The following is a 72089-nucleotide window of genomic DNA, read 5'->3' on the forward strand; positions in this document are numbered from 1 at the left end:
TAGGATTACCCCGTACGCGAGGGAAGTATGATTCTATATGGGTGATCGTGGATAGACTTACGAAAGCAACTCATTTTCTCCCTGTTAGAACCACATATTCAATGAAAGATTATGCTAAATTGTATCTCAAGGAGATTGTACGACTTCACGGTATTCCTTTGGCCATTATCACAGACAGAGGGGCACAGTTCATAGCCAAGTTCTGGAAGTCCTTTCAAGAAGGTCTAGGTACTCAAGTTAAGCTCAGCACGACGTTCCATCCGCAGACCGACGGACAAGCCGAGCGTACTATTCAGACCTTGGAAGATATGCTACGAGCGTGTGTGCTGGACTTTGGTGGTAGTTGGGATGAGCATTTGCCTCTTATTGAATTTGTCTATAATAACAGCTATCATTCCAGTATTCAAATGGCTCCATACGAGGCCTTATATGGAAGAAAATGCAGATCTCCAATTGGATGGTTTGAAACCGGAGAAGTACAATTGATAGGCCCCAACTTGATCTAACAAACAGTTGAAAAGGTTAAAGTGATTCGAGACCGACTGTTAACAGCTCAAAGTCGCCAAAATTCTTATGCAGATAATCGCCGACGAGACTTGGAATTTCAAGTGGGCGATTGGGTGTTCCTGAAGGTATCGCTGATGAAGGGAGTGATGAGATTTGGCAAGAAGGAAAAGATAAGTCCCATATATATCGGACCCTACCAAATCATTCACAAGGTGAGTCGAGTAGCCTATAAATTGGACTTGCCTTCAGAGCTCGAATCCGTGCATCCAGTATTCCATGTTTCGATGCTCCGCAAGTGTATTGGAGACCCAACAAGAATAGTTACGGTTGATGATGTGCAAGTAACAAAGAAGCTAACATACGAGGAAATGGCCATTGCCATTTTGGATAGACAAGTACGAAGGCTTCGGAATAAAGAGGTTGCTTCAGTCAAAGTTCTATGGCGGAACAATAATCGGGAAGAAATGACTTGGGAAGCGGAGGAGAAGATGAAATCTATGTACCCCCATTTGTTCCAATCCCTAGAAGAGATTCAAGATGAGACGTTGATGATGTAAGGTATGTATGTTTTAATTTTATGTTTTTGGTCGTGTGTGGCCATAAATGTGTTGATATTGTGATATAGCCCTGTGAGGCGAAGATATTGTGGGTTGCTGTAATGGGAAGGTAGTGTCCAAATTACAAATGAAACTCTGGCTAAATTTTTCTAGAATTCCCAAGTGTCGAACATTCGAGGACGAATGTTCCAAAAGGGGGGAAGAATGTTACACCTCAGAAATTTTTCCGTACTTGTGTGATGAGTAGAACTATGAAGGGCTTGAGTGAATGATGTTTTATTAAGTCGGGAATGGCTAATTAAGAATTTTTGGAAATAAGAAAGTCGTGGAAAATTTTCAGTCCAGTGGTCGTATATGGCACTATACGACCCGTAAAGTGATTTACGGACCGTATAGTGCAATCGTCTTTCAGCTTGCCAAAAATCTCAAGTTCTGCCCAGTGTTGATATGGTTAAATACGACCCAGTTTACGGCCCGTAAACTGGTTTACGGACCGTAAACCAGGTCGTAAAATGCCATATTCCTCGGCCAAAACTTTTTGTTTTTCATATGCTTAAAAACGACCACAGTGGACGGACCGTAAATCAAAATACGGTCCGTAAATGGTGGTTTACGACCACTGTTCATCCCGACAAGAATTCATTAAAGATCAGATTTTGTGATTTTTAAAAGGGACTTAAGCTCATTTCATTTCATTTTTCATCAAGACAACTCAGGAGACCTCTAGAACATTCCAAATATCTCTTCCATAAGAATCAAAGAGAATCAAAGGGAACATCAAGGTCAACACCACCAAATTCATGAAATCAAGTGTAAGAACACAACAAAGGATCATCTAAGTGAAGAAATTTCAAAGAAGGTGGGAACTAGGGTTTTGGCTAATTGAAGTATTTCAACTTAAGGATTGTTCAACCATCATCCAAGGTAAGTTTCATGATTATTCCATGTTGTTTGAAGTACTGGAAATCTTAGACACTTGAAATGTAGAAGAACATACAAATGGGTCATTATTGAGTGAATAGTGACATAAATGAATGATAGTGGAATTGAACTATGAATATTGAAGTGTTGTGAGTACAAATACGTTATAAATGATGTTTATATCATGAAACAGGCATTAAATGCATGAAAACGCAAAGACGAGTCATAAGGTTAAATATGGGGGAAATTGGAGGAAAATGGTGGATTTTGCTAAACTTACGTAAATGACGATTGTTGATTATGATATTGCGAATAATATTATGAATATTGGGAGTTGATATAGAACGTGAGAAAAGTAGTATGAGCAAAGGAGACGCTGCCCAACTTTTCCTAGAATTAGTGATGCGTTCTTGTAGTTAGTTTACTAATATTGATCTGAATTCTCTTATGAAGGTAACGACGTGATTTTGAAGGAGAGCAAGTGAGCGATAGCCTAGCTAGGCGACCAAGGTATGTGAGGCTAGACCCTTTTCTTTCTATGGCATGAATCCCATGACATGATTTCCTCTCTTTCCCTGATTCTCCTCTACCCGGAAAGCCAAGAGTTTAAGATCATAAATAGCTATATGAGTCAAGAAACATGATATGACGTTCCCATGACGTAAATGATATTGTTCCTTGTACACACTCACCTTATACATTGATCCTTTCAATGTCACGACCTGACTCGGGGCCGCGACGAGCACCCGGTGCTAACCCACCCGAGCACCCTCTTAGCTTACTGTTATACTTACATCTACGTGAGCCATATAATTATACATGCATTTCCATTGATTCGTCAACTAGTCCCATATGGACAACCGCACATTTATATCATCATAGGCATTCATGCCACATCAATGTACATGGGCCAACGTGGCCGACAAAATGATATACAAAACATAGGCCGACAAGGCCAAACACATCTACCCACACACACACATGTCTACGAGCCTCTAAGAGTATGACATATCACATTAGCGGGACAGGACCCCGCTATGACCATAATTATATACACAAAAGAATGAGTACCCAAAAGATATGGCTCCGAAGGAAATGGAGCTCTCTATGAAATCTCTGAATAGGCAGCTAAGGATCAAATCTGTCTCCCTGCGCACCTGCGGGCATGACGCAGCATCCACAAACAAAAGGACGTCAGTACGAAGAATGTACTGAGTATGTAAAGCATGATCAACATCAATATAGAAGCATAATAGATATCATATGAAGATAGCATAGGAGGGGAGACAGTAATATCATCATCATGTCGCTTACTTGCATACATCGTCGTTCGTATCCCATAATAATACTCGTACCATACTTGTGCTCATATTCGTATACATGTCCTTATTCGTGTTCCTATACATAGTCTTTTCACATTCATATTCATATTATATACATAGTCATTTCATATACATAACATTTACATAGCATACCCGACCTCATGGGATTGGTGTCTTATACATACTTGGCCAACCAAGGCTCAAGGTCATACATACCTGGCCCTACCAAGGCATCAGGGTTATCCGTACCCTCTGCAGAGGTGTGCGCGCGTTTCGTAATCGTATACATAATTTATACATAGTCATATACATATAGTCTTACTCGGCATCATAAGCTCGGTGTCTTATTATAGCCCTTCATAGGCACACATACACATAGATCGTAGCTCGTAAGCATCTCTAGTCTCATTTTACTCTCATCATCATTACCATCCTCATCATTATCGTTACATTTACATTATAGACTTACTCATCATACGAGGAACGTAGTTTAAACATAGTACATATCAATGGTCGTGAGCTTATGAGCTCAGAATGTCAACCATGTGAAGACAACATACTCATATAGAGGAATTTAGGAATTTGGCCAAGAACCATGCCTTATGAAAGAAGGATTAGCCTTACATACCTTTCCGTTGAACTATTCTATGCTTGCACGTTCCCTTCCAATGCTAGCGTTTATACCTTCATTAATATCATAACAATGGCCATTAGTCATTCACATTATCCACATTATCTAGAATTCCTCAATTTGCCTCTAATTCACCCACATTCATTATTATAACACCCATCTTCGTCCATTCGTCTAAAGTGTTTAGTTCATGATCGTAATACCATTTATAACACATTCATATCACAACACAACAACATTCATAACTCATTTCAAACTATTTCTCAAAATGTCACTATTCATCATTCATGACCTAGTTGACCACATTTTCTACAATCCATGTATTTTAATTCTCCAATACCTCAAACATCTTGTAAAAATCATGAATCTTACCTTAGAAGTTGTAGGAACAAGCTTTGGTTGATAATACTCTTCTTTGAGCAAAACCCTAGTTTTTCTCCATTTGGATTTCTTGACTTGGATGATCCTTGATGATTCCCTTATCCTTGATTTACTTGTCTTAATGTTATGGATGACTTATAATCCTTGAAAACTCATAAAATAAATGTAGAGAGAAGTTCTAGAGAGAAGTGGTGTAATGTTGTAAATGAAATAAGACAAGTCTTGATCCTCATATTTAATGAATTGAAAAATCTGTGCTGGGTGAACAGTGGTCGTCCATGGAGGTTTACGGTCCGTATTTCGGTTTACGAACCGTCCCTCGTGGTCGTTTTTAAGCTTAAGCAGAACCAGAAACTTTGGCCTGCATGCATGGTGATTTACGACCATGGTTTACGGGCCATAAATCACTTTACGGTCCGTCCACCAGGTCGTATTTTAGCCATTTCCTCAGCTTGCAGAAAGTTGAAGTTGGACATGCCAGTTTACAACGTCAAGTTTACGGACCGTATTGCACTTTACGGTCCGTATTTTGCACTATACGACCACTGGGCAGTTTTGCCAACTTTCAATTTTTCTCATTTCGCTATTTTTCATTCTAATCATCCACATCCCTTTACATTCATTTCCCATGAAACATTATACACTCGCACTCCTCGCACACATCATTAGTTCATTTACTTGCGTACCAACGGGAAATTTTCCGAGGTGTAACATTCTACCCCGCTTAGGAACATTCGTCCTCGAATGTTAAAGGCTTGGGGAATTCTATAAAAATATCGCCAGAGTTTCCTCTGTAATGTGGCACTACCACCCTATCACAACAACCCACAATAACAATGCCTCACAGGGCAATAATACAACAGCACTAGAATTTTGGCCACACACGACCTGAATGTATAAAAGGGAAAACATGCATATCTTATGATTTTGACGTCTCATCTTGGACTTCTTCCAAGGGCCGAAATAAATGTGGGTATTTGGATCGCATATTCTCTTCCGCTTCCCATGTCATTTCCTCTCGGTTGTTATTTCTCCACAGAACTTTAATTGAGGTCATTTTCTTTGTTTCTAAGCCTTCGTACTTGCCTATCTAATATGGCAATGGGTATTTCATCATAAGTTAACTTTTCTGTCACTTGAATATCATTCACTGGGACGATCCTCGTAGGATCTCCAACACACTTCCGAAGCATCGAGACATGAAATACTGGATGGATTGACTCCAAATCTGTAGGTAGATCTAGCTCATAGGCCACCTTGCCTATTTTGCGCACAATTTCGTATGGCCCAATATACCGGGGACTAAGCTTCCCCTTTTTGCCAAATCTCATCACGCCCTTCATCGGCGACACTTTCAAGAATACCCAATCTTTCACTTCGAACTCTAAGTCTCTTCGACGATTATCCGCATAGGACTTCTGACGACTTTGAGCCGCTAGCAACCGATCTTGTATGAGCTTAACTTTCTCTATTGCTTGCTGGACCAAGTCTGGCCCTATCAACTTAGCTTCTCCGGTTTCAAACCACCCAATTGGGGATCTACACTTTCGCCCATATAGAGCTTCATACGGTGCCATTTGAATGCTAGAATGGTAACTGTTATTGTAAGAAAACTCAATGAGTGGCAAATGGTCATCCCAATTTCCTCCAAAATCTATCATACATGCCCGTAACATATCTTCAAGAGTCTGAATAGTACGTTCAGCTTGCCCATCAGTTTGGGGGTGAAATGCCGTGCTAAGGCGCACTTGGGTCCCTAAACCTTCTTGGAAAGACCCCCAAAAACTTGGCTGTAAACTGAGTTCCTCTATCGGAGATAATAGATACCGGAACGCCATGGAGTCTCACTATCTCTTTAAGATAAAGCTTGGCATAATCTTCCGCCACATAGGTCGTCCTGACCGGTAAGAAATGAGCTGAATTTGTGAGTCTATCCACAATCACCCATATGGAATCATACTTACGTCGAGAACGGGGTAACCCTGTAATGAAATCCATATTAATCACTTCCCACTTCCAAGTTGGGATTTCTATAGCTTGCAATAAGCCACCCGACTTTTGGTGTTCTATCTTCACTTGTTGGCAATTAGGACACTGAGCTACGAATTCTGCTACGTCTTTCTTCATCCCATTCCACCAATATATAGTCTTAAGATCATGATACATTTTCGTCGCTCTGGGGTGAACGGAGTAACGGGAACAATGAGCGTCTCTCAAAATCTGATGGCGTAGACCTGCCACATCGGGAACACATAACCTGCCTCGACATCGGAGAACTCCGTCTTCCGAAATGTCAAATGATGACTCCTCCTTCTGAGGGAGTGTATCCCTGTACTGCATTAGCATGGAATCCTCATATTGTCGCTTTTTTATTTCCGCTACTAGCGATGAAACTGCTGAATTATGAATAGTAACTCCGCTGCTACCTGAGTCCACCACTCGGACTCCTAGGCTAGCTAACTGCTGAAGATCACGGGCCATCTCTTTCTTTTCTGGTCGTACATCACTTAGACTTCCCATCGACCTACGGCTAAGAGCATCAGCCACGACATTTGCCTTTCCGGGGTGGTACAGGATTTCAACATCATAGTCTTTTAGCAACTCTAGCCATCGTCGTTGCCGAAAAATCAACTCTTTCTGCTTGAAGATGTACTGGAGACTCTTATGATCTGTATAAATATCCACGTGGACGCCATATAAGTAATGTCTCCATATCTTTAAAGCATGGACCACCGCGGCCAATTCTAAGTCATGGGTAGGATAATTCTGCTCATGTTTCCATAATTGTCTAGAAGCATACGCAATCACCTTACCATTTTGCATCAATACACAGCCTAGCCCGACGCCCGAAGCATCACAATAAATAACATATCCTTCCAATCCCCCTGGAAGTGTCAAGACTGGGGCTGAAGTCAGTCGGCCTTTCAACTCTTGGAAACTACGCTCGCAAGCATCTGTCCATTGAAACTTAGCTGACTTCTGAGTCAACTTGGTGAGCGGTGCAGAAATAGAAGAGAAATACTCAACAAATCTTCTGTAATAGCCTGCTAAACCCAAAAAGCTACGAACCTCCGTAGGGGTCGTGGGCCTTGGCCAAGTCTTCACTGCCTCAATCTTTTGGCTATCCACTCGGATACCGTCAGCTGCAACAATGTGGCCCAGAAATGCCACTGAGTTCAACCAAAACTCGCATTTGGAAAACTTCGCGAATAACTCTCGGGTTCGAAGAACTCCAAGGACAATACGCAAGTGATCTGCATGTTCTGCCTCGGATCTAGAATACACTAGGATATCATCGATGAATACAATCACGAATAGATCCAGAAAAGGCCTGAATACATTGTTCATTAAGTCCATAAATATTGTCGGTGCATTAGTTAGCCCAAACGACATCACTCGGAACTCAAAATGATCGTATCTTGTTCTGAAAGCTGTCTTAGGGATATCTTTCTCCCTAACTCTTACTTGGTGATACCCGGACCACAAATCAATCTTTGAAAACCATTTGGCACCTTGCAATTGATCAAATAAATCATCAACCCTCGGGAGGGGATACTTGTCCTTAATCGTCACTTTATTCAATTGCCGATAATCAATGCACATTCTCAAGGAGCCATCCTTCTTCCGGACAAACAATACGGGTGCTCCCCACGGGGATGAACTAGGCCTAATGAAGCCTTTTTCAAGCAAGTCTTTTAATTGCTCCTTCAACTCTTTCAACTCTGCGGGTGCCATCCTATAGGGAGGAATAGATATGGGTTTAGTGTCTGGCAACACATCAATCGCAAAATCTATCTCTCGCTCGGGAGGAAGGCCTGGAAGCTCTTCTGGGAACACATCCGGAAATTCGTTCACTACCGGAACTAACTGAAGAGTCGGCGACTCAGCTTCTACATCTTGAACTCGCACTAGGTGATAAATACACCCTTTCGTGATCATCTTCCTTGCCTTTAGATAGGAAATAAACCTACCCATTGGTGATGCCGCATTCCCTTTCCATTCTAAGACTGGTTCTCCCGGAAACTGGAAACGAACCATCTTCATTCGGCAATCAACATTGGCATAACAAGAAGCCAACCAATCCATGCCCATAATAACGTCAAAATCTACCATTTCTAGCTCATGCAAATCAATCATGGTGCGACGATCACAAATCACAATCACACAATTCCTATATACTCGGCTAGCTATTACTGATTCACCCACGGGTGTAGACACCTCAAAAGGTTTGATAGACTCCGGCTCAATTATAAATCGACCCACAATATATGGAGTAACATATGATAATGTGGAGCCCAGATCAATCAAAGCATATACATCATGAGAGAATACCGATAATATACCTGTGACCACATTAGGAGAAGACTCAAGATCTTGGCGTCCAGCCAAAGCATAAATACAGTGCTGAGGACCGCTAGTACTGGGAGCTCTGCCTCTACCCCTACCATGGCCGACTGGCGCATGTGAACCTGGCCCCGTAGGGCGTACAGATGCCGAAGATCCGGCTACCGACCCTGATGGCTGGGTCCTACCTCTACCCTGTACTGAGGGGCAATCACGCATAATATGGCCTGGCCGACCACATTAATAGCAAGCGTCTTAACCTGATCGGCACTGACCCCAATGCAACTTTCCACACTGAGAACATCGTGGTATGGGTGGCCTTGGCTGGCCTGAATCACCTCTAAACTGAGACCCCGAATAACCCTGACTCGGCTCGGAACGAGTAGATCTGTCAAATCTCTGCCCCGTGAACTGTGGAGGTGTACTGGTCATAGAATAGCCTGAATGGCTGGGAAACTGCTGTCTGTGTCCGTCCCTGGACTCGCCCCTCGAACCCGAAGGTCTGGCCCTCTTGTTATAGCCCCTATCCTGCTCACGTTCATTTCTCCGCTGCTGTAGGTGTTCCTCTAATTCCTGAGCATGTGCCTGAATGCGTGCAATATCCATGCCATCCTAAAGGGACGCAGTCAAACATTTATCCATCAAGTGTGGCCCTAGGCCTTTCACAAACCGGTGCACCCGATCGCCCATATCCGCTACCATGACCGAAGCATACCTAGCCAAGGAATTGAAGCGGAGACTATACTCTTTATCGGCCCTAGCTCGCCGAACTTCTGGAGGCATGTAGTGACGGAGAAAAGCATCGACAAACTCTTGCCATACCGGCGGAGGTGCATTGGCTCCCCGCGAAGCTATCCAAACCGTATACCACTGGATTGAGACATCCCTCAATCTGTATGACGCTAGCTCCACCGATTCGGTGTCTGAAGCATGTATCAACCGGAGCGTCCTTAGCATACCATCAATAAAGTCCTGGGGATCCTCCTCCAGTTTCGACCCAAAGAATTCCGGGGGTTTCAAAGCAATGAAGTCACGGGCCCTTGCACTAACAGTCCTGTCACCTTGCCCTGCGCTTGGCCTCTGAGTCTGGGCCGCAACCAACTGAGTCAACAAATTAATGACCTCTCTTACGTCTTGGCCCGAAGCATTCGGTGGAGGAGCTGGAGCTGGGGCTGCGGCTCCCACGTGCTCCTCAGTAATAGGCACTGTCTGGGAGGAATGAGATTGAGCCGCACTCTGGACTCAACTTCCTCTACTACCAGTGGCGGTGCTCTTTCAGCCCGCTTTTCTGCCACCGTCTTGCCCTTTTTGGCTGCTGTAGCCATTTTCTTTTTAGGCATCTCTGAAATACACAACACACGATTTAGGAACAAGAATTTCTTACGTCATAGCTCTATCGCACGATTCTTATGAAGAAAGAAGGTCATATATTCCTAAGATGTCCGCAGCTTCTCGTTTATAAGTGTGGCGTGCAACACACCCATAACCAAGACTCTACTAGACACGGCTCGTAGACACATCCTAGGACTGAACTGCTCTGATACCACTTTTGTCACGACCCGACTCGGGGCCGCGACGAGCACCCGGTGCTAACCCACCCGAGCACCCTCTTAGCTTACTCTTATACTTACATCTACGTGAGCCACATAATTATACATGCATTTCCATTGATTCGTCAACTAGTCCCATATGGACAACCGCACATTTATATCATCATAGGCATTCATGCCACATCAATGTACATGGGCCAACGTGGCCGACAAAATGATATACAAAACATAGGCCGACAAGGCCAAACACATCTACCCACACACACATATGTCTACGAGCCTCTAAGAGTATAACATATCACATTAGCGGGACAGGACCCCGCTATGCCCATAGTTATATACACAAAAGAATGAGTACCCAAAAGATATGGCTCCGAAGGAAATGGAGCTCTCTATGAAATCTCCGAATAGGCAGCTAAGGATAAAATCTGTCTCCCTGCGCACCTGCGGGCATGACGCAGCGTCCACAAACAAAAGGACGTCAGTACGAAGAATGTACTGAGTATGTAAAGAATGATCAACATAAATATAGAAGCATAATAGATATCATATGAAGATAGCATAGGAGGGGAGACAGTAATATCATCATCATGTCGCTTACTTGCATACATCGTCGTTCGTATCCCATAATAATACTCGTACCATAGTTGTGCTCATATTCGTATACATGTCCTTATTCGTGTTCCTATACATAGTCTTTTCACATTCATATTCATATTATATACATAGTCATTTCATATACATAGCATTTACATAGCATACCCGATCTCATGAGATCGGTGTCTTATACATACTTGGCCAACCAAGGCTCAAGGTCATACATACCTGGCCCTACCAAGGCATCAGGGTTATCCGTACCCTCTGCAGAGGTGTGCGCGCGTTTCGTAATCGTATACATACTTTATACATAGTCATATACATATAGTCTTACCCGGCATCATAAGCTCGGGGTCTTATTATAGCCCTTTATAGGCACACATACACATAGATCGTAGCTCGTAAGCATCTCTAGTCTCATTTTACTCTCATCATCATTACCATCCTAATCATTATCGTTACATTTACATTATAGACTTACTCGTCATACGAGGAACGTAGTATAAGCATATTACATATTAAGGGTCGTGAGCTTATGAGCTCGGAATGTAAACCATGTGAAGACAACATACTCATATAGAGGAATTTAGGAATTTGGCCAAGAACCATGCCTTATGAAAGAAGGGTTAGCCTTACATACCTTTCCGTCGAACTATTCTATGCTTGCACGTTCCCTTCCAATGCTAGCGTTTATACCTTCATTAATATCATAACAATGGCCATTAGTCATTCACATTATCCACATTATCTAGAATTCCTCAATTTGCCTCTAATTCACCCACATTCATGATTATAACACCCATCTTCGTCCATTCGTCTAAAGTGTTTAGTTCATGATCTTAATACCATTTATAACACATTCATATCACAACACAACAACATTCATAACTCATTTCAAACTATTTCTCAAAATGTCACTATTCATCATTCATGACCTATTTGACCACATTTTCTACAATCCATGTATTTTAATTCTGCAATACCTCAAACATCTTGTAAAAATCATGAATCTTACCTTAGAAGTTGTAGGAACAAGCTTTGGTTGATAATACTCTTCTTTGAGCAAAACCCTAGTTTTTCTCCATTTGGATTTCTTGACTTGGATGATCCTTGATGATTCCCTTATCCTTGATTTATTTGTCTTAATGTTATGGATGACTTATAATCCTTGAAAACTCATAAAATAAATGTAGAGAGAAGTTCTAGAGAGAAGTGGTGTAATGTTGTAAATGAAATAAGACAAGTCTTGATCCTCATATTTAATGAATTAAAAAATCTGTACTGGGTGAACAGTGGTCGTCCATGGAGGTTTACGGTCCGTATTTCATTTTACGAACCATCCCTCGTGGTCGTTTTTAAGCTTAAGCAGAACCAGAAACTTTGTCCTGCATTCATGGTGATTTACGACCATGGTTTACGGGCCATAAATCACTTTACGGTCCGTCCACCAGGTCGTATTTTAGCCATTTCCTCAGTTGGCAGAAAGTTGAAGTTGGACATGCTAGTTTACGACGTCAAGTTTACGGTCCGTATTTTGCACTATACAACCACTGGGCAGTTTTGCCAACTTTCAATTTTTCTCATTTCTCGACTTTTCATTCTAATCATCCACATCCCTTTACATTCATTTCCCATGAAACATTATACACTCGCACTCCTCGCACACATCATTAGTTCATTTACTTGCGTACCAACGGGAAATTTTCCAAGGTGTAACATCAAGGTGAGGCAGAGTATTCATGTATGGCCATAATAGAATCGAGGGTACACGACCTTACGTCACCTCGACGGAATACAGCCGATCTAAAGAGCATATTGTATAAGTATTTTTATAAAGAGCATGTCATGATTGCATTCACACCGGGCCTAGTTGGCCGGGCAGACACCGCTTCGGCGGGCGGCGATACGGATACACCACGACCTACGGGCGTAGGCAGACACCACTAGTGGACGGCATGAGATGGTACCGCAGACGCGGGAGGCCTGGACGCGGGCTAATATTATTGATTATCACACCGTTCCGACATGGACGGGCAGCTTGCATATGATGCATATATGTCATGATGATGAGTATGAGTAAGATAGCATGCGTTACTTCTTTATGATTATCAGTCAGATCCAGATGCTTTCTATTGATGTTATCACTACATTATTGATGCCTTCTTTCATTGTTTATGCCTCTCATACTCAGTACAATATTCTTACTGACGTCCTTTCTTCGGACGCTGTGTTCATGCCCACAGGTAGACAGGGAGGAGAGCTTGGCCCAGATCCTCAGTAGCTGTCAGCGGATAGAGAGCACTCCATTGTTCGGAGGTGCTTATGGCTATTCTTTTGATGTACATATACACATGCATATTTTGGGCACGACGGAGTCTTGTTCCGTCTGTTTATACAGTATGTCAGTAGAGGCTCGTAGATACGCAGTGTGGGTTAGATGGTCTCATAAAAATGCTATTATTGTATATTTTATTTTGATGGCCAAGAGGCAATGTATATAAGTATTTATATTTTATTTAGAATATGATTTCTCATGCTATTTGTATACTAAGTTTGTAATAGACTATTGAGTGAGTAAGATAAGTAGTAGAGTGAGCGGTGCTCGAAAACTAGCTCCGGGTACCCGTCGTGGCCCCTAGTCGGGTCGTGACAGCAATGTGCCCCCCAAAAGGGTCGTGACAGAAACCGAGGCAGAAGAATTTTTGAGGAAGATTAAGGCCAGTGAGTACTCAGTTGTGGATCAGTTGAAAAAGACCAATGCCCAAGTTCCTATCCTTTCTTTGCTTTTAAGTTCAGATGTACACGGAAATGCACTCTTGAAGATTTTGAGTGAAGCATATGTTCCAAGTGAAACAACTAGTGAGACGTTAGCTGGGATAGTTAGGCGCGTGCTTGACAGTCATCAAATTAGCATTGATAATGAAGAACTGCCACCAGAGGGATGTAGTCACAACAAAGCACTCCATATAACTGTCAAGTGTCGCAACATGTTTATGTCTAAGGTGTTGATTGATGGAGGCTCTGGACTTAACATTTGTCCACTAACAAGTCTGAAGAAGATCGGATATAATATTAGCGAGCTCAAGACAAGTGATATGAATATTCGAGCATTTGATGGGGCTCAAAGGCGTCCTATTGGAGAAATAGAGTTGAACGTGCTGATTGGACCTGTTGAGTTCATCATGGATTTTCAAGTACTTGATATCTCCACGACATACAACATGTTGTTAGGAAGACCGTGGATCCATATGGCTGGAGCTGTGCCCTCTACTTTGCACGACACTGTCAAATTTGAGTGGGATCAACAACAAATATGCATACATGGAGAAGGTGACACGTCTATCTATCGAGAGCAATCTATCCCATTCATCGAGGCAACAGGAGGGTTTGATGGAACAACTTACCATGCTTGGGAGGTTGTGAATGTTACTAGAGTGGGTGAAGTGTGTCAAACTCAAGAATCAAAAAGGTCATGCGCCGCAATCATGGTTGCAAAGGAAATGCTGAAAAATGGGTATCAACCTGGATTTGGGTTAGGGAAGACATTAAATGGGCGGGTTGAGCCTGTAGTTCTCCTTGCGCAATAGTTTACATTTGGTTTGGGATATGAACCAACTGAGGAAGAAGTGAAGAAAGCATGAAAGAATAAAGGAAAGGAGATTTTCTTGCCAAAACCCATTCCTGCCATTGATCAGACTTTCTCAAAACCTGCCATCTCCAAAACATAAGATTTGACTGTTGAAGTTGCCTATGATGATATTGTGGAAGGGATCAATAACTTGTTCGTGGAAGATAAAGATGATCATGTTGTGGTAATTGAAGACATTGCTGCAACATTGACCTTATGGGCTGCTGAGCCAGAACCTGAGTTAAAGAATTGGACTCTTATCTTAGCCCCGGTTCGCCGGGAGTTTCAGTAATTTAAGTTTAAATTTCCTTTTGTAATAGGCCGGAGGCATAAGCTAGTACCTTTGTTTTTTTTTCATGTCGCCTCTATGTTTTGTTACGGCCTTTCTAAATTAAGACTTTGTCAGTTGTTGTAATGAACTACGCTTGGCCTGACTTCCTTTTGGATACGTAGGCAGCCCACATCGGGTTCGGCCACTCTTTTCAAAATATTTCGGTGTCTTTGTTTTGTGGGTAATGAACTACGCTTGGCCTGACTTCCTTTTGGATACGTAGGCAGCCCACATCGGGTTCGGCCACTCTTTTCAAAATATTTCGGTGTCTTTGTTTTGTGGGTAATGAACTACGTTTGGCCTGAATTCCTTTTGGATACGTAGGCAGCCCATATCGGGTTCGGCCGCTCTTTTCAAAATATTGTTGTGTCTTTGTTTTGTGGGTTGGAACTACGTGTGGCCTGATTTCCTTTTGTATACGTAGGCAACCCACATCGGGTTCGACCCTCCTTTTATTAAAACAAAACCTCAAAAGTTGTTATTTTTATTCACGAACTACGTCTGGCCTGATTCCTTTGGGATACGTAGGCAACCCAAGGCGGGTTCGGCCCTTCTATTTTAAAATTCCAATGTCTTTGGTTTGCCCAACCATTTTGGTCCCTATGAGATACATAAGGATTTTTATGTAAGATTTTGGTCTTTCCATTGTTTAGATTCATGTGTCCCAGTATCTTGAAACTGGGACAATTTTTTTTTTAAATCGGTCAAATCGCTCCCAAAAACTTTCATTATAAGTTCTCACTTTTCAATTGTTTAGAACCAAGTGTCTCCAGGACTGGAAACTGGGACAATTTTTTAGAAGTAGCACAAAAGTGGTCTTAAATGTTCAGCGATTTTAAATAAAAGTCCGCCGATATCTTTCTAAAATGTTGATAAGTTTGAACTCGAATCTTCACAATCATTTTATCTATTACAGCCACCAAGTATTCCCTTTCGAAGTCATCCAAATCTCATTACTCTTAATTTCAAAAGACGTTCTTTATTACTTATTACTGAAACTCCTTGGCAAAGCAAAATATCTGGTAGGGCCTCGAAGAATGTAGACGCGATTGAGACAAGAATCAATTCAAGGACCAAGTTCCCCAACAAGCACAAGTCAACTAATTTTCTTTTAAACTCATAATTTTTCTTTGATGAGACAGGTTTCAATTAACATAGATGTGGCGCATATTTGAATCTTCTTCAAATTTTAGTTATGGACGTGAACAAAGAGTTAGCTTTCTGCAAAAGGCAAATATTCTTCAATGTGGATGTAAATTTAGCTTGCGCTAAACGGTGGATGTTGTTCCATTCTTCATGAAATTTTGATCGCAACAGTGGACATGAATTTATCTTCTCAACTACGGGCTGTAAGCGTAAATTCTTTCAAACCCAGCTATTTACATATTCTTACCACTAACAGTTGTTTTAGCTCGTGGCATTTCTCGATGGATCAAGGGCGCATAATCGTGGATTTAACCTTCTTCAAAGTGGATACGGACATGGTTACCTATCATTGGTTTAAAGTCCTCAATTTTGTCATCACTTTGTGCATATTTATGCATTTCAAGTCGCTAACAAGTTCTTTTTAGAATGTGGTATTTAATGAGATGACAAAATCGAAATCTTGCATCATGTGTCAGATCGTGGAGACAATTGTAGATTTAACTTCCGTCACAACGGGATGTGGGATTATACCTCTTCGCAAATGATTTTGTGGATGTGGACATAAACGTGGATAGACATTTCTACATTACAAATTATGAAAGCAGTCATGGATTTATATTTCAGTGTCATGGATTATGTGAACGTGGATTTATTTTCTGCGATGAGGATATTGTGGATGTGAACGCGCATTTATCTTTCTAGCATTATAAATTTTGTGAAAGTGGATTTACGTTTTCACACCAATGACTTCGTGGATGTGGACGTGGAAGTGGACTTATATTTCTACATTATAAAATTTGTGGTAGTAGACGTGGATTTATGTTTTGCATGATATATCTTGTGGACATGGACATGAAATTCTACATTATAAAATTTGTAGAAGTGGATGTGGATTTATATTTTCACCGTGGATGTGAACGTGGCAGTCGATTTATATTTCTTACATTATAAAATTTTGTGGAAGTGGACGTGGATTTATTTTCAGCATTGTGGATATTGTGGACGTGGAAGTGCATTTATCTTTTGACATTATAAACATTGTGGACGTGGATTTATCTTTCTTGAATTATAAATTTAGTGAAAGTAGACGTGGATTTATCATTTTTCGCACGAATGACTTCGTGGATGTGGACGTGGAAGTGGATTTATATTTTTTACATTATAAAAGTTGTGGAAGTGAACGTGGATTTATTTTCTGCATTGTGGATATTGTGGACGTGGAAGTGGATTTATCTTTTTGCATTATGAGCATTGGGACGTGGACGTGGATTTATCTTTCTTGCATTACTAGTTTTGTGGAAGCGGATGTGGATTTGTATTTTGCACCGTGGAAGCAGATATAGATTTACATTTTGTATCGTGGAAGTGGATGGGGATTTATATTTTTGTACCGTGAAAGTGGATGTGGATTTATATTTTGTACCACGGAAGTGGATGTGGATTTATAGTTTTGCACCGTGGAAGTGGATGTGGATTTACATTTTGTACCGTGGAAGTAGATGTGGATTTATATTTTTGTACCGTGGAAGTGGATGTGGATTTATATTTTTGTACCGTGGAAGTGGATGTGGATTTATATTTTGTACCGTGGAAGTAGATGTGGATTTATATTTTTGTACCGTGGAAGTGGATGTGGATTTATATTTTTGTACCGTGGAAGTGGATGTGGATTTATATTTTGTACCGTGGAAGTGGATGTGGATTTATATTTTTGTACCGTGGAATGCGGACGTGGAAGTGGATTTATTTTTCTACATTATAAAATTCTTGGAAGTGGACGTGGATTTATGTTTTGCATTGTGGATTTTGGGCATAAACATGGATTTAAATTCCAGCACAGTGAATTCCGTGGACATGGATTTATTTTTTTTACATTATAGATCTTGTGGACGTGGAAGTAGATTTATCTCTTTGCACTTAAACTTTGTAAAATTGGAGGTGGATTTATATTTTTGTACCGCGGAATGTGGACGTGGATGTGGATTTATATTTGGGCATAGTGGATCTTTAAACGTGGATATGAATTCATTTTTCTACATCATGAGTTTTATGATGTGGGCATGGATTCCGCGAATGAGGACGTGGATTACTATTTACGCACTATGGATTTTGTACACATGGATTTGAATGTGATCATAAATTAGACTTCCTCAAAAGCGGACATCATCATGGTTTTAGATTTCCTTAAAAACAAACGTGGATGTGGATTTAGCTTTCGTTAAAGTGGATATCAATGCCGACTTAATTCTTCTTCAAGTGGAAGCCATAAATTTAATTCATCTCCAAAGTATGTTATGGATTCAACTTCCGAAACATGGGTTATAAGTATAAACTTCCTCAACCCTGTTTTATTTACATATATATTTCTTTATTGCTAACTATTGTTTTTAGCTTGCGGCTATTTGAAAGTGACAATATTAAAGTTGGCATCACACATCAACTCGTGGAACTATTTCTTCGGCAGCGAACTGGGGCAATTCGTTGGGAAGGATAACCAGACTTCCCGACAAGGGTCAACGATTTACCTCGAACACTCGTCTCCAAAACCGAATATTCCGTCTGCATTCCAGCATATCCAATTTTCAAAATTTTCGAGTTTATACCATAATACCCAGTGTCATCATAATTTGACACTGGGACAATATTTTTCAAAGATTCACGCCAATCGGGATTCGTTATGCATAAGGTGTCGTAGTTATTCCAGAATTACACCCGACCTGATTCTCGTGCAGCCCGAGATATGTAGGCAACTTGGAGACCGGAGTTCGACCGCAATTGTTATAACCCATATTTTCATACATTGGGACGTTTTAAAATAAACGCGACAAGTTAAAGACAGGACTATCTCAAGATACGAAGTAGAGACTTTAACTTCCGGTTTCGTTTCAAGTCACAAATTACCTACAAATTTCGTTGGCATGGAAGCATTAATGGGAAATTGGGATTAAATTAATCATGATTAGATTATTAGTGGGATTGGGAACAAAAATCAGTCCATTATTTTAAGCCATGTTTGGCTGTGCAGTTGAGTGCAATGGTCAAAGATTCTTGACCCAAAAACTTGAGTGGGACACTTGTCCAAACTTTGTAACCCATTTATAAGGTAAAAAACTGATTCACTCCACAACTCACTACATCATTTCAACAATTACAAGTTAAGAACACATAGAGAGAGAAAGGGAAACTCTCGGCCTAGAGCTAGTCGAGAGTGAGGGTTCCAAATTGCTCCAAAAATTCAGTTTTCTTAAGCAATTCAACTCCATTGAAGGTATATTAACGTGTAGCATCCATTGATATAGCAAGAACAAGTGTTAAAATTCAAGAAGAGAGTTTGAGGGGCTAGCCAATTGAAGAAGTTAGTTACAAGGTAAGAATGATCATTTTTCTTGTGTTGTATGATAATTTGAAGGTACAATTCGTGCATGTTGTTGTTGGATTGTTGTTGTGGTTGAAGTAGGGGGTGAGCCGTGAGCTTGGTGAAGTCATGGTTGGTTTCATTTTCCATGTATTGTTGATGGATTGAATGTGTGTCAACATATGTAAATGAACAAAGATTGTAGAAGTTTGTTTATGATGTTGCATGTTGGTATTGGACTGTTTTTCTTGAATTTGAAATGAGCCGTGTGTTGTAGAGTTAAATGGAATCATGCTTAATCTTCTTGTACATGTATTGGGAATGGATTGAATGTGTTGAAGTATGGATAAATGGATGAAAATCATGAAGATGTTGTAGTTGTGTTGAAGCCGTGTAGGGGGACTGTTTTAGGGGAATTTATGGACTGTTTTGTGTCATATTTTGATTGTTGTTGTTATGGACATTGTGGTGTATTGTATGAATATTGAATATGTGAATTGAGGTGTTAAAGAAACGAATCATGTTGAAGTATACAAGCAGTCCAAAACCGTGGACTGTTTTAAGGTTAGAAGTGAATTACTGTATGTTGAATGTTGAATGTTGTTATGAACATATAGTGAAAGTGAAGTGCAATGATTCAAGTTGAAATTGAAATGATTTGTGGGCTGTTGTAAGAATAAAAATGATGCTAAAACAGTTCCAAGAATCGTGAAAGTAATGTTTTTAAACGTGTTGTTGTCGTTGTAAGTTAAATATGGAAAATTGCTAAGTGAAAATGGTATTGTGGTATGTGTTGTTTGGCCGTGAGTTTGGGACTGATTTTAATGATGTGCAAGCTATCCAAAGTCCCCTAAGTCATGTTAAACATGTTTGGATTGATATATGAAAGATATATGAAAGAATGATTAGCAATGATAGCTTGTAGCACTAGTTGGTTTGAATGCGAACGAAACGTCGTTTAAATGTTAGAAAGGGATTGTGAGCGTCAAAATACGTATTAAATTCCTTTGTAGACTAATTGTAGCTCTTGATATCTTGATATAGGATAAGTGTTTTTGGGCAGCAAGTACAAGTTATAATACGACTAAACGCTAAAGGTATGTAAAGCCTATTCTTTCTTTCTTTTGGCATGTCCTAGATGTAAGTATGAAATGATATGAACCTTGGGGTAAATTCTATTCTCTAGTTCCATGCATGACTTATGATTCTATATTTCCTTAATGCTATTGTCACGAGCATACTACATGATTGACTAATGAATGATGTATAGAAGTTCTTACTCTTAAAAGAATGGCATGAACAGAAGCATACTTGACTTTCAAAAACTACATCATGGAAATTGATACATGTACATGAAAGCTGAAACGTTCCATGCTATAACTTATAATGAGAGTTGAAAAATATTGAATATGATTATTATCCCAATACTTTAGAGCTGGTTAGTTGCTTATCTATTGAGTCTCAAAAGATGAATTGCATATATGTGGTTGCTTATTATTCTGCTCGTGCTTACCGCTATATCCTTCCCTGAGTCCCGGGCCAGGACACGTTCTCGTGCGCATATTTACTATATTAATCACCGAGTCCCTCACTAGAGGGTCGGGACACGTTATATATATATATATATATATATATATATATATATATATATATATATATATATATATATATATGATATGATGATATGATGATATGATGATGTGATGATATGATGACATGATGATATGGAGATGGTGGCCAGGAGGACATATTCCCTATTACCGAGTCCCTTATTAAAGGGCCGGGACACGTCTATGTTTCTGTTTATGATGCTATGATTTTAATTACCGAGTCCCTCATTAGAGGGCCGGGACACGTTATATATATGTTATATACAGAATGATTATGCAGCTTTGATTACAAAACTCTATAACGATATTGATATGAGAATGATACAGATGAAATATGTCCAAAGGCAAGTTTTATGAATTTCTGATTGTTGCATTGGGTCCTACATACTTGGTCTCCTTATGAGTCTATTACTACATTTCATGTTTTACATGCTCAGTACATATTCCGTACTGACCCCCTTTCTTCGGGGGGCTGCGTTCATGCCCGCAGGTACAGACGCTCGTTTTGGAGATCCGCCAGCTTAGGATATCTATTCAGCTACTTTGGAGTGCTCCTTTGTTCCGGAGCCTAGCTTGTGGTATAACTCCCTTTTGCTGTATGTGTATGTGTTTATTCGGGGAACGGCGGGACCCTGTCCCGTCACATGATACTGTCATTACTCTTAGAGGTCTGTGGACATCTGTGTGGGTCTGTGTACAGTTGTTGTTGCGTTGTGTGAACATGACTTATGTTTGGGGCGTACCCATTCGTGATGGCAGCCTTGTCGGCTTGCATATGTATGTATGTTTGGAATGTTGCGTGTAGTGGCAGCCTTGTCGGCTTGCGTATATATATATATATATATATATATATGTTGTTGTTGAAAATGGTAACTCCTCAGGAGACAGGTGCCTATGACATATAGAATCGTGACAGCTTTAAAATAACGCCCTGCCTTTTTATACAAATAAGTTCATGATATGTTGGTTATAAAAGATTATAGTTAACAGGGAATATGAGTGTCCAACTCGGGCACTAGTCACGGCCTACGGGGTTGGGTCGTGACAAAAGTGGTATCAGAGCCGTTCAATCCTCGGAGTGTCTACAGACCGTGTCGAGTAGAGTCTTGTTTATCGATGTGTTGTGCACCACATCTATAAACAGGAAGCTACAGGACATTTAGGATGTCATCTTTCCTTCTTATTCTAGATCGTGCGATAGAGCTGTATTATCAGGATAATCTTTCCCTAACAGATTGTTGTGTTTACAGCGATGCCTCCAAAGAAGGCGACAGCCGCCCAGAAGGGCAAGGCGGTAGTTGGAGAGACCAGTGGGACCCGCAGGGTTACTAGGTCTTATTCCCAGTATGTGCCTGAGATTAGACTCCAGTCAGTGAGCTCCGCTACCCCACCATTATCAGAGGAGCCTAGGGCAGCAGCAGCTGCAGATCAGGAGACAGATCTACCACCGGCTCCTGGGGTTCCAGCACCCGAGCCTCCAGCTCCCCAGCCAGGGGCGGAGGATAGGGCCATGAGGGACGCATTATAGTTATTGACCAAGTTGGTGTCGGGGCAGGCTCGCAGGCACGGGTTAGGAGGTGATTATGCGGACATACACGATAGTTTGAGGGTCCGTGATTTCTTGACTTGTAACCCCCAGAGTTTTATGGGTCAAAGCCCGCAAAGGATCCACAGGATTTTATTCGACAGATTCTGCGTACGTTGCGGGTGACTAAAGCTTCCTAGACTGAGTCGGTTGAATTGGCCTCATATCGGTTGCGTGATGTAGCGGTTAATTGGTATGAGTCCTGGGAGTTGTCCAGGGGTGAGGATGCTCCACCAGCAGTATGGGACGAGTTTGTAGAGGCCTTTCTGGGTCATTTTCTGCCTCCGGAGACGAGGCGGGCCAGAGTTGATAGATTCCTACACCTGAGACAGGATGGCAGAAGTGTTCGAGAGTATAGTCTCGAATTTGATTCGCTGGCTAGGTACGCGCCCACTATTGTAGCTGACATGGCTGATAGGGTGCATCGTTACGTGATGGGGCTGGATCTTTATTTGATTGATAGCTCTATGGCAATGGCTTCTCAGCCCGGTATGGACACCGCTCGAGTGCAGGCATATGCACAGGGAGTTGAGGACCGACGTAGAGGGCGACGACCTGATAGAGAGTATGACAGGGGTCAGCATAAGACAGTTAGATCAGCTGGGTATTCTGGTGAGTTTCGGGGCAGGCAGCCCCAGCAGCAGCATAATAGCTATCCTTCTCAGCCGGCACGGAGTGAACCTCCACGATTCACTGGTAGGAGGTTTGATAGCACAGGGTATTCAGAAGTTGGTCAAAACTCCATTACTTCAGGTTTCCAGATGCACAGGGATTCAGGCCAGACGAGGCCACCTATACCACAGTGCCCTCGATGTCGCAGGCGCCATCCGGGGGAATGTCGCCGCATTACTGGTGCTTGTTTCTCTTGTGGCCGTCAAGTCCATACTATGAGGGAGTGTCGATTTGGGGTTGGTGCAGGTGGCGCAGCTCAGCCTACTGGATCGGTTGCTGGTTCATCCTCTTCGGTAGCTATGCGCCTTATGGGGCAAGGTATTCCGACACCAGCAGGCCGTGGCAGAGGCCGGGACGGAATTTCCAGTTCTAGCGGTCCTTCAAACCGCATTTATGCCTTAGCTAGCAGACAAGATCAGGAGGTGTCGCCGAATGTTGTTACAGGTATATTATCGATTTCCTCCCAAGATGTATATGCATTGATAGACCCAGGCTCCACACTGTCATATATTTCTCCCTTTGTTGTTAGTAAAAATAGGGATAAATTATGACGAGTTTATAGTAAAAGAAGTAGTAGTATGATTAAGCTAAGAGTACAGAGGAAAATGAATTGTGACGGATGCAAATGTATTGGTAAGACAGGCTGTGAGGTTGTGAAGGATAAGATTGACTAGGAAGGGTGAAAGGTTAAGTATGCTTATACAACACTAATGTAACATTCGAGCACGAATGTTCTAAAGGGGGGAAGGATGTTATAACCCATATTTTCATACATTGGGACGTTTTAAAATAAACGCGACAAGTTAAAGACAAGACTATCTCAAGATACGAAGTAGAGACTTTAACTTCCGGTTTCGTTTCAAGTCACAAATTACCTACAAATTTCGTTGGCATGGAAGTATTAATGGGAAATTGGGATTAAATTAATCATGATTAGATTATTAGTGGGATTGGGAACAAAAATCAGTCCATTATTTTAAGCCATGTCTGGCTGTGTAGTTGAGTGCAACGGTCAAAGATTCTTGACCCAAAAACTTGAGTGGGACACTTGTCCAAACCTTGTAACCCATATATAAGATAAAAATCTGATTCACTCCACAACTCACTACATCATTCCAACAATTACAAGTTAAGAACACATAGAGAGAGAAAGGGAAACTCTCGGCCTAGAGCTAGCCGAGAGTGAGGGTTCCAAATTGCTCCAAAAATTCAGTTTTCTTAAGCAATTCAACTCCATTGAAGGTATATTAACGTGTAGCATGCATTGATATAGCAATAACGAGTGTTAAAATTCAAGAAGAGAGTTTGAGGGGCTAGCCGATTGAAGAAGTTACTTACAAGGTAAGAATGATCATTTTTCTTGTGTTGTATGATAATTTGAAGGTACAATTCGTGCATGTTGTTGTTGGATTGTTGTTGTGGTTGAAGTAGGGGGTGAGCAGTGAGCTTGGTGAAGTCATGGTTGGTTTCATTTTGCATGTATTGTTGATGGATTGAATGTGTGTCAACATATGTAAATGAACAAAGATTGTAGAAGTTTGTTTATGATGTTGCATGTTGGTATTGGACTGTTTTTCTTGAATTTGAAATGAGCCGTGTGTTGTAGAGTTAAATGGAATCATGCTTAATTTTCTTGTACATGTATTGGGAATGGATTGAATGTGTTGAAGTATGGATAAATGGCTGAAAATCATGAAGATGTTGTAGTTGTGTTGAAGCCGTGTAGGGGGACTGTTTTAGGGGAATTTATGGACTGTTTTGTGTCATATTTGGATTGTTGTTGTTATGGACATTGTGGTGTATTGTATGCATATTGAATATGTGAATTGAGGTGTTAAAGAAACGAATCATGTTGAAGTATACAAGCAGTCCAAAACCGTGGACTGTTTTAAGGTTAGAAGTGAATTAGTGTATGTTGAATGTTGAATGTTGTTATGAACATATAGTGAAAGTGAAGTTCAATGATTCAAGTTGAAATTGAAATGATTTTTGGGCTGTTGTAAGAATAAAAATGATGCTAAAACAGTTCCAAGAATCGTGAAAGTAATGTTATTAAACGTGTTGTTGTCGTTGTAAGTTAAATCTGTAAAATTGCTAAGTGAAAATGGTATTGTGGTATATGCTGTTTGGCCGTGAGTTTGGGACTGATTTTAATGATGTGCAAGCTGTCCAAAGTCCCCTAAGTCATGTTAAACAAGTTTGGATTGATATATGAAAGAATGATTAGCAATGATAGCTTGTAGCACTAGTTTGTTTGAATGCGAATGAAACGTCGTTTAAATGTTAGAAAGGGATTGTGAGCGTCAAAATACGTATTAAATTCCTTTGTAGACTAATTGTAGCTCTTGATATCTTGATACAGGATAAGTGTTTTTGGGCAGCAAGTACAAGTTATAATACGACTAAACGCAAAAGGCATGTAAAGCATATTCTTTCTTTCTTTTGGCATGTCCTAGACGTAAGTATGAAATGATATGAACCTTGGGGTAAATTCTATTCTCTAGTTCCATGCATGACTTATGATTCTATATTTCCTTAATGCTATTGTCACGAGCCTACTACATGATTGACTAATGAATGATGTATAGAAGTTCTTACTCTTAAAAGAATGGCATGAACAGAAGCATACTTGACTTTCAAAAACTACATCATGGAAATTGATACATGTACATGAAAGCTGAAACGTTCCTTGCTATAACTTATAATGAGAGTTGAAAAAAATTGAATATGATTATTATCCCAATACTTTAGAGCTGGTTAGTTGCTTATCTATTGAGTCTCAAAAGATGAATTGCATATATGTGGTTGCTTATTATTCTGCTCGTGCTTACCGCTATATCCTTCCCTGAGTCCCGGGCCAGGACACGTTCTCGTGCGCATATTTACTATATTCATCACCGAGTCCCTCACTAGAGGGTCGGGACACGTTATATACATATATATATATATATATATATATATATATATATATATATATATATATATATATATATATATATATATATATGATGATATGATGATATGATGATGTGATGATATGATGACATGATGATATGGAGATGGTGGCCAGGAGGACATATTCCCTATTACCGAGTCCCTTATTAAAGGGCCGGGACACGTCTATGTTTCTGTTTATGATGCTATGATTTTAATTACCGAGTCCCTCATTAGAGGGCCGGGACACGTTATATATATGTTATATACAGAATGATTATGCAGCTTTGATTACAAAACTCTATAACGATATTGATATGAGAATGATACAGATGAAATATGTCCAAAGGCAAGTTTTATGAATTTCTGATTGTTGCATTGGGTCCTACATACTTGGTCTCCTTATGAGTCTATTACTACATTTCATGTTTTACATGCTCAGTACATATTCCGTACTGACCCCCTTTCTTCGTGGGGCTGTGTTCATGCCCGCAGGTACAGATGCTGGTTTTGGAGATCCGCCAGCTTAGGATATCTATTCAGCTACTTTGGAGTGCTCCTTTGTTCCGGAGCCTAGCTTGTGGTATAACTCCCTTTTGCTGTATGTGTATGTGTTTATTCGGGTTACGGCGGGGCCCTGTCCCGTCACATGATACTGTCATTACTCTTAGAGGTCTGTGGACATCTGTGTGGGTCTGTGTACAGTTGTTGTTGTGTTGTATGAACATGACTTATGTTTGGGGCGTACCCATTCGTGATAGCAGCCTTGTCGGCTTGCATATGTATGTATGTTTGGAATGTTGCGTGTAGTGGCAGCCTTGTCGGCTTGCGTATATATATATATATATATATATATGTTGTTGTTGAAAATGGTAACTCCTCAGGAGACAGGTGCCTATGACAAATAGAATCGTGACAGCTTTAAAATAACGCCCTGCCTTTTTATACAAATAAGTTCATGATATGTTGGTTATAAAAGATTATAGTTAACAGGGAATATGAGTGTCCAACTCGGGCACTAGTCACGGCCTACGGTGTTGGGTCGTGACAGCAATTCTCTCAAATTTTCTTTGCCCTTAGCCTTCAGAGTCCTTTTGCCGGGACAAAATAGGCTACTGAGTCAACGTCTTTGCCCGAAAATTCTTTCATCATTACCGGGCAAAGAGGGACAAGTTGTTGACACCCAATTTTGTCCCTCCTCTATTTCAATTTATTTCCTGGAGCTTCTAATTTATTGACGAGTTAAACACTTTATTTTCACTATTATCTTTTATTGCTACTACTATTAATATCGATACTTTCATTTTTCACTATTTTATTTACTATCAACATTACTAGCACTACTCTGTCACAAATCTCAAAAGGGTTCGTCATCATTTTATTTCGGATTTTTGTACCCGTTAAAAATAATTATAATTTATCAAGACTTTTGTTTTCTACATATTGATCACTAATTATCATAGTATATGTTGTACTAGTTATTAAATTAGAAGCCCAAAAAATAATTAAATAGAGGAGGAAGGACCAACAATTTCAGCCAAATAAATGGCCCAATTAATTAGCCCACATTTTAATACCTAGCCCACTATACATTCAACAACCAGCCCAACATTTTCAGCCAACCCAGTCCAAATTTCGACCAGACCCGCCCTTTCATTTAACAAGGAACCATTAGGGTTCCTTGTTCATTTTCCTCCATACGCCGCCGCACACCCCCCCCCCCCCCCCGTTCTCTCTCTACCCTCTCTCTTCCGCTCCTCCTCACCCCCACTTCATTCTGTCCCCCACGCTTCTCTCTCCCACGCCTCCGCCGCTCCCACTTCCCTCTGTCCCCCGCTTTTTTCCTCTTCACACTACTCTCTCTCTCTTCTTCACAAGAAACCCTAGATTTCGCCCTATAAATAATCGTTTCCAAGTCATTTGACGGGAGGATTTTTTCAGTTCATGAAATTCCCCAAGAACTAGGTGATTTAGCCGCAGAAATCCCCTAGAAATTAAAATTGGAAACCCCACAAAATCCCCCTAAAGAGGAAAGGATTTTGAATCTGTAATCATAACTGTGTTGTTGAATATCGAGAAGAATACCTAGTCGTTTTTTCATTGCGTTGGTTGGTCTTTGAATCCGAGCATCGCAAGCTCGGATTTGACAAGTGTTCGAGTGTATATCGAAGGCTTCGCACCCACTTCGCTACACCCGAAGAAGGTAATTTCCCATTTTTTATATTTTTGTTTTATTTTATTTGGCATTCGTTGGTTGCCCTGCGTTACTTTGGTTTATTATTCCGTGCTGCCAGCATGTTAGTATAGTTAATTTGATTTAGTTTGATGGATAAGTTTGTTCCGGTATTGGTCTGTTTGGGTGGTTAAGCATGTTTTTGTGTAATAATGTAGTTTGGCTTGTTTAAGTATATGAACAACACTTCTTTAGTTAATTAATTGCAGTCTGGTAGCTCAGTAAGTGTTCGTGTATTCGTTCATGATTGTTATCTCATTTGGGTTTATTCAGTTCAGCGTAGCTAGGAAGCATTATGCACATTCCCTTTTTTTAGTTAGTCTAGTCTCGGTTCAGAAGTTAAAATATTAGGATGTTTCCTGTTTAGTTTGGTTTAACTTCCAGTTTAGTAGTTTGATTATGTGTCAGTATGAACTATACTAATATGATATCATTAATGTCTCTATGCTAGGCTATAAGCTGATTCTGATAGGTTTTTGGTGTTGGCATGAGTTTATTTTGGTTCATATATTCTTCAGCATGCAGAAATAGGATTTAAATGATGTTAGCAGGTCTAAATAGGATCAACAAGGATTTGAATTCAACTTCAATTAGCTTATAAACATATAGTGTCTCTGGTTAAATACCATTTTTCTGATTAAAATGAGCTAAATGACTATCATGTTGCAACTAGTTTGGAATTAAAACTCATGCAAACAACTAGAGTGGTCTGATATGGATAAAATGTATGTACAGGCCTATGAACCTTGTTTAAGTTTACATACTTATTTAATTATATGCTCATGAAAGGGGCTATAGGGCATTTGTTATTCTTTGCATGATTTGATCAGACCTGTACCAATAAACCTCCTTTATATCCCTCTAAGTATATATATATATATATATATATATATATATATATATATATATATATATATATATATTTGTTTGTTAGTGTAATAATGAAAGTTTGATCAAAGTTTTGGATGTTTATTACTGTATGAACAGTGTATCCTTGATTTGACTGAGGTTTGATTATGTTGTTTTGTTCAAGAAGGGTCTATGTCTAAGCTTGTGATTGTTGTATTAAAGAAATGTGGCTAAGGAATCTTTATACTAGACTAATCACAGTTATGCAATAGAGTGTACAAAATATGAGTATTGAAATAGGTTCTGTCTGTTTTACATGGTTGTTCAGTTCAGTTATTTGGCATGGGTTAGGTATTATTAGTTTTAAATTCTATTAAGTATATGTTTAGTCTCAAATCAGTTGAATCTGGCTGCATGTTAGTTAAGTTAATGAATTAAAATCGACCTATGCATGGCTTTGTTGGAATTGTGTGAGCTCATGTAAAGTGTAGAAATGTATGTTGTTTGTACTTCTGTATTCAGCACACTGTCCATTAGGGATTTGTTGATTTGTGTAAGTTAAATGGTATGATTGCAGTGTGTTGGCTTGGATGTCTTGATTAGTCAAAATCACCGAGAATGCTCATGTAACCTGCCTTGTTAATGGTACCGAATTAATGGTAGTTTAGATTATATTTATATGTGTTGGTGTTTGTTTAACTATTGTCCATTATTCACTAGTTTAGACATACTTCCATATTTCAATCCTATTCTAAACATGTGTATCCGTGTTGGCTTTCTTTCTCAATTTTTCTAGTGAGCTTATGTTAACACTCCCAGTGTTTATGTCTATTTATCTTTGGCTGAGTTTTTTATTTGTGTAGCTTATTTGCATACTGCCTTGTTGGTTCCTGGCTAGTATTCTTGATAAAAGTTTAGACTAACTTGAATTAGCTTTACCTTGTTGTAAAAAAAAAAAAAAATTGATGTATGCTTCTTCGTTTGTTTGTCTCAGCCATGTTATTTTATGCATATGATTCATTTTGCATCTGATCTGGCTTCGTGTGATTAGGTTCATACAGTCCGGTCTTGACTTATTCCAACTGGGATCCATATTCGTCTGACAATACTGTGGGAGTTGTTGATCAATCTTGCACTAGTTTAAAAAATAGTTGATAAATACCTGCTTTAAACAAGTTTGAGGGGGACTGTACAATATAAGTCCCATATTCTGTCTACATGAACCATATCTTAGGAAATTCTATGTGCATCTTAAGGATGTGTCATTGACTGATTGATGTTGAAACATTAGTTGCATGTCAAGAATGTTATTTAGTTTTGTCCATTTTACACATATCAATTCGTTTTGCTTGTTTGGAAGCTGCTGATATATTAATCAGAGGCAGTCCATAGTGTTAATTAAAGTCGTTAAGCTACTCATAGACTGCTATACTATGGAATATTGGCTTGATGTTTTCCTGCCCTCAAAACTGTCTCGTGGGAGGTTCAAGAGTGTAGGATCAGATCTATGTGAAATGCCGTGATGATTTTGGGTTTATTTGAATTCATATATATTAGTGTATCTAGTACATCCTTATGACTGTGTGTGCATGAAATATACTTAAATATACATAGTATATATGTATAATCTATGGAGTTTGCTTTGAATCTGTATTTTTACATGTTTAAGCCTTATTGATCGTATACTTATCTTTTTCTCTCATATCTTTTTATGCATGAACCTCACATACGAGTCCGAGGGACTCGTTCTTCTTCCGCATTCGGTGTTAGGCTAAAAGCCCAACGCAATTTTCCTGGGTCATTTCCCATCAATTCTGCCGCAGCAAAGAAAAAATAGAAAACAAGTTTCTGGGCCAAAGCCCAATATACAATAGCAGCAGATCAGCAGTCCTAAAATGGGCTGAGCCCATTTAATATCACTCGCTCCTTTATTTCATTTTATGCATTTGATTTGTATTTGTGCAACTAATACTTTACTTTGTTATTTCCTTAACTTAGATGAACCTTAGCAATTAGTAGGGTTAGTTTTAGTAATGGGTAGTTAATCCAAGGAAACTAACAATTAATTCCATAAGTTTTATTCTCTTCTTTCCATGTTAAAATTATTTATAATGTCTAATATTTATTTTATTTGGAACAATTGATTTGCAAAATAACATGACTATATATTTTAAGTAAAGGGAATCATATTTTATTCTTACTATCATAGACATTTCTAAAGCGTCACTAATACACAAATATAAACTCAAGTATATTTTATAAACATTGTTTTCAAGATTCATCTAATTATATATATTTTTAGCTGAGCATAGTTAAATAAAGTTAAAAAGAAAAAGGAAAACTCATCATCTTTTGCATTCTATTTATAAAATAAGTCTATGATTTTCTACACCACTATACTCATATGATGTAATTTTATTCTAAGTTTAAATTGGCTAGGTCTTCTCTTAAAAGTTTCTATTTATATGCGTATCGTTAGATTTTGCAAGTCTTATTTTTAAAATAGCATTTTTATTTAAAGCCTTAGCATATCTTTTAAATCTTATTTTAAACAGCGTTATTATATTTTTCTTTAAAACCTTAATAACATTATAAGCCATTTTCTAAAATTTAAGCATCTCATTTAACCTTAATTAATTAACCTAAGTTTGGCCGGATAACCGTAGTTAACGGATCCTAAAGGATGCCTAACCCCTTCCTTTTTAGGATAATATAGAACCTTTACCTAGAATCACACTGGTTAAGCAGACAATTAACAGAGGTTTAGTTAGCTTTACCTTAGTTAATAAATTAGGTGTCCTAATTCACCGTTAAATTAATTAGGTGGCGACTCCTTAAAATAAGCAAAATAGGAATCACCAATATGTTGTACTCCTAATTTTAACCCGTTTAAAATGGGGTATAACAGCCATCAGATCGATTAGTCCATGCTAGAGCTACAATATCCTTCACTCTGTTGACCTATGTCGTGACTTTCTCCACTTTGGGTGCAACTGCTTAAGGTGGAAGACCAATCCCTATCGAGGAAATGGAATTGGGTGTTTGTGTTACCTCAATTGTAGTTAGTGTTGCGGCCTCAGAGACATAGAAGTACTCACGATTTTCGATTTCCCCTTACTCGCCACTATAAGTTATTGGAGTAGTACTGCCTATGGAAGGCAAAGTAATTACCTTGGCCTTACCCTTCTCCGTCGGAAAAGTTGTCGTCAGTTTCCCTATAATTCGTTGTCCGGTCTTGTATTTCTCAACCATAGTACTAGTGTTGCTCGGTGCCATTACAATTGCCTTTCCGTTTCCCTTCTTGGCTCATCCCCTCACCATTCTAGCAATTTGTGCATGTTAGAAACTACTCCTTATCATGCGCCCAAATTCGAGTGTCAACTGCATCTCTAATCAAGCTGATTTTTTTTTAATTTATGAAAATCTTAAAACCTTGGATGGAGATGGATAGACGACTTAATTTTGTAGGGTTTATGGAGAGGGCAGAAAGTTGAAACAGGGCATAGTTTCTTATCAAATTAATAGTGAGCTATACCAGCACAAAAGTAAGAGTAATTTTTTTCTCGTGAAATTAAGAAGTAATATTTTCCAAAATTTTAGGTTTAAGTTTATTGTTTGTGATTAGCATTTCTCATCACAAGATAGCACAGCCTTGTTGTACTGGTTTAAACCACTTTAAGTTGGTTAACCTTTGTGATTAGCAAAGGTTATCTGATATCAATCATTAGAACCTCAATCCATTTTACAAAACAAAAGCTTAGAAAAAGCTATGCAGAATTAGTTCAAAGAGGGAGACGAACTATTTGTGAAGATAACAAAATCAACATAAAACTCCATTGTTTTCAGTTAGGGTTTGAGAGAAAAGGGAAAGTCGGTGAGAGAAAAAGAGAGCTTTATTTCTCAATGATCGGAAATTAAAATACCTAAAGTCGTTCTAGAAGTGTCTAAGCAGCTTATATACAAGTCAATTAACTAACTATGCTCAACTATTACATAGCTGGGCCTCAGCCCAATTACAAGATAAATAAAAGGAAATGGGCCATAACTATTGCTACGTAGGATCCAATTTAGAATGGGCCGGAACTCCAACACCCCCCCCCCCCCTCAAGTTGGAGAGGGATAAGACTCCCAACTTGAAGAGAAGATAATGATGGTACGGTCATGAAAAAATGGATTCTTGGCAATATGGATGGCAGCTTGGTTATCACAAAACACTGGAACAGGTTCAGAAACAACAATGCCATAATTTGATAATAAACGTACAACCCAAGCTAACTCAGCCACAACCTTGCTCATGGCCCTGTACTCAGCTCCAACTGAAGAAAAAGAGACAACTGGCTGGTTCTTAGCTTTCCAACAAATAAGAGAATCACCCAACAAAACACAGAATCCAGATATAGACCTCCTAGTGTCTGGGAATACAGCCCAATCACTATCACAATAGGAAGTCAAAGACAGACCGGGTTTGTTGGTGAGGAAAATACCAACTTCAGAGGAACCTTTGAGGTATCTAAGGAGATGGAAAGCTGCTCCCATGTGCAAATGAGTAGGATATTGCAGAAACTGACTCAAATGTTGAGCAACTAATGACAAATCAGGTCTAGTGTGTGTCAAGAAATTGAGCTTACCCTCAAGACTCCTATAGGTCTCAGGATTTTTCAAAGGTTCACCCAGATCAGCTTACGATTTCACAGTCAGATCATGAGGGCAAACAACAGGACTAACATCAGCATATTGGTGCTTTTGAAGAAGATCTCTAATGAACTTACTTTGATGAAGGAGCAATCCAGTAGGGAAATATGCAACTTTAACCCCAAGGAAATAATTAAGAGTCCCCAAGTATTTGATCTTAAACTGGTTATCAAGAAAATCTTTCACATTGGAGATTTCTTCCGAATAATCACCAGTCAAGATAATGTCATCAACACATAAAACTAATAAGACAATAAAAGAGCAAGACTGTTTAGAGAACAAAGAGTAATCATTCATGGAATGGGAATAACCTCTTGGGCGTAAAGCCTGAGATAATTTATCATACCACTGCCTAGATGCCTGTATGATACCATAAAGAGATTTATGGAGAATACAAACCAAAAGAGGAGACCTGCCAGAGGTAGGAGGAGAGGTAGAAAGGTCAGGAGGAAGTTTCATGTAAACTTCATCCAAATCACTATAGAGAAATGCATTATTTACATCAAGTTGAAATAGGGGCCATTCTTTTTTAACAGCAACAACAATAAGACATTTGACAGTAGAAAATTTGACAACGGGAGAAAATGTTTCATTATAGTCTACCCCTTCTACTTAAGTATCACCCCTAGCAACAAGCCTAGCCTTGTACGTTTCAACAGACCCATCAACCCTATACTTCACCCTATAAAACTCATTACAACCAATAGGTTTCTTTCCAACAGTTAGTTCAACAATTGACCAAGTATTGTTAGCCTCCAGTGCCTCAAATTCCTTGCTCATGGCATCCTGCCAAGCAGGGATAAAGGTTGCCTATTGATAAGATTGTCGGTCAGGTTCAGCAATGCTGACCAAACCATGAGAACAAAAGGAAAAAAGACCAGTTCCACCTAAAGAAGGGGGTAAAGAAGATAGTGTAGTCTGGTGGATTTTCTAGCAGAAAAAATGAGAGGAAAAAAAATAGTAGGTTGAGTGGGTACACGACAAGAGGAAGAAAGAGGAGGGGAATTATCAAAGGAAGAAGATGGAAAGATGGGTATAGGAGGACCTGAAGAGGATTGTGAAGAAAAAGATGGAGAATCAGGAATGGGAATAGAAGGAATGGTAAAGACAAAATAAGGGATGGTTGTAGAAGATGATGCAAAAGGAAAGATATCCTCATGGAATATAAAATCCATAGATATGGACACTGATTTAGTAGTAAGGTTATAAACTTTGTAAGCTTTCTTACCTAAGGGATACCCCAAAAAACATAAGGATCAGGTCTAGGCTGAAACTAGTCCCTGTGAACTTTAGGAACTGTGGAAAAACAAAGACACCCAAAAGTTTTAATGTGAGAGTAAGTAGGAGGTTTGTGGTAATATATTCATAGGGGGACTTGTTGAGAAGAAGTTTGGAAGGGAACTATTGATCAAGTAGGTTGCAGTTAAAACACAATCACCCAGAACCTGATTGAGACTTTGGATTGAAAAAGCCGGGCCCTAGAAGTCTCAAGTAAGTATCTATATTTCCTCTCAACCACACCATTTTGTTGTAGTATGGGAGGACATGATATTTGATGAAGAATACCTTGGGCAAGGAAAAAATCAGAGGCCGAATAGTTGGACCCAAGCTCGTAGGCATTGTTACTTCTGATAGTTTGTATTGATGAGTTCAATTGAGTTTTGATCATGGAAATAAAGGCTTTGAGAAGGGGAAAATCACAACTCTTGGACCCTATGAGGTGAGTCCAAGTAGCTCTAGTGTATTCATCCACTATGGTGAGAAAATATTTGCAATTATTGTATATAGGGCTTTTATAGGGGCCCCAAGTATCTACATGGACAAGTTGAAAAGCATGTGAAGTGGTAATGGAACTATCAGGGAAAAGTAGTCTAGGTTGTCTTGCAAGAGGACAGATAGTATAGGTGAAAGGTTGTTTAGAAGAGAAAGTGCAGGTAATTTGGGAAATATCTTTCATTCTAATAGAAGGTATGTGACCCAGTCTGTTGGGCCATAACATCTCCATTTTATTTATAACAGAAGTAGCATTAAATTGAGGATGGGAAGAACCACTAGAAAATAGAGGATAGTCACCATTACAATCAGAGACAGAACATTGTTTAGTATAAAAAGAACTGTGGAACCAGTATTATTACAAGTAGAAACTAATGGAGACTCAACCTTACTAGCAGAAATTGGAGAAAGTCATTATAGAAATAGACAGGATTAGCAACAACATCATTACTACAAGCAGGAGAGGAAGAGAAAGAGGAAGCATTTAAACAGTTACAATATTGCACAAGCTTATAAAGTCCATCATCCAGTCTACCAATTTCCAGTTTCCTCTTCATTGAAGGGGCTTGTATCAAACATGAAAGTCTAGTATACAGGGCAATACAATCAAGTTGAACAATAAGTTTGGAAATAGAAACAAGATTATAGTGAAAGCTAGGAATGTACAGCACATGGTGAAGTGTGAAGGACAAGAAATGAAGAGAACTAGTGCATGTAACATTCACTTTGTACCCTTTAGGTAGGGTAACAAGATATGGTATAACTAAAGGTTTGATGTCAAAGAGTAGGCTTTTGTTAGAGGTCATATGGTCAGTGGCTCCAGAATCTATTACCCAAATACAATCATTAGTTTTAGATAGCATGCATGCACCAATAAGACATATTATTAATACAACTAGGAAAAGACATCATACCAGCAAAATTTGCAGAACCTATGAGATTGAACTGAGCAGACTCTGTGAGTTGAGTTTGTTTAAGTAGTTGCATAATACATGAGTTGATTGTATTGATCCATGGATAGGCCATGGATAGAAGAAGAACTAACTGAGTTATCAATAGAGGAGCTACCAGATGCTTCAGAATTCTGCACCTCAACATTAGCAACATTCCTTTTACCCTTTGAGAACTTCAAATTGGGTGGAAACCCATGAATTTTGTAACAGTTACCAATGAGATGTACAGGCCTCTTATTGTACTTGTAATCCAAAATATATTTAGTTTGATCAAAATTAACCCTTTGGTTGAACTGCCTAGGAGGATAAGATGGAGCAACTAGAGGATTTGGAGGTGGGTTCAGGTGAGCATTGAAAGAAGTAGACTCAGGACTGAGTTGAGATGTACCATAGACTTGTCCTTGTCTCTCATCATGTAGTAGAATATTGTAAGCAGTATCCAGAGAAGGAAAAGGTTGCATCATTAGGAGGTTGCTTCTAACACTAATATAAGGATTATTGAGACCCATGAGGAACTAATGCAACCTGTTTTCCTCATCTTCCTTCTTAAGTTCAGCCTTAGCATCACAAGTGCAAGAACTACTGCCCTTAGACACACACATAAACCTAAGCTCATCCCACAGTTTCTTTAACTTGTTAAAATATGAAGTTATGTTCAAGCACCCTTGAGAAGTGGAGGCTAGCTCCTTTTTTATTTCAAAAACCTTTGTACCACTAACAATACCATATTTGTTATTCAATTGTTTCCAAATACTCTCAGCAGTGTCAGAATGTTGAACACTTTCAGCAATGTCTGGGGTTAAAGAGTTGGTAAGCCATGAAATAACCAAATTGTTACACCTGTCCCATTGTCTAATCTGAGGAGAATCCTCAGTAGGTCTAACACATGTATAATCAATAAACCCTATTTTGTTTCAAGCAGACAATGAGACAATCATATTTCATTTCCATCCTCCAAACCCAGTGCCATAAAAAGGAATAGTCACTGGTGAAACACCAGGTACATCAGACGATAACAAGTATAGAGGACTAGAGGGATCGGGGGTAAACGGTAGAAGTAGAAGTTTGAGTCGAAGTCACCATATTGAGCTACTACAATGTCTAAGTAAAACAACAGGGAATAAGGAATGAAGTTACCAGCCGCCTTTGATGCCAAAAGACGGTAACAACCTTGCAATACTCAACCTCGAATCAAATCACTTGAATGAAACACTAGATCGAAGAAAAACCTGGAGAATCACAATCAACCATGAGAAACCCTATATTGACGAACAAAATCGAAAGTCTCGAGCGATCGCGACCAAAAAATCACGAGAAAACCCTAAATCGATGAGGTAAGCCTAGGTGGAAGGAAATTTTGAACAATCAACCGTAAAACTCAATGCTACAACCTTTTCGTCAAATTTACCGATAATCAACACCAGAAACCTAGAAATCGAACAAACAAAATCCTTGAAGTCGACCAAAAATTGACCCAAAAACTCAAGAAAAAAACAACCGTAAAGTTGAAATTGAATAAAAAATAGTAAGGGTAATATCGGAGTATAGGCGGAAACAGATAAGAATGGATTACCTGCTCTGATACCATGTGAAGATAACAACATCAGCATAAAAGTCCATTGTTTTCAGTTAGGGTTTGAGAGAAAATGGAAAGTCGATGAGAGAGAAAGTGAGCTTTATTTCTCAATGATCAGAAATTAAAATGACTAAACTCGTTCTAGAAGTGTCTAAGTAGTTTATATACAAGTCAATTAACTAATTATGCTCAACTATTACATATCTGGGCCTCAGCCCAATTACAAGATAAATAAAAGGAAATGGGTCATAACTATTGCTACGTGGGATCCACTTTAGAATGGGCCAAAACTCCAACACTATTGACCTTATTCATGAAAACACACGCTCTAGACCATCATTCCGCGCAACGTAAAGCACCAAGTGATGTCATTTAATTATATATGGCATTTGAAACTTTTTTATAGGTTTACTTTGATAAAATTTTCGGACAAAGCGCGCTATTGTGTGACACCACTTCATTGAACGTGTATCTGCCACGATTCTAAAGTGGACATATACACAACAAGGGTGAATTGTGAATTGTGAATTGTGTCTTGTTCGATTTTCGTAAATTGAAGAATCTAGATCTTAATTCAATCTAAGTATTCCACTACTAAATTTAAGGTAACGTACAAAAAGTAAAGAACACAAATAATGCTATGTGAACAAATTTCTTGCTCAAGGTAGTATATACCACGACCTACTTCATGTAGAATTTTCCTCAAAACATCACTAAATAATAAGAGAGATTTTCCTCACATGTCTGGTGCGTGAAAAGTGCCTTATACCAAATTTTCGTGCGCAGAGTGATAATAATTAAATACCAAAAATTGTAGTTTAGGTAGCATTAAAAATTTAAAATCCTCCATAATTTTGATGTGCAAATTGCTAATTGAGCCAAGTTTAGGAAGTCTTTAGGTTGTATTAAGCAAAAAAAAGGAATTACGGTTGTAAAATCAAGTTAAAAGAGTAACAATATTAAAGGATAAAAGCAATAGAAATAGAGAGACAAGAGATGAGAACTTTCTTATTCTCCAAAGTGTGTTCAAGTGTGTACAACATCATTCTCAATGCCTCTATATAGGGCTATATTGAGTAACATGAAAAGGTGTCATAAACATGACATTTATCCTTGAGAAGGTGGGGAAGATTATGGGGTTGTGGGAGATGAATGAGGAGGTAGTGGATGTGTGGTGTTACTACACTTAATGGTGGAATTACACCTAGGAGTTATGGACACCCACAATTAACTGATATTAATATTTACAACACTCCCCCTTGGATGTCCATTGATAGATAGTATGCCTCGGTAAAACTTTATTAGGAAAAATCATGTGGAAAAAATCCTAGTGAAGGAAAATAGTACACATATCTAGTAATACGCATTGCTAGCTGCCTCATTAAAAACCTTGCCAGGAAAATCCAGTGGGACAAAACCTCAGCTAAGGGAAAAAGAGTGACACGTATTATACTCCCCCTGATTAAAATATCACTTAATTCTTGGAGACGACGCATCCCAATCTTGTATACCAACTTCTCAAATTACGAGGTTGGTAATGCTTTAGTGAACAGATTCGTCAAATCATCAATCGAGTGTATTTGTTGAACATCTATTTCACCGTTCTGTTGAAGATCATGTCTGGAAAACTTCGGCGAAATGTGTTATGCTTTGTCTCCTTGACATATCCTTCTTTCAATTGAGCTATGCAAGCTCCGTACAATATTGTTAAAATCTTCATTTCCAAATAAACATCATACTATTGCAAAATGTGCTGAATTATTGATCTCACCTAGACACACATTCCTGACTTGCTTTGTAAGTAGCTACCTTTGGCAGGAATGGAATAAGTATCAATAATTGACTGCCATATAGAACGTCATAATGTGTCAGTATCCTCACATGCAAATCGGCAACTTACTTGAAGAACAAACTTCATGTAATAATAAAAATAATGCCCTGCATTTTACATAACCAACAAAACCTTGATAATATTTGTTAGGATAAACAAATCTATATCAATAATTTCTTTTGTAGTATATAATCAAATATACTCATCATTTTCATGAGGTCAAAATGATCTTTATTTATATCTAGCAACATCAAAATCATTGGGGTACTTAATGGAATCACTTTAACCTATATAAAGATTCGTTGAAGCTTTATTTTCGTAAACCTTAAATGATTCAAACCAATTTAAATCTTGACGGATTTTCTTTCATTGTCTATATAGCCATATTGACAACAATTAATTATACGCATTCAAAATTTTCATTTATTGTCAGACTGATAAGAAATCCCATTGCATCCACCACAGAAGAATACATACATCTCCATACAATAATGTCAGGACTTTTGCGAAAAACCTTTATGCCACAACGCACAAGTTGTACTTTATATTTACGGTTTTTATTTCTCATTTTACTTTTCTCACAAGAATCCATTTGTATCCGACTGACATTACACCATGAGGTCCTCGGATTATAGGTCCAAAACATCACTTTTCCAAGTGAAACAAAATCTACTTGAACTGCATATTTTATTTGGCCAATCATTATATCTGTCCACATGCTTTGACAGATTTGAATTCAAGATCCTCATCACCATTATAATGTTGAGTGCTACATTATTTCAAAGATACCGTCGACGGTCATTTCATATCGGTTCCAATGCAAAATAACTTATCGGGATCTCTTTATTTTTAATCTTTTTCAGGTACCTGAACCTAACCAAGGTTGTACAAAATATTATGTCGTGGTGCTATTTTAAAGCACTTGCCTCATTAGTAAGGCCATCTTGATCATTTTCTCCTCTCCTTCTTTAAGGAGTTTTATCTTTAGAACCGATCGGTCTATCTCCATAGACTCTGTCCTTCAAGGACTTTAATTCTAATTGGAATTAGAGCATTTCCAGTTCGAATATAATATTTATTTTTGGATCAGTAAATGCGTTTGGCAGTTAATTTGAATTATCCTTTCAACGAAGATCATACCAGTGATAATTCATTACATACACCTTATTTTCCAACCGCTTATCATCCCTCCCCCTAATGTTAGGAAATCTAACATTTACCTCCCAACATTATTGAGGGACCCATCTTTATGCGTTGTGGTGGAGCAATTATATCATATACCGCACATTCAAATATTTAGATGGGAATTATTTGGTTCCTGACCCTGAATCAATTATGATAGGGAAACTTATTATAACTTGTTGGCTTGATGCGTACAAGTGCTGCTACATATTAAGTAATATCAAACTCCCAAATTTCTTTTGGGAGTTTCTTCTCATAACCAATTGTTTATCTATAATTGGAGGCATACAATTTCTGCTAAACCAACTTGGATATAAACCAGCATTTTCAGCATCATTTCATAATTTGAAATCATGCTCTTAATTTAAAAATTTGAGCAAACAACCTTGCATAATTGTAAGTTGATATCATATGCACATGTTACCATAACATAGATGCATCCATTAAAACCATATATTAGTAAACCGGTCCACATGACAGGTGACTGGGCCCATATATATATCACCTTTTATACTTTCCAAAATCTTGGGATACAATCCCAACCTTAGCTGGTAAATTAATTAATTTGTCATCACGAGAACAAGCAGCACAAGAGAATTCTTGACAAATCTTTTATTTCTTCAATATATAATCACATGAATTCTCAATTATTTTCGCATCACATTTGAACCGGGATGGCCAACCGGTCATGCCAACCTCCGTAGCATGTGATTCCATCATGCTTGTATTTATGTGGTACAAATTCGGAGGAAAAACGGGCAACATTTTCACGTACATTTTGTTTACCCGTTGTAGTTGTAGTAATATGAAGATATTAAACCTTCCCACAATTTATAGTCTCAATATAATTCATATTTGGCCAATGCCTTTGAAACTTAATAAGTTTCGCTTGAGACTTACTACAACACCAATATTATGAACAATTTCATTCCTCCGAGTAGTAACAAATTAGCTCTTTCGGAGCTCCCAATTAATTATGTAGTACCACATATTTCATAATACCATCCATATGGTGAACATCTCCTTTTAGGGAGAAATTTTCATTATGATCATGGTCTAAACCTTTCTAAGTAAGATTATTTCTTACTTTTGGCCTTTGGTAATTCATGATAAGACATACCACAATATTTGCGACGTACTAAAAGTACGTGACCAAATGACCATTTATGCCAAAGTATTTTTTTATAAACCTTCCGTAGAGGTGAGTTTTGTTGTAATTATTCATCCATATATGAGCACGGCCTTACCCATAATGTATTCACATTTCACTTTCAAAATGGACGAGCATTCACGATGCTCATTACAATTCACATTTTCTTCAAGGAATGAACTATAGTCATATATATGTGCTTCATCAATTTTGCATTATAAGCCCATTGTCATTATCATATTCATAGACCCATCTAGACATCACTTTGAAATTTTATTCTTTTCTTTTGATGGAGGATTTTTAAAATTTTATCAAATTAGGTCGCACAACAACCGCGTGCCCAATTATCTTTCATACCATATTGATGATAAAAAATACTTCGCCTTTAGAAGGACCATTTTGAGAACCCATAATGTTCTTCCTCTTATTATTACCACAATGATGATTGTTATTATTTTGTCCCTCCACGCGCTTGTTCATACATTCAACCATTTGTCTTCTTTCAGACGTATTATGCACTGATACCAAATTCGCATAAGAGAAAGGAGCATATTCAATGGGACGGGTTTTATTCATTTCATCAAGAGCACATTAATTTGCTCAATCATCATTATATCATCAATATAGTGCATTAAGTCTTGAACCCAACGTCTTACCCATAAAGGCGTGTGAGGCCATATTTCAATGAGACTTGAACTCAATATCTTATCATCATGGTGCACCGAGACTCTAACCCGATGTCTTACCCTTGGTGCGATAAGAGTTGAGTCCATCGTCTTACCCTCAACCAATGGCATAATAAGCCAATTGCATAAGTTTATGTCTTAGTAACCAGTTTTGGTATAATAAAAAGAACTGCCTGTAGTTATTAGAAGAAACTTACAAGATTAGTTTTCAAAGAATAAATACAACCTCAAATTAAAAGTGTGAACCACATGTATTTACTAGATAAATTTACACGCCAGTCCGACAACTTCAATTACTATAAAATGTCCTTTCTATCTGAGTTCCAAGTTAATCCAAAATAATAGATAAAATATTAATATCGATACAGCCAGTATATTGAAATAACAGTAGCTCAAACGGCGATGAAAACTACATGTGTTGCATTTCAATCGGCTTATTTATCAATTCTGGACATAGTATGTGGACATTATGATAATTAACAACAACTATTAATCGACGATTGCATCCAGCAATGAGTCAAAATAATACCCATTGTATCCAGCTTTTACTTTACATAAAGCAGAGAATAGTGTTTAGAATATAATTGATTAATCTTTATATGCAAAAAATTTATGCAACACATACCGTAATGATTTGCAAGACACATTAGCCAACTGTAGAAAATATCAAACATAAACTATGATTACCTTTTATTGGCTCATAAGACAAATTAGATGTTGTTCCTTAAATTCTTTAGCTTTAGAGCGCATCCTTTGTTGTGAGAGCATAATAGGTAGTTTGAACATATAAATATGAAAGCAACTAATTTTATGAAATTGCCCCCATGAAACAATCAAACATAACACGTACTTGATCCTCAAATTGATGTGTTGAAATTAAAGAATGATTTTCAATCATAATAATTATATAGCAGGGAACCGTATGAACATAGGTTGGCATTTTCATCTTTATGTCACGACCCAATTTAGGATCGCGCAGGCACCTACCTTTCCCTCCTCGGTAGGTGAACCCTCAGTTAAATAACACATCATGCAATAAAGACAATTTGTCGAATCCATTAGATATATAAGAATAACAGCGGAAATCAACTTACTATATAAACTCAAGATTGAAAACAATTACAACCGTTAGATAATTACAGACTCTTCCGACTTCCCACGACCTGGTCTAGACTAGTACAAAAGCAACTACATGACTCAGATTACAACAACATTCTAAGACTCCACCTCCGTCCCAGAATGAATTGAGAGGAGGCCTTCAAGATAGGCACCGCGCATTTTTCGAACATGTCACGATCAACCACCTGAAACACTCTACACCCAAAAAGGGTGTAGCAAGAGTAGTATCAATACAATCAATATGTAGTGAGTAAGTATCATAGGCCGACAATGGTTTGAAACACATATCAGTAAAAGAATTCACAAATAGGCATGATAAGTAACTAAATCAAGTCATACATCTATCCACCGTTATTTACAACACCACGTCCCTTGAACCATTAACTTTCCTCTAATAACCACAAGTCAATTTCACAGCAATCTCACAAAATCAAATATTATTATACCATTCATCATTAGTCTAGGAGTCGACTCTTCCTTATGATATTCTTTATTCTACACCTTTAGAAGTCAACACATACTGATCCTACGAACGATCTACGAGATAAATTATGACTTATAAGGCAACCATATTTGGAAACAAGCATATGTCATTGCCTAAGTAGAGCATCTAAACCCAATTGTACCAAGACTCAATATGTTCAATCCAAAACCAACATCACAAATAGAACACCAGGTCACACAATATAAATCATGATGCAATGCAATGCGATAATGTATGAATGCAAATGCAATGCAATGCCATGCTGTGTACACATGTACTCCGGACGAAAATATCGACATCTCGGTAGCACAACCCAAGGTGACTCGCGAAGTCTAAGTGCCACTCATCTCGGATCTTTGCCCAACAGACAGACGAGACCCCGGAATCTTTGCCTACAGAGGGTTCTCACCGGCACCACCCTAGGGGACCCGCGGAGTCCATGCACTCACTCAATCCACTATTCCGGAACTATCATCGGATATCGAAATCTCATGTCACACTCATTTAAAAATCGAGCCCAACTCATCATAGTGTTTCACCAAGTAACAACAATGTATCAACAGTATATCATGAGAGTGCACGCAATGCATGTATCAACATCAATAATCAGATCAATATCACAAGTACCAAAATGGGTACGCCAACAACATACCAATGTCATAAGTACCAACATGGGTACACCAACAATATATCAGTATCACAAGTACCAATGTGGGTACGCCAACAATATCATGAAAGACTACATAAGTCATATAGAACTCTATCCTCGTATCAACGCCAACCCGTTAGATACTACAATATCACGATCAAGATGGAACAACAGATCCCAATATCTACTCAAACCACGTGGCATCAAGCCAACATAATAGATCAATCAATACACAATACATTATTACCACTCTCTCTTTATGAGCCTATTAGCTTAGTACAAGTAAATTCACCTTCTACTCACAAGACATTTATTACTACTCAGTCCAGAACTCAATCACAATCGTTGGTACATTTTATCCTCCCAATTATCAATTAGATTCACTATTAATAGCATAGCACAATTATTCCCATATTTCGGGAATTCTCATCGTGAGAACATAGAAAAATAGGTACCACCCACTACTTCCAAGTCGTATAAAATCCACCGATACTCAAGAAAACCAATTCAAGATTCCTAGGGAATCTATAGGCCACAAGCTCGAACATGCAAATCGCACAGCAATACCATCCTATGATTCCATCCCAAATCTCCAATTCCTACACATGCATTCTCCGTTCCTTAGAATACATGAATATGGGAAAATAACTAGAGTCTACAGAAAGGAAACCGTAACCTACCTCAAAGCCGAGCGGGTGCCACGAACATCCGTTGATTCTTCCATTCGATCATCACGTCGTAATCCACTCAAAGGAACTTTGAGACAGCATGAGGCCCAATAATAGAAATCATCATTAGAACCCTTATAAGAGATTTCAGATTAATAAGGAAGGTTTGGGTACTTAACCCACCTCTAGATTTCATTCATAACAACACTAGGTGATCTATCAATCTCCTTCCATGAATAAGGTCAACTATTTAAGCCATTAGCTAGGTAAAGTTACCATTTTTAAACTCATCCTTGAGAAAGACTCATTTCCAAGATTCATGGAAAACTCATTTTTAAGAAGGAGGAAGGCAGGGATCTAGATTACTAACCCATCTAGGTGAAGAACATGGAAGATTACTTAATGAAATTCATGTGAGAGATAAGCTAACCCAACATTCTTCCAACTCTAGGTATTTGAAATACCCATTTGATGGTTCTCTAGGTGATGACTTTTAGGAGTGACTTATTAGGTGGAGGAAGAAATTAGAAGGTGTTAGAAGGATTTTCATGCCCAACAAATCTGATTTTAGCCTTCCCATAAAGACTTGGGGGCGGTTAGAATTTAGGGTTGTGAGAAAAATGGGGCCAATTCTCGAAATGATTTCTTAAATAGGGAATTTAATAGCGCGTCATCGCTTTAGCGGTTGACCTCCGCTGAATCAGCAGCGCTTCAGCGCTCACATAGCCGTTGCGGCGGCTTGATGCCACCACAACACCAGCGCTTCATCGGGGTCATGGCCGCTAGAGCGTCATCGCTGTAGCGCTCATCTTTGCGCTGGGGTGGTATAACTGTGTCCCTGACCCGGATTTCGATGATTGATTCCTTCCTGCACAATGGGTCCCACTAGTTTAGATGTCCGCAGGAAATAGTAACGACTAAATAGGTCGCTACACCAGCTACCAATTAAAAAATCATTCGTCCACGAATGGCAAGGGGCAAACCAAGACGTATGGAGAAGCACGCCCATGTATGGACTTGATGGCATTTACTTGCTAGCCCTTAGAAGAATACTCGCAAGGGTAATAGCTCGAACAAATAGGATAAATCATACTCATAGGTCCATATGGGAAAGACACATGGGTGAGACTCAATGCGGATCAAAATCAGATGGGATGAATCAGCAGTATTAACCACTGAGTGACCACTTCAGCGGCCCAGAGTAGCGTTTCAGCGGTACCGTTGAAGCGGTCTAGCGACCGCTGGAGCGGTGGACGGGAAATTAGAAAATAAAAACCCCGTTTTCTTCCCAACCTTTCCCATTCCCTCATTACACTACCCCCCCACCCACGACTACCTCTCTAAATCCTAACCCAACATAACCTCTAAGCTCCCTCCAAACCCCATAAAATCCCCTTAACAACCCACTCTTCAACCTTCACTTTAATCCCAACCTTACACTATCACAAATTGCTCCCAAAGAGGAACAAAAAAAAAGGCTTCCAAGTTCATCCATAACCACCACCAACCATACCCGAATCTTCGACTCTCAAGGTAAGAAATTACACCTTTCAACTACAAATAGAACAATGAAATAGGATTCTAAGTCCATATCCTTCAGTTAATGGGTTTACTAACCCTAAAGTTGAGATTTTTGGATTTGGTTGGTGGGTTCATGGGATGTTGTTAGGCTGAATTTTACAACTAATTTAGCATTATAATCATCTAAACATCTAATGTTGCATAGTTAAAGAACAAATTCTGGTCGAAAAGCTCAAACATAGTAAAGAATTTTTGTTTGAAATTGGATGTTGGCTTCTTTTGAAATTTTGGGATTGTTGTTGCTAGAAATCACGTTCTAAGGGTCGCAAACACCTTGCATGCCCGATGTCTGCCCAATCTATCCAAAAAATATGCTTTTGCGGCTTTAGAGAGTTCGGAAAAATCAAGTCTGCTGGGGAAGACGATACTGCTTCAGCCGTAAAGGGACCGCTGGAGCGATCCCGCTTCAGCGATCAAGGGGTGCACTGGAGCGGTTGGAAGGGAACATGGCAAAGGGTGCTAAAGCGGTGGTCATTACCGCCACAACTGTTCCACCTCAGAAAATTTCATGTTGATGCACAGTGAATGGACTAACGAAAGGTACGAAGTATACGATGTTTCTATAAGTAATAAATAGTATTTAATGATCCTAATTGAGATTTCAAAGACATTCGAGGTAAGAGAAGGAAGTTCGCCAAGAAAGGAGAGGTATACGTTATGTATCGAAAAAGATTTACAAAGTACCAAGTTAATGATCACTTAATGATGTCTTGGAAAAGAGTTATAACGTCCCTTAGATTGTTAATGAGGTGTTAAACAAGTGTTAAGAAGGTTCCAGAAGGATTGGAGATCAAACGAGTCGACCAGACCGAGTTTCGGAAAGCTGGGCATTATACGGTCCAACATACTGACCGTATAAAATATAATGACCGTATGTTAGGCCGTATATTCTGCCCAGAATGGAAACCTTCACTGGACCAAAGATAGGTTCAGACATACGGTTCATATAAAAGATACGGACCGTACGTTGGTCCGTGAAACTGAGTCGGGACAGATTTTAAAATTAATATAATGACCCTAGCCTCATTCAATTCATTTCATTTCTCACTCCACACTTCAAGAACTCTCTAGAAAAAATCTCCACACTTCTTCCATAGGAACTCAAGAGAAATTCATGATCAACTTCATCAAACCAAGAGAATCAAGTGTAAGAAACTCATTAGGGTTCATCCATGGCAAGAAATCTCATTGGAAGTGGAACTAGGGTTTTGCTCAAGTGAAGTATTTCGACTCAAATCTCATTCCCACACTATCTAAGGTAAGTTTTATGATCATTCCATGTTGTTTAAAGCATTGAGAGGTTGAAAGACTTGGATTGTAGAAGGAGATAGAAAATGGGTCATGAAGGTAAGAATAGTTGCATTTTGAGTAGTAGCTTGGAATGAGTCATAATTCTCGATATGTTTTGATTATAATTATGCTATAAATGATCTTAAGAACATAGGATAAACATTATATGTGAGTAAATATAATAGTGTACTATGACCATGACTATGGATGATGTGAAGTGAAATGGGGAAATGTGGATAATGTAGGTGAATGAAGATTATTGCTTATGATATTGTGAATGTAATTATAGACATTTAGGAGTTGATATATGATATGGAGAAAGTTGTATAAACAAAGGAAATGCTGCCCAATTTCCCCTAGCTTTAGTTGAGCATGTTCATATTATCGACTAGCTAATGTTAGTACAAACTCTCTTGAAGGTAGAAACGTGAGCATTGAAGGAAAACGATCAAGCAATAGAGTAGCTAAACAAAAAGGTATGTATGGATAGTCCTTTCTTTCTAAGGCATGACTCCTATGGCATGAATTTTCCTATCTTTCCATGACTTTCCTATATATCGGAAATTATGAGTCTATGATTATAAAGAGCTTTGCATAAGATAAAGAAAAGAGATATTATACAAATACGATATGATGTTCCATGAAGTTAACGATTCTAAGCATGTTTCCATAGATGTTGTTCCTTCTGTACACTCACCTTAAAATGTTAGTCCCTTCAAGGTGAGATATGATGATTATGATCACCCCATAATGTAATCGGGGGTTCACGACCTCATGTCACCCTGACATAGCTATAGTTACCTTCAAGTTATAATGTATGTTTTAGGACAAATGGATGATGATAAGTCTATGGTAAGGACATGATAAGTTTATAATGAGTATATGATGATACGATTCCACCGAGCCTAGATGGTCGGACATGTCACCACTAATGCAGGCTGCTTACAATTACATCGTGCCTAGATGGCCATACATTTCACCGCAAAGGCGGGCTACATATGGTTACACCGTGCCTAGAGGGCCGGACATGACACCACTAATGGGCGGCGTATGTTGGTTACTCGGACGCGAGTTAATGATGATGGTATATGTGATACAATGATATATGTGACATGACGATGTATGTGATATGTTAAAACTGCATTTACTCTTAAAAGCTAAGCAGGTTATATCTTCACCTTATGTTTCATGATTTCTTTATTATGCCCACTTTATTCATGCCTTACGTACTTTTTCTTTGGACGCTGTGTTCATGCCCACAGGTAGACAGGGAGGTGATCCAGATTCGTAGAAGTTATTAGCAGACTTTGAGAGAACTTCATTGTTCCGGAGGTGCCATTGATTTATGATTTTGTGTATATATATGTTTTGGGCACGACGAGGCCCTGTCTCTTCCATATGTCTAGTACTCTAGTAGAGGCTCGTAGATACGTATGTGTGGGTAGTATGGTCTCATGATTTTCCATTTGTATATATGTATTATTTTGATAGCCAAAGGGCTTATGTATATAAAGGTAATTATGTTTCAAAGTGAAAATGGTTTCCCTATGAATAGAAGCATGAGATTAATGAATGAATGCAGGATGAATAGTAGTATGAGCGGTGCTCGGTGGTTAGCCTCGAGCACCCGTCATGGCCCCTAGTCGAGCTGTGACAAAAGTGGTATCAGAGCAGTTCAGTCCTAGGAAGTGTCTACGAGCCGTGTCTAGTAAAGTCTTGTTTATGGTGTGTTGCGCGCCACACTTATAAACAGGAGGCTACAGGGCATTTCGGGAAAAAAGATCGTTCTTCTTCTTATGAAATCGTGTGATAAAGTCGTGTTATAAGATTTTCTCCTCCCTAATTGTGCGTTGTGATTTCAGAGATGCCGCTAAAGAAAAAATCTACAGCCGCCCAAAAGGGCTAGACTACAATAGAAAGGCAGGTAGAAGGGGAGCCGCCAACGAATATGGAAGAGGGTGAATCACATAATGAGGCCCCATCTAATAATTCTCCCACTCCGCCTGTTCTAGACGAACAAGAGGGGGCTTCAGTTCCAGCTCCTATGCCTACAGTTCCTCCACCGGCTGCTTCGGGTCAACAAATGATCGAAGCTATTCATCTATTGACACAGTTAGTTGCCGCCCAGGCACACCGGCAGAGTTCGGGTCCAAGTGACCAGGCAGTTAGCACTAGAGCCTGTGATTTCATGAGTTTGAATCCTCCGGAGTTTTTCGGGTCAAAGCTGGATGAACAACCGCAAGGTTTATTGATGAGATGTTGAGAACATTAAAGATTATTCATGCCTCCGAAACTGAATCTGTGGAGTTGGCATCTTACAGACTCCGAGATGTGGCGGTACTTTGGTATAATAATTGGATATCTTCGAGGAAAGAGAATACACCTCCTCCAGTTTGGAAAGAATTCGTAGATGCCTTCATCCACCAATGTTTGCCACCCGAGGTCCGTCGAGCTAGGGCTGATAAATTCTTAAATTTTAAGCAAGGAAATATGAGTGCCCGAGAGTATAGCCTTCAGTTTAATTCATTGGCTAGATGTGCTCCGACTATGGTGGCCGACATGGGAGACAGAGTGTACAGATTTGTGAGTGGCCTAGGGCCACATTTATTTAAAGATTGTTTAACGGCTTCATTGCAAGATGAGATGGATATTTCCTGTATTCAGGCGCATGCCCAAAACCTAGAAGAGCAGCAGCATCCGCAAAGAGGTGAGAGTGATATTGATAGAGGGCAAAGTAAGAGAGCAGATCTATGGGTGCCAGTAGCAACTATAGAGGGGGATCGAGGCAGTCATATTCTAGACACTCAGGCCAGTCGGCGACTAGTGCACCTCCACAATTTACAGGTAGGAGATTTGACCGCTCCATTCATTCAGGGCAGGGTCAGAGCTCGAGAGCTTCAGTTTCAGGTTCCCAGTTTATGGGTGATTATAGCCAGAGGAGACCACCAGTTCCACGATGTAGTCAGTGCAGAAAGTTACATTCGGGGCCATGTCGCCAAGGATCAGATGCTTGTTATGTTTGTGGACAGACTAGGCACGTGATGCGTGATTTCCCCTCGAGGTACGGTAGAGGTGGGGTTCAGCCCACAGGATCAGCGGCTGGTTCTTCTTCTGTGTGCCCGGTAGGGCAGACTCCCCAGATTCTGACAACCCGAGGTAGAGGTAGAGGTGGAGCGTCTAGTTTAGGTGGTATCCAGCCCCATATCTATGCTTTAGCAGGACAACAGGATTTTGAGTCCTCCCCGGATGTGGTTACAGGTATATTATCCATATTTTCTCATGATGTATATGCATTGATAGATCCGGGTTCTACCTTATCTTATATTACTCCATATGTTGCTGGACGTATTGGGGTGAAACCCGAGCCAATTAAACCTTTCGAGGTATCTACTCCGATTGGTGATCCCGTGATAGCAAGACATGTATACAAAAATTATGTAATTATGATATGTGATCGCCAGACTAAAGTTGATTTAGTTGAGCTGGAAATGTTAGATTTCGATGTGATTATGGGTATGGATTGGTTGGCCTCGTGTTATGCCAATGTTGATTGCCGAATGAAAGTAGTTCGATTTCAATTTTCTGGAGAACCCGTGCTTGAATGGAAAGGTAATACAACATCTCCTAGAGGTAGGTTTATTTCCTACCTTAAGGCAAGGAAAATGATAGCAAAAGGTTACATTTATCACCTAGTTCGAGTTCATGATACCGAAGCAAAGCCACCGACTTTCCAATCCGTTCTGGTAGTGAGTGAATTTCCGGATGTATTTCCAGATGAACTCCCAGGTCTTCCTCCGGAAAGAGAGATTGATTTTGATATTGATGTGTTGTCGGACACCAAGCCTATTTCCATTCCCCCTTACCGAATGGCTCCTGCAAAATTGAAAGAGCTAAAATCACAATTGAAAGATTTTCTTGAAAAAGGATTCATTAGGCCTAGTTCATCACCGTGAGGAGCACCAGTTCTATTTGTACAAAAGAAAGATGGTTCCCTACGGATGTGCATTGATTACAGGCAGTTGAATAAGGTGATGATAAAGAATAAATATCCTCTTCCGAGAAGTGATGATTTGTCTGATCAATTACAGAGTGCCAAGTGGTTTTCCAAAATAGATCTAAAGTCAGGTTATCATCAAGTAAGAGTTAAAGAAGAAGATATTCCCAAAACAGCCTTCCGAATGAGATATGGCCATTATGAATTTCGGGTGATGTCATTTGGGTTAACTAATGCCCCGGCAGTGTTTATGAATTTGATGAATAATGTATTTAGGCCTCTCTTGGATCTGTTTGTAATCGTGTTTATTGATGATATTCTGGTATATTCTCGGATAGAGTCAAATCATGCAGACCATTTACGTATCGTTCTTGGAATTCTTCGAACTCAAGAATTGTATGCAAAATTTTCAAAGTGCGAGTTTTGGCTGAATTCTGTGACATTTTTAGGCCATGTCATTTCAAATGATGGCATTCGAGTGGATACTCAGAAAATTCAAGCTGTAAAGACTTGGCCAATGCCTACAACGCCCAGAGAAGTTCGTAGTTTTCTGGGATTGGCAGGTTAATAGATAAGATTCGTAGAAGGGTTTTCCTCTATTTCAACCCTATTGATGAAGCTAACCCAGAAGTCAGCTAAATTTCAGTGGAATTATGCTTGTGAACGCAGTTTTCAGGAATTAAAAGATAGGCTAACCTCAGCTCCAGTCTTGACACTCCCAGAAGGGCCAGATGGTTATGTTGTATATTGTGATGCTTCTGGTGTCAGCTTAGGATGTGTGTTAATGCAGCACGGTAAAGTCATCGCTTATGCTTTAAGGCAGTTACGAAAACATGAACAGAATTACCCAACTCATGATCTCAAATTGGCTGCGGTTATTCATGCACTAAAGATGTGGAGACATTACTTGTATGGTGTTCACGTTGACATTTATACGGATCACAAGAGTCTCTAATATCTCTTCAAGCAGAAGGAGTTAAATCTGCGACACAGGCGGTGGTTAGAGCTGCTGAAGGATTATGATGAGTATTTTATACCACCCCGGAAAGCCAAATGTAGTTGCTGACGCTCTTAGCCGTAGATCAATGGGTAGCCTATGTGAGGCTCCTCCAGAGAAGAAGGGATTGATTCATGAGCTCCACCAGCTAGCTAACCTTGGAGTTCGACTAATTGATTCAGGCAATGCAGGAATTGATATCAATAATCCAACTGTTTCATCCTTGGACATAGAGATGAAAGAGCATCAATATGAAGATCCTCAGTTGAGCCACTATAGAGACACATTTCATGAGAAGGATAAGTCTCCATTTGAAACTTCTATAGATGGAGTTCTTAGATACCGAGGCAGGCTATGTGTTTCGAACGTTGTAGAATTACGTCGTCGAATTCTACAAGAAGCTCATTATTCTCGGTATTATATTCGCCCAGGTACGACAAAGATGTATCATGATCTCAAGTTGTTGTATTGGTGGGATGAAATGAAGAAAGACAGCAGAATTTGTAGCTCAATGTCCAAACTGTCAACAAGTGAAAATCAAGCATCAAAAGCCAGGAGGATTATTGCAAGCTATGGAGATTCCAACCTGGAAATGGGAAGTGATCAACATGGATTTTATTGTGAGGTTACCTCATTCCCGAAGTAAATATGACTCCATATGGGTGATCGTGGACAGACTCACGAAATCCGCTTATTTTCTTCTAGTCAGAACTATATACTCAGCAGAAGATTATGCAAAGTTATATCTTAAGGAGATTGTGCGAATTCACAATGTCCCGGTGTCCATTATTACTGACAGAGGAGCACAGTTTATAGCTAAGTTCTGTAAATCTTTCCAAGAAGGTTTGGGTACTCAAGTAAAGCTTAGCACAACATTTCATCCGCAGACTGATGGGCAAGCTGAACGTACTATTCAGACTTTGGAATATATGCTACGGGTATGTGTACGATTTCAGTGGTAGTTGGGATGACCACTTACCCCTCATTGAGTTTGCATAAAACAACAGCTATCATTCCAGTATCCAAATGGCTCCGTATAAAGCTCTATATGGAAGGAAGTGTAGATCTCCAATTGGGTGGTTTGAAGTAGGAGAGGTACAGCTAATAGGCCCTGAGTTGATTCAACAAGCAGTGAAAAAGGTCAAGGTCATCCGAGATTGGTTGCTGACAGCCCAAAGTCGCCAGAAATCTTATGCGGACAACCGTCGGCGAGGCTTAGAATTTCAAGTTGATGATTGGGTTTTTCTGAAAGTATCACTAATGAAAGGTGTGATGAGATTTGTTAAGAAGGGAAAGTTAAGTCCTCGATACATTGGACCTTATAAGATTGTCTGCAAGGTGGGTCAAGTAGCTTACGAATTGGACTTACCCTCAGAACTGGAAGTCCATCAGATTTTTCATGTCTCAATGCTCCGCAAGTGTGTAGGAGATCCTACTAGAGTCATGCCAGTAGATGATGTTCAAGTGACAGAAAAGTTGACTTATGAAGATTTACCCATTGCCATACTAGATAGGCAAGTGCGGAGACATAGAAATAAAGAAGTAGTCTCAGTTAAGGTCTTATGGAGAAATAACAACCGAGAATAAATCACTTGGGAAGCGGAAGAAAATATGAAATCCAAGTACCCGCACTTATTCCAGCCCCCGGAAGAAATCCAAGATGAAACGTCAAGATTATGAGCTTTGTATGCTTTCTTTTCATGCTTTTGGGTCGTGTGTGGCCAAAATTTATAGCTATTGTGTTGTATCCCTGTGAGGTATTGTTATTATGGGCTGTTGTGATAGGATGGTAGTGCCATAGTACAGGAGAAACTCTGGAGAAATTTCCGTAGAATTCCCGAGCGCTTAACATTTGAGGACGAATGTTCTAAAAGGGGGCGAAGAATGTTACACCTCGAAAAATTTCATGCCGATGCACAGTGAATGGACTAACGAAAGGATCAGTATACTATGTTTCCATAAGTAATAAATAGTATTTAATGATCCTAATTGAGATTTCAAAGACATTCAAGGTAAGAGAAAGAAGTTCGCCAAGAAAGGCGAGGTATACGTTATGTATCGAAAAAGATTTACAAAGTACCAAGTTAATGATCACTTAAAGATGTCTTGGAAAAGAGTTATAACGTCCCTTAGATTGTTAATGAGGTGTTAAACAAGTGTTAAGAAGGCTCCAGAAGGATTGAAGATCAAACGAGTCGACGAGACCGGGTTTCGGCAAGCTGTGCATTATACGGTCCAACATACTGACCGTATAAAATATACTGGCCGTATATTCTGCCCAGAATGGAAACCTTCACTGGACCAAAGATACGGTCAGACATACGGGCCATATAAAAGATACGGACCGTATGTTGGTCCGTGAACCTGAGTCCTGACAGATTTTAAAATTAATATAAGGACCGTAACCTCATTCAATTCATTTCATTTGTCACTCCACCCTTCAAGAACTCTCTAGAAAAAATCTCCACACTTCTTCCATAAGAACTCAAGAGAAATTCATGATCAACTTCATCAAACCAAGAGAATCAAGTGTAAGAAACTCATTAGAGTTCATCCAAGGCAACAAATCTCATTGGAAGTGGAACTAGGGTTTTGCTCAAGTGAAGTATTTCAACTCAAAGCTCATTCCCACACTATCTAAGGTAAGTTTTATGATCATTCCATGTTGTTTAAAGCATTGAGAGGTTGAAAGACTTGGATTGTAGAAGGAGATAGAAAATGGGTCATGAAGGTAAGAATAGTTGCATTTTGAGTAGTAGCTTGGAATGAGTCATGATTCTCGATATGTTTTGATTATAATTATGATATAAATGATTTTAAGGACATAGGATAAACATTATATGTGAGTAAATATAATAGTGTACTATGACCATGACTATGGATGATGTGAAGTGAAATGGGGAAATGTGGATAATGTAGGTGAATGAAGATTATTGCTTATGATATTGTGAATGTAATTATAGACGTTTGGGAGTTGATATATGATATGGAGAAAGTTGTATAAACAAAGGAAATGCTGTCCAATTTTCCCTAGCTTTAGTTGAGCATGTTCATGTGATCAACTAGATAATGTTAGTACAAACTCTCTTGAAGGTAGAAACATGAGCATTGAAAGAGAACTATCAAGCGATAGAGTAGCTAAACGAAAAGGTATGTAACGCTAGTCCTTTACTTCTAAGGCATGACTCCAATGGCATGAATTTTCCTATCTTTCCATGACTTTCCTATATATCGGAAATTATGTGTCTATGATTATAAAGAGCTTTGCGTAAGATAAAGAAAAGAGATGTGATACGAATACGATATGATGTTCCATGAAGTTAACGATTCTAAGTATGGTGCCATTGATGTTGTTCCTTGTGTACACTCACCTTAAAATGTTAGTCCCTTCAAGGTGAAATCTTATGATTATGATCACCCCATAATATAATCGGGGGTTCACGACCTCATGTCACCCCGACATAGCTATAGTTACCTTCAAGTTCTACTGTATGTTTTAGGACAAATGGATGATGATAAGTTTATGGTAAGAACATGATAAGTTTATAATGAGTATATGATGATACGATGATATATGTGACAAGACGATGTATGTGATATGACGATGTATGTGATATGTTAAAACTGCATTTACATTTAAAAGCTAAGCCGGTTATATCTTCTCCTTATGTTTCATGATTTTTTTATTATGCTCACTTTATTCATACCTTACATACTCAGTACAATGCTCGTACTGACGTCCTTTTTCTTTGGACGTTGTGTTCATGCCCACAGGTAGATAGGGAGGTGATCCAGATTCGTAGAAGCTATTAGCAGACTTTGAGAGCACTCCATTGTTCCGAAGGTGCCATTGATTTATTATTTTGTGGATATATATGTTTTGGGCACGACGGGGCCCTGTCCCGTCCATATGTCTAGTACTCTAGTAGAGGCTCGTAGATACGTATGTGTGGGTAGTATGGTCTCATGATTTTCCATTTGTATATATGTATTATTTTGATAGCCAAAGGGCTTATGTATATAAAGGTAATTATGTTTCAAAGTGAAAATGGTCTCCCTATGAATAGAAGCATGAGATTAATGAATGAACGCAGGATGAATAGTAGTATGAGCGGTGCTCGGTGGTTAGCCTCGAGCACCCGTCATGGCCCCTAGTCAGGTCGTGACAACAGTAACTGAGTGACGGCTACAGTGGTGACTGCACAGAACTGCCACCAGAATATATTTTTACACTGATTCGCTGAGGTTTACAACGTAGAATACAGGCTTAGATTTCCTCAACCTGGTTCATGAACTCTAATAACGTAATTATCCCTCGCAGGTACGATGGTCGAGAATTAAGCAGCCGAACACGTAGCGCAACAAGAAAAGCAAGTGCCCGTTTATAAAAAATTTAGCAATCCAGGATGTGAGCGTTGTTTCTTGGAGCAGAGGCGCATTCCCCTACTGTTGCAGAGGGGTTTTGATATGAATAATGTGGAGAAACTGGCTCCCGAGTTTCTGCAGAGGTTGGAAAGGATTAAGTGGATGCATCTGATTAAGGATCCCGGGCGTCGCAATGAGAATTGGGTAAGGGAATTCTACACCATGCTGCTTACAGTTGATTGGGATACTCTTGATCCGAGGATCGTGATTCACGAGGTCTTCGTGAAGGTGGGGGCTAAGACAATTAACCAGGTGTACAAAGTAGAGAGCCCTTCGATGGAGTTCTTAGAAGCCAGGAATATTGCTAATAATAGTGTTGGTTGGTGTCCAAGCTAGTGCCTGAGGATGATAGGGCTTCTATCACCTGGGGTAGGTCCAGGGTGGGAATATCGAGTCAGAAATTTACTGTTGAGGCCAGGAGGTGGCTGAATATCATCTCCCACCGGGTCCGTCCCTAGAGGAATGTCACCTCCGTGACCTATCCCAGGGCCCTTCTGATTGCTTGCATCATGGATGATGTTCCTGTGAATGTAGGTTCGCAGGTGATTAAAGAATGGAAAGAGTTTATGAGTGTTGGGGCATCGAGTTTGTTGCTCCTGTCATTGATCACTTCGTTGTGCAAGAGGGTTGGGGTTCATAAGAGGCCTGATGATCACATGGTGGATTCTAAGGCTGAGTTCCGCCCATTGAAGGTGTATGGTCAAGGTTCTGCTGTTCAGCGTAAGAAGAGGAAGAATGTAAAGGGGACTAGTGCTAGTGCCAATGCAGGTGGAGGTGGAGATGGAGCTGAGGCTGGGGCTGCCCCTGCTCAGGGTCCTTTTGAGTGTATTGATACTCGTTTTGACGAGATGAAGGCGATGTTCCAGGGTATGCCGAGGCCTTCAGTGGAGGTGGGTTCATCCAGTGCTAGTAGGGGTTATTTCACCAGGGAGGAGATGAAAGACTATCTCGAGGAACAAAAAGGGATGGGTGAGTCGCTGTCCACCTTGCAGACTGTCTACACTTCTCTTGTTGCAGACTATGTCCCGCTTCATACTGATTTTGAGAAGAAGCAGGCCAAGAATAGTTTTTGCGAAAAGGTCTATTTGAGGTCCTGGAGAGGTATCAAGGGCTTATGGAAGAAGATGTACCCCGGCGGGGATATGCCTGTGCAAGATGAGGATGACTCTGACCAGTACTTATTCGTGAGCCAGGTCAAGGGAGGTGACAGGAAGAGCAAATCAACAGATGATGCCGGTAGTTCAGATAGTCCAGGAGCCACGAGTACCCGGATGGCTTAGAGACCTCTCTGCACCTTCCCCTTTTCATTATGCTAGTGTTTTGGTTTCCCATGTCGGGCTTTGCTGTTGAAACAATTTTCTTTTCTTTGGTTTGTTTGATTTGTTTGGTTTGTTTGCATCTTTCTGCTCAGATAATGTCGTTTGGTTTTGGTTAGCCTTGTTTTGGATAATGTTCGGATATTCCGTTTTGAATGTTGAATTATTTGGCTTTCTTGTTTTGGTAATTTTAGTTGGGCTTGTAGTAGTGACTTGAGTGGTCCTTGCCCTTGTCGGGCTTGTCTTTATGTTACTGATGATTTGGGTTGTTGCTGCTTTTATATGGTCTGTCAAATGGCGCAAACAAAGGAAACAAGTTGAAAACAGGGGAGAATTTCAGGTCTCTGAACCCAGGGGTTCCGCTTCAGCAGTCTCTCAGACCGCTACAGCGGTCCCGCTTTGGCGTTAAGGTAGGCCGCAGAAACGGTCGAGGACGAACAGGGGGTACCGCTCCAGCGGTGACCTACCCGCTGCAGCGGTAACGCCACAGCGGTGGACTAACTGCTGGGGCGCAACAACTGGCAGTAACCTTGTATCATGCTCATATTATTTCGCAACTATAATTTAACTTGATCATACCCAATACATATTAGGCCTGATCCCGAAATACGACTTGATTTCGCGTATAGATACCAATTGGAGTCGTCTTGATACCAATTGGACACACCAAGATACCAATTTGACCGAAGTAGCACGATTTGAAAGAAAGAAAGGAGATTTCCTAAATGCCCGATAGCCTCCCGTGGATGGGCACAGACGTCTACGTACCATTCCACGAGACTCTACTAGACATTGCTCTTGTACTTGTGAGACTGGTAACGTAGGCTCTGATACCAACTTGTCATGACCCAATTTAGGATCGCGCGGGCACATACCTTTCCCTCCTCGGTAGGCGAACCCTCAATTAAATAGCACATAATTCAATAAAGACAATTTGTCGAATCCATTAGATATATAAGAATAACAGCGGAAATAAATTTATTATATAAACTCAAGATTGAAAACGATTACAACCGTTAGATAATTACAGACTCTTCCGACTTCCCACGACTTGGTCTAGACTAGTACAAGAGCGACTACATGATTCAGATTACAACAACATTCTAAGACCACCTCTGTTCCAGAATGAAGTGGGAGGAGGCCTTTAAGACAGGCACCGCATATTTTCCGAACATGTCACGATCAACCACCTGAAAAACTCTACACCTAAAAAGGGTGTAGCAAGAGTAGTATCAGTACAATCAACACGTACTGAGTAAGTATCATAGGCCGTCAATGGTTAGAAACACATATCAGTAAAAGAATTCACAAATAGGCATGATAAGTAACTAAATCAAGTCATACATTTATCCACCGTTCTTTAAAACATCACGACCATTGAATCATTAACTTTCCTCTAATAACAACAAGTCAATTTCACAACAATCGCACAAAATCAAATATCATTATACCATTCATCATTAGTCTAGGAGTCGGCTCATCCTTATGATATTCTTTATTCTACACCTTTAGAAGTCAAACATATTGATCCTACGAACGATCTACGAGATAAATTAACAACTATAAGGCAACCATATTCAGAAACAAGCACACGTCATTGCCTAAGTAGAGCATCTAAACCCAATTGTACCAAGTCTCAATATGCCCAATCCGAAACCAACATCACAAATAGAACACCAAGTCACACAATATAAATCATGATGTAATGCAATGCGATAATGTATGAATGCAAATCTAATGCAATGCCATATTGTGTACACATGTACTCCGGACGTAAATATCGACATCTCGATAGCACAACCCAAGGTGACTCGCGAAGTCTAAGTTCCACTCGTCCCGGATCTTTGCCCACAAGGGGTTCTCATCGGCACCACCCTAGGGGACCCGCAGAGTCCATGCACTCACTCAATCTACGATTCCAAAACTATCATCAGATATCGGACTCTCACATCACTCTCATTTAAAAACCGAGCCCAGCTCATCACAGTGTTTCATCAATTACCAACAATGTATCAACAGTATATCATAAGAGTGCGTGCAATGAATGTATCAACATCAATAATCAGATCAATATCACAAGTACCAATATGAGTACGCCAACAACATATCAATATCACAAGTACCAACATGGGTACACCAACAATATATCAGTATCACAAGTACCAACGTGGGTACGCAAACAATATCATGAAAGACTACACAAGTCATATAGAACTCTATCCTCGTATTAACGTCAACCCGTAAGATACTACAATATAGCAATAAAGATGGAACAACATATCCTAATATCTACTCACAACACGTGCCATCAAGCCAACACAATATATCAATCAATACGCAATACATTATTACCACTCTCTCTTTATGAGCCTATTAGATTAGTACAAGTATATTCACCTTCTACTCACAAGACATTCGTTAATACTCAGTCCAGAACTCAATCACAATCGTTGGTACATTTTATCCTCCCAATTATCAATTAGATTCACTATTAATAGCATAGCACAATTAATCGCATATTACGGGAATTCTCATCGTGAGAACATAGAAAAATAGGTACCATTCACTACTTCCAAGTCGCATAAAATCCACCTATACTCAAGAAAACCAATTCAAGAATCCTAGGGAATCTACAGACCACAAGCCCGAACATACAAATCGCACAACAATACCATGCTATGATTCCATCCTAAATGTCCAATCCCTACACATGCATTCTTAGTTCCTTCTAATACATGAATATGGAACACTAACCGGAGTCTACCGAAAGGAAATCGTAATTTACCTCAAAGCCGAGCGAGTGCCACGAACATCTGTTGATCCTTCCATTCGATCATCACGTCGTAATCCGCATGAAGGAACTTTGAGATAACATGAGGCCAATAATAGAAATCATCATTAGAACCCTTATAAGAGATTTCGGATTAATAAGGAAGGTTTAGGAACTTAACCCACCTCTAGATTTCATTCATAACAACACTAGGTGATTTATCAATCTCCTTCCGTGAATAAGGTCAACTATTTAAGCCATTAGCTAGGTAAAGTTACCATTTTTAAGATTATCCTTGAGAATGACTTATTTCCAAGATTCATGGAAAACTCATTTTTAAGAAAGAAGAAGGTAAGGATCTAGATTACTAACCCATCTAGGTGAAGAACATGGAAGATTACTTAATGAAATTCATGTGAGAGATAAGCTAACCCAACATTATTCCAACTCTAGGGATTTGAAATACCCATTGGATGGTTCTCTAGGTGAAGACTTTTAGGAGTGACTTATTAGGTGGAGGAAGAAATTTGAAGGTGTTAAATGGATTTTCATGCCCAACAAATCTGATTTTAGGCTCCCCAAAAAGACCTGGGGGCGGCTAGAATTTACGGTTGTGAGAAAAATGAGGCCAATTCCCGAAATGATTTCTTAAATATGGAATTTAACTGCGCGTCATCGCTTCAGATGTTGACCTGCCGCAGAACGGTGTCAACCGCAAAAGTGGGGCCATGGCTGTCACAACCCGAACCGATGAGCCGTGACAGGATTCTGACCTCTAGTGACCAAATGCCCCTATTATTATATTCAAATCTTACTAAGCATCAACGGCCCATAATGGCATAAACTAATCTCATAAAAGGGGAACATCAAGCCCCTGTACAATCTGCATATATATACACAACATGCGGAAGAACACTGCAAGCCAGCTAGGCTGCTATATATATTGTACACAAAAGAATATAAGCCAACAAGACTACATCGTCTGACTACTACATACAACTGTCTACAGACCTCTACTGGAATGAAAGTTGTAGAAAGGACGGGACAGGGCCCCGTCGTACCCATCTATATACATCTCAAAAGAATGGCCTACCACAATAAACTGCAACTCTGGATCGAATGGAGTGCACTGATCTCTGCTGGATAAGGTTCCTACTAGGCTGGACCACCTCCCTGTCTACCTGTACCTGCAGGTATGAACGCAGCGCCCCGAGTAATGGGGAGTCAGTACGGATAATGTACTGAATATGTAAAGCATAAAGACAACATGTATATATATATATATATATATATATATATATATATATATATATATATATATATATATATATATATATATATAGAGAGAGAGAGAGAGAGAGAGAGAGAGAGAGAGAGAGAGAAATCATGAATAAGGTCTGAACTCATAAGCTGAAATGACTATCTGCATGAATCCGTATGAACTAGTATTTATCTGCATCTGACTAAATCTATATGTTGGGAAGTATGGACGTGCACACACACACACACATATATATATATATAGTAGGTACACACCTCATTGTCACATCACAGGCCACACTTTCACCCCCGGTCAAGTGTGCCTTTCTCATGTATATACTCCAATACTATAGGCCACTCAAAGACCACTCATAGGCCACACCTTCACCCCCTGTCAAGTGTGCCTTTCACACATAGAACGTAATATCATAGGTCACACCCTCACCCCCTGTAAAGTGTGCCTCTCTCTCGTACTCCTGCGAACTGAAAGTGAATGCCTAGTACAAATAAAACTGAACGACAGGATTCTCAAAATAATATAATGAGAATTGGCCTCTCATGGGCCTTACTGAACTCATACTACTAGAACAAGAAATCACAGGATCTGTATATGGAGAAATATCATAGCTGGGGTACGGGAACAACAAAACTGTATTTCTCTTAGTGCTTATAAGGATAGAGTAATATGGAAACTCTCTTACTCGTTTATTAGTTCATATCATAGGATCATGCCAAAGAAGGAAGGAATAGCCTTAACATACCTTGACGTATATCGAATCGCTCAAATTCTATCTCTTGAACTTGTAATCTACAATTAAGATAACATAAGCCTTATTTAGGCTACTTGCCCTGATTACTAACCATACCCAAGCACGTATAAAGCTTAACGAATTATAGACGACCATCTCCTTTATGAGCATACAATGGTAACACCTATATATATCAAAATACCCGCAAATCCATCTCTAATCATTTCTCTAAAATAGTCTCATGTCACTACCTTGCCCTTCATCAATCTATCACTTCCACAAGTACCTTCTCTCGATAGTCAACTCAAATATAAAGGTAGAAATCATTTACATACCTTGGAGAGATAAAAATCTCAAACCCTATCTTCAAATCCCACTCTTCAATCTCAACAACTTCAATCAAACCCTAAGAACAACCTTTCCTTTACTAGCTCGGGTTGACTGGGTCCGGGTCTTACCCAACCTTCACCAATATGCCATAAATATTGGGAGAGTAAAATATTAGGTTTTTCTGATCTGGGAATGAGAGAGATATAAAATAAAGTCGTGGACCACGTATTTATACTCGAAGAATTAATTCCTTCAGCGGTCCAGTTCGACGAGCGGGTCGACGACCCGTGGACGTGCTCGTCGACCTGCTCCTGCAGAATGCAGGGCTGCGGAACCCTGTCGACGCCGCACAACGATGGTCCATCGACAGGTTCGACGACCCATCAATCATGACTGGTGTCTGCAGACTTTTCCAATTCAGTTCAGATCACGTCGATTCGATTCGTTCAACTTCTAACCCCGTAGTTCACTAGGAATTCCTGCTGGTACCGTTGCACACGGGGCAGGACACTTTCTATCTTTAAAACTTGGGCTCGGGTCTCAATTCCCAAGGCATACCCAACTAGGAAATCATAAGTTCTATCACTATGAACGCGAGGGGTGTAACATTCTCTCCCCCTTAGGAATGTTCGTCCTTGAATGTTCGAACAATCCTGGGTTATAAAATTTTCGACGGAGTTTCCCCTGTACTTATACCAATCCTCCCTGCACGCAACAACCCAAAATAATGCCACACAAGGCCACATACTATAACACATAATACCATGGCCTCACACGACCAATCACAACCACTGAAATGAAATAATACCTGGGGAATATGATATCTCAGATCGAACCTCCTGTACCGCTGGGAACAAATGTGGGTACTTAGTCTTCATTGCGTCCTCCGCTTCCCAAGTCACTTCCTCAACATTTTTATTCCTCCATAAAACATTAATGGAGGCTACATCCTTCGTTCGCAATCGACGGATCTGCCTGTCTAATATAGCACTAGAACTTCTTCGTATGATAACTGCTCGGTCACCTGGATATCATCCACTGGTACGACTCTTGAAGGATCTCTGATGCATTTACGAAGAATAGATACATGAAATACCGGATGTACCGACTCTAACCCAAAAGGCAATTCTAGCTCGTATGCCACCGTGCCCACTGTACGAATGATCTTATATGGCCCAATATATCGAGGGCTCAATTTACCCTTCTTGCCAAACCTCATTACTCCTTTCATAGGAGAAACTTTCAGGAACACCCAGTCGCCCATCTTGAACTCTAGCTTACGTCGCCGATTATCCGCATAGGATTTCTGTCAGCTCTGAGCTGTTAGCAACCTCTCTCTAATCACTTTCACCTTATCAACTGCTTGCTGAATTAAGTCTGGGCCTACTAACTGATTCTCCCTGACATCGAACCATCCTATAGGCGATCCGCATCTCCGCCCATATAAGGCCTCATAAGGAGCCATCCGAATGCTGGAATGGTAACTATTGTTATAAGAAAACTCAATGAGAGGCAAATGATCATCCCAACTGCCTTGATGGTCAAGTACACAAGCTCTAAGCATATCCTCAAGGGTCTGTATAGTACGCTCCGCCTGCCCATCTATCTGCGGATGAAATGCAGTACTAAGACTCACTTGAATCCCCAATCCCTGCTGAAAAGACTTTCAGAATTTAGCTGTGAATTGTGCTCCCCTATCTGAAATAATAGCCATAGGAACACCATGAAGTCGTACGATCTCCTTAAGATAGAGCTTCGCATAATCCTCAGCTGCATAAGTAGTTCTAATAGGCAAAAAGTGAGCTAACTTTGTAAGCCTATCAACTATGACCCATATCGAATCATACTTCCGCCGAGTACGGGGCAAGCCTGTGATAAAGTCCATATTAATTACCTCCCACTTCCATGTCGGGATTTCCATAGCCTGCAATAGACCTCCCGGCTTCTGATGCTCTATTTTGACTTGCTGACAATTTGGACACTGAGCGACAAATTCTGCTATATCTCTCCTCATATCATCCCACCTATACATTTCCTTAAGATCATGGTACATTTTTGTCGTGCCTGGATGGATAGAATAGCGAGAATAATGGGCTTCCCCCATAACCTGCTGACGGAGGCCTACATCATTAGGAACACACAATCTTCCCCGATACCGGAGTACTCCATCACCTATGATCACAAAGGGTGTCTTTTCTTCCTAAGGGGTTGTATCTCGGTAGTGAACTAAAACAGGATCCTCATACAGATGCTCATTTATCTCTACTACCAAGGATGATACCGCTGTGTCTTGAACAGTAACTCCTGCATCACCTGAGTCTATCAATTGAATTCTGAGACTAGCCAATCGATGAACCTCACGGACCATTTCTCTTCTCTCTGGCGACACGTGAGACAAGCTACCCATGGATTTACGACTGAGGGCATCGGCTACTACATTAGCCTTTCCGGGATGATACCGAATATCCACATCATAATCCTTTAACCTCTCTAATCATCGCCTCTGACACAAGTTCAAATCCTTCTGCGTAAAGATGTACTGGAGACTCTTATGATCAGCATAGATATAAACATGGACACCGTATAAGTAGTGTCTCCATATCTTCAAGGCATGAATCACTGCCGCTAACTCAAGATCATGGGTTAGATAATTCTTCGCGTGCTTCTTCAATTGTCTAGAAGCATAAGCGACAACCTTACCATGCTGCACCAATACACAGCCCAATCCAACACCTGAAGCATCACACTATATCTTACACGGCCCAGCTAGGGGCCGCGACGGGTACCCGGGGCTAACCGCCGAGCACCGCTCGTTCTATAACTCATCTTACTCATTTAATGCTCTTTTATCAATTTTATACCCAAATCATAAGAAAATCATCTTTCATTTGAGAACATAAATACTTTTATAAACATAAGCCTTTAGGCTATAAAAATAATACATATACATATTAGCAATCTCGTGAGACCATATAACCCACACTGCGTATCTACGAGCCTCTACTAGAGTGCTAAACATTAGGACAGGACAAGACCCCGTCATGCCCAAGAATACATATACATGAATATACACAAAAGAATAATCATGCACCTCCAGAACAAAGGAGTGCTTTCAGTCTGCTGACAGCTACTACGGATCTGGGTCAAGCTCACCTCCCTGTCTACCTGTGGGCATGAACACACCGTCCAAAGAAAACGGACGTCAGTACGAACATTGTACTGAATATGAGAGACATAAACAACGAAATGAGAACGATATAAAGGAAATGTCAATATGGAACATATGTATCTGACTGTCAAGTACAAAGGAAATAATGCATGTTGGCTTACTCGTAATCATCATCATATCATGTATGCATAAGTATAAATAAGTTGCCCGTCTATATAGGTACGATGTGATAATGTATAAGCTACCCGTCCATATCGGAATGGTGTGATAATCATAACATCAGCCTGCGTCCAGGCCTCCCGCGTCTGAGGTATCATCTCATGCCGCCCACTAGTATGCTTATCATAGTACATGCATAATGGCTCAAGAACAACTGTACTTTATCGGGGTGACGTAAGGTCGTGATTTCCCGATCTCATTATGGAGCAATCATCGATATTCTGCCTACCTTGAAGGAATTAGCATATAAGGTGAGTGTAAGCAATAAATAACATCGTTAACATTATAGGATCTTCATATCATACATTTTAGAATCTTTATACTTTAACTCATCATCATCATTATAAGTCTCATAATATATCTCTTATCTTATGTAACTATTCATGGAGATAGGCCTTTAGCTTTCCGGAACGTAGGAACTCATGAAGGGGAAGGAAAGTCGTGCTATAGGATTCATGCCATTAGAAGGAAAGGATTAGCCTCACATACCTTTGACGTTTAACTAAGCTATCGTTCGCTTGTCCTCCTTCAATGTCACGTTTCTACCTTCAAGAGAGAATTTGTATTAACGTTAGTTAATCGACTATAAGAACGCGCTACTATTTCTAGGGGAAATTGAGCAGCATTTCCTTTGTTCATACTAATTTTCCCATATTCTATATCAACTCCCAAACGTTCATATCAACATTCACAATATCGCAACAACAATCATCATTTGTATACATTTACCACAATTCACCATTTCTTTTCAATTTCTCCACATTTGTGGTTATAGTTTGCTATCGCATTTTCTCATATATAATACTTATTTCATGGTCTAAACGTCATTTATAACATATTCATAATCACAGCACACCAACATTCATGATTCCATTCAACTACCATTCAACCATGACACTATTCACCCATTTATGACCTATTTTCTATGTCCTTCTATAATTCAAGTGTCTTAGCCTTCCAATACCTTAAACAACATGATATGGTCATGTAACTTACCTTAGATGATGGTTGAACGAGCTTGGAATGGAAATACTCTTCTAGCTCCAAAACCCTACTTCTGAGATAGATGAACATTAGATAGGTTTCATACACTTGTCTTCATGGATTTGAAGTAGTTGATCTTGGTTTTCCTTTGATTTTCTTGTGGATGAATGTTAGAGAATGTTCTAGAGGTCTCTTGACTTGTGGAGAGTGGGAATGAAATGAAAAATGAAGTGAAAAAGGTCCCTTATATTAAACACAAAAGCTGGCCGGATCAACTTATAAGGACCAACATACGGTCCGTATATTTTTCACTGACCGTATGTTTGGTCCAGTGAGCTATGCTGTTCTAGACTGAATCTACGGCCTAGACATACGGTCCGTGAATTTTATACGGCCAGTATGTCTGTCCGTATAATATCCAGTTGTCCGGAACTTATTTTCGTCGACTCGTTTGATCTCTGATCCTTATGGAACCTTCTTGGCACTTGTTTAACACTTCAATACCAATCTAAGGGGCGTCGTTACTTATCCCTAAGACATCATTATGCCCTCCTTAACTCGTAGTCCATAATTCCTACCCGATACATAACACATCCTTTACTTCCTTCGTCAAACTTCTTCCTTTTAATCAATTGTCTCCGAATCTCGATTAAGATCATCGAAGGCTATATCCTACCTATCAAATCATCATATACGTCGTTCCCTTTGCTATCTTATTCACTGTGCACTAACGGGGAATTTTCCAAGGTGTAACAATATAATATAGCCATCTGCTCCTTCTGGAAGAGTCAAAAGTGGTGTTGAAGTTAACTTATCTTTCAACGTCTGGAAACTCTGCTCACAAGCATCTGTCCATTGGAACTTAGCTAATTTTTGAGTTAATTTAGTCTATGGGGCTGAAAGAGAAGAAAATCCCTCTACGAACCTTCTATAATAACCTGCCAAGCCCAAGAAACTGCGTATCTCCGTTGGTGTCGTAGGCCTCGGCCAATTCTTCACAGCCTCAATCTTTTGAGTATCCACTCCAATGCCATCATCTGAAATAATGTGACCCAGAAAAGCCACAGAGTTCAACCAGAACTCACACTTCGAAAACTTGGCATACCACTCCTTACCTCGAAGGATTCTAAGCACTGTCCGCAGATGTTCTGCATGGTCGGCCTCTGACGGCGAATAAACCAGAATATCATCTATGAACACAATCATGAACAGATCTAGAAAGGTCCTGAATACACGATTCATCAAATCAATGAATACAACTGGGGCATTAGTTAACCCGAATGACATAACACGAAACTCATAGTCGCCATATCTAGTCCAGAATGTCGTCTTAGGAATATCCTCTTCCTTGACCCTGACCTGATGGTATCCTGATCTCAAGTCTATTTTCGAGAAATACTTAGCGCCTTGCAACTAATCGAATAAATCATCGATCCTCAGGAGCGGATATTTATTCTTTACGGTCACTTTGTTCAATTGCCTATAATCAATGCACATTCGCAAAGAGCCATCCTTCGTTCTTACAAATAGCAGCGGAGCTCCCCACGGTGATGTACTAGGCCTGATAAAGCCCTTCTCAAGCAAATATTTCAACTGCTCCTTCAATTCCTTCAACTCCGCAGGTGCTATCCTATAAGGAGGAATACATATTTGCTGAGTGTCCGGCAACACTTCCGGGAACTCATTAACCACAGGAACAAACTGAAGAGTCGGCGACTCTGCTTGCACATCTTGAACTCGAACTAGGTGATAAATATACCCTTTTCTGATCATCTTCTCTGCCTTAAGGTAGGAAATAAACCTACCTCTAGGCGAAGCAGCAGTGTCCTTCCACTCTAGGACTGGCTCGCCTAGGAATTGGAATCGAACCATCTTTGCTCTACAATCAACATTAAAATAACAAGAAGCCAACCAATCCATGCCCATAATATATCACGCCCCAAAACCCACCCTAGACGTGACCGGCATCCGACGTCATGAACAACATCGGAAGAACCTAAATGATGCAATAATAACACTTGAACCCGCCAGGTTCAACATTCGCCTCCAACAGTTTAATAAAATAAATGCAAACAGATCATGAATATAACTGTTAAATCAGCGGAAGTCTTTATAATTTAAATAATTCAACCAAAGCATGATAGTGTGCCTGACAGATTTAAACAACAACTCTTCTTCTACCCACATTCGAATGTATACTAAGGAGCTTCTAAGAATAAGGAATAAATGTCTAACTCATCGGGACGCAGCCCGGAAACTAATATAAATAAATGGAATTAAATAAGTAGGGTGTCCCACGAATGAATGTGTGGGCTCACCCAATCAGCAGCAACTGCAAGTCCTTCCTAAACGCCCAGAGTATCAAGAACCTACTCTTCACTGTTACCTAACATACCATCAAAAACAATAATGGTATGCCTGAGTACTTCGTACTCAGTGAGTGCCTCGGGGACAACAAGTCATATGAAAATAAAGTACAATAATATATAAAGAAATCAGTCTTCAAAATCATGTGAAAACCAATGTAAGAACATTTATTCAGTTTGTGTATCTCAATAATAATTATCAAAATCGATTATAAGGCCTCTTGTCAAGGTACAACTTCAAATATGCCTTTCAATTGATCATAGTTAACAACAACAAGTTCATGAGAAAATAAGAATATCACACATGCCAATACAGGCCCAAGAATCAAGCACATCGAAGGGGTGACCGTAGAGGTTCCCTTGTCACAGCACACCACACCGGCATATGAAATTCAACGGTGGCTATCCTTCCTCCCGAATAGCTAGGCATAATCACACCCCAGGTAGCGAAGCCGGAAGTGGTCACGCTTCCTCCCGAATGGCTAGGCATTATCACACTAAGACCCATAGTGGCTACCCTTCCTCCCGAGTAGCTAGGCCAAACACAACAACAAAGTTCATAGCATAGAAGCCGATTCACAATTTATCTCAAAGTAGTCACACCATCAAATAGCATTAAAGTTCATTATGCCATTACGAAAATCCATAGTTTCATAGATAATCCTGATAATGTTTCCACTTCTTTAAACAAGATTCCTTTGTCTTAGTTTCTTTGTAAAATCA

At 39.6% G+C, this 72089-nt stretch overlaps 1 protein-coding gene across 1 annotated transcript; it reads right to left on the reverse strand.

Moving 5' to 3' along the window:
* Positions 1 to 37086: 37086 nt before the first annotated feature.
* LOC132639557 (uncharacterized) lies at positions 37087 to 38191 on the reverse strand. Its single transcript, XM_060355995.1, has 3 exons — positions 38145 to 38191; positions 37980 to 37999; positions 37087 to 37475 (listed from the first exon to the last, which is right to left on the reverse strand). Exons 1-3 carry the CDS (start codon positions 38189 to 38191, stop codon positions 37087 to 37089), a joined length of 456 nt encoding a protein of 151 aa, XP_060211978.1.
* Positions 38192 to 72089: the final 33898 nt, after the last annotated feature.

This window comes from Lycium barbarum, chromosome 5, assembly GCF_019175385.1.
Source record: "Lycium barbarum isolate Lr01 chromosome 5, ASM1917538v2, whole genome shotgun sequence".
In the NCBI taxonomy this organism is placed as follows: domain Eukaryota; kingdom Viridiplantae; phylum Streptophyta; class Magnoliopsida; order Solanales; family Solanaceae; genus Lycium; species Lycium barbarum.

Coding starts and splice junctions, on each gene's coding strand:
- LOC132639557 (XM_060355995.1), bottom strand. CDS start 38,191: ATGGACTTTTATGCTGATGTTGTTATCTTCACATGGTATCAGAGCAG. Junction 38,000..38,144: donor TTCACATGGTATCAGAGCAG/GTAATCCATTCT, acceptor TTCGATTTCTAG/GTTTCTGGTGTTGATTATCG. Junction 37,476..37,979: donor GTTTCTGGTGTTGATTATCG/GTAAATTTGACG, acceptor GAAACAAAATAG/GGTTTATTGATTATACATGT.